Here is a 72,089-nt window from a genome sequence, read left to right as displayed (position 1 = left end):
AAACACACACAGCACATTGATTTATTATTGACTTTAGACCATACCACTTGCCCTTAGAGCTCTCTACTTAGCCATCATTGTATCCCTACTGAAAAGTGACTCCCATTGGATTCCAGTACCTAATCTCAGACTGTCAAAATAGAAACTCTGCAGGCAACACTTTCCAGGCAGATATGGCCAGATGAATCCACATCACACCAGTCGTTTTCCTCCCTTCTCATTCCCACGTGCCTCCTTCCATCCCGTATTCCTCTCCTTAACACTTATACCTAAACTTTTCATTGGCCCATGATTCTGGGTATGCATGAAATATATTTAAGGATAGAATACATTATACTCTGGATCCAAAGCACTTTACTTGTCCCAGGAGCAGACCCAGCTGGCTTCTAGGGAACTCTTCACATTCTGAATAAATGGAACACCCCTCCCTTTGCATGGAGGGCTCGATTCCTTCTGTACATGGAACTAGAATGCCTCAATGCTTGGTTACCAATCAAGAAGAAAGCGTGGAGAAAAGGAAACAGATGGAAGACAAGGTGCACGGAGGATGGTGAGTCAGGAAGGAGACGCAGGGAAGAAGCAGGAGGAGCCTGGTGAGAGGCATTCAGTGAGATTCATTTCAGGCACCAAGCAAAGCTTTGCCCATGGCTGATGGTGGAAATCCCGTCATTGCAAAGCCATTCCTGTAGCACAAGTCTACTAAAACACAAATGTCTGGGTAACGTGTTGAAAAGAAGCTGGTGTATAACTTAGCTGCAGAAGTTCTTCTAGGAAGTTTCAAGATGGATGAGGAGAAGAGCAGCTGCTGTGAGCACGGAGGGGCCGCCAGCAACCTGAAGGGCCAGAGCTCTGCAGCTTCCCATGGGTTAAATCAGGGTCTGACTCTCCCCCTTCTCTCCCCTTTGCTGTGTTTCAGTTTCTTCTTTTCCTTCTCCTCCTCCCCTGTCCTGTCCTTCTCCTTTTCTACACTGAGCTCCTCCCCAATTCCAGCCAGGATGGATAAGATCTCCTAACTTACTATCGAAGTGTATCCCCAGTACTTGAAAGGACAGTTCTCAAATAAGCTGCCACAGACAGTCTTCAGTCCAGCAGTTTTTATCTTCTTTTCTCCTTCCTTCTTTTCTTTCCTTCTTTCTCCCTCACTCCTTCCTCATTCCCTTAATATTTATCAAACAAAATTTACGCATTAGGCACTGGATGTTATAAAGACAAACAATAAACCAAACCACCATTCTCTTTCACTCAAATTGTACTTGAAAATCTAAACTGAAGCTTAGAGAGGAAGAAACATGTGGGTTTTCATTTTAGCTCATTGCTACAGTTTAGATAAACACCTGTCAAAGATCCCTGTCTTTAAAGCTTGATCTCCAAGCTGTGGCCCTATTGGGAGGTGACAGAACCTCTAAGAAATGTGAACTAATTAGAAAACTAACAGTTGTAGGAGGCCGTGCCCTGGAAGGGTATACTGGGGTCATGGCCTTCCTCTTTCACTCTGCTTCCCAATAACCTCAAGGTGAGCTGACACGCCACCACATGCTCCTGCCATGATATACTGGCCCATCATAGGCCCAAAAGCAGCAGGGCTAGCCAACTAGTCATGAGCTGAAACCACCAAATCTCTGAGCAAAAATAAACCTTTGAATGCACACACACACACACACACACACACACACACATCTTGACTCCCCTGCATCTTAACCTCAGTGAACTGCAAGCAATTACAGGCAGTGTCTCTAATGATAAAATAAGGATATTAATAAAATATAAAATCCTTATTTTTCCCCTTATAACCTTGAAGAACCATATATTCCTTTGCTACAGAAGCATATTTATTTGCTTCCCATTAGAATTGCACAGAAAAACCAAGTGGTATTATTAAATATATCAGTGAAACTTGTTTCAAAATCCTGAGAATATTTGGTATATTAATGTTTGGGTAAACCTATCTTAGAAATTGTCTTATAATATCACATTTTAAAGTAAACTGAACTCATTATTCCACTTTTATATGATAGCATATTTAAGTATATATGTGGTTTTATTTTCTCTAGCTCATAATTTTTTTAGAAGTTTTCAGTAACAATCACAAGAAAAGATTGCTTTTTTCCCCTAAAATCTCCACTGTTTAATACTTACTGTGTTGCTCAAAGCATGAGTTACACTAAGGACGTATGGGTGTTTTTAAGGGATAGTATGTTGTGCCAAAAAGAACATTAAATTGAAAGTCTTGAAGTCTGGGTTCTTAATCCAGTGTTGCTGCTTACAAATCCCATGTCTTTTGTTTGTTTGTGAAAGCTCTTTAACAACCTATTGTAAGGACACTGAACTAGCCTATAAAATTGAAGAAAGATTTGGACATCCAGGATACACGACGAGAAGGCAAGAAAGTGTGACTCCAGCACTCAGTCTGCGGAGAATGTGGACCCCCTTCCCATGGTGCTATCTAACTTCCAGAACCCTCAGGATCTGCATCTCTGTTTGGATGTCAAACTTGACAAAGGAACCAGTGTGCTCAGTTTGAGAGCAGGTGTATTATGCAGGTTTCTCGTCACTGTGCCCAAAATACCTAAAAAAAAAAAAACAATTTGAAGGAAGAAAGATTTATTTTGATCTACAGCTTTCAAGAGTTCAATCTGTGATTGGCTGGCTTCGCTACTTTGGGCCTGGGGCTAAGTGAACATCATGGTGGCAAGACTTCCTTCATCTTGTGGTAGACAGGAAGCAAAGAGAGCAAGAGAGAAGGGGGCCTAGACAAGATACCCCTAAAGGCCCAACCCCATCCCAGTGCTACCATCTGGGCACCAGATAGTCAATGCTGAACCTGTAAGGCAATATTTCATCTTCAAACCATAACACTAGGAAAGACAGTCAGCTGTCAATGGGCTCTAAATGAGGAGGAAATCATCAGGGTAGACTGACAACTCAGTCATGGTCTTCCCCTACGCCACATCCATTCTCAGAAAAGAGGGACATCAATAGATCTGGGGAGGGCAACTCTTAAGAGACCTTGGCCAGTGTTCTTGGGCAAGTTTCTCGATCCTCAGTTCCTTTTAAGTCAGAAGTTGGCCGGATTATTCCTAAGGTCCCTTCTGGGTGGTGCTTCATCTGTGTATAAGTGCGTGTGTACGCATGGCTGTGAGTGTGCTCATTTATATGCACATGTACATGTGGAAGCTGAAAGTCAACCTCAGGTGTTATCCTTCAGGTTTCATCCATCCTGGGTTGTTTTTTTAGACAGCATCACTCACTGACCTGTAACTCACTAATTAAGTTAGGCTGGCTGGTCAGCAAGGCCCAGGTACATGTGCATACATGTACATATACATATGGAAGCAAAGGTCAATCTCGTGTTTCTCAGGAGACTTCCACCTTGTTTTATTGAGACAAAGTCTCTCATTGGCCTGGCTAAGCTGGCTGGCCAGTAAGCCCTGGGGATCTGACTGTCTCTGACTCTCCAGTGCTGGGATTAGAAGCACACACACCACACATGGCTTCTTACATGGGGTTTGGTGATAGAATTAAGGCCCTCATGCTTGCATAGCAAGCACTTTACTGACTAAGCCAGCACCCCAGAATGTCTTCTAGCTTCTTGATCTTGTGCCTAATGATTTTTAATTCCTCCTGACAATAGTAATAAGAATCTCTGGGAAACTTTCAATATTTCCAAAAGTGCAATAGAAGTAGTTCATTGAAGATAAATTTGCCCAGGTATATTCAATCACCATGTTTTGATTTATAGCTCGAACTTGTTTTAACCCAGTGGAAGAGCAATGGTCAGAGACTGATCAAAGCTCTGGTTGGCATTTAATGTTGATTAATATAAGGTAGAGACATAATCATTATTTAATCAATATAACTTGGTTGAAAAAAAATGTCTTGTGAGATTCCTTAGTGGAAAACATTGGCATCCTTAAGCTAGGTTATGAAAGAAAGCTCAATTTATCTGTGGGAAGTTCTAATAAGTTTTCTTCACATAAACCTACAGATATCTAATGAGAATTTTTGGAAATAAGGAATTTGTGGTTGGCTCTGCTGAGCCCCCAGAACAACAATCCCATATGCATTCATGTCAATATCCAAAATAAATAAAAACCTAACTCAACAGGCCTTTGTTAGAAGAACATTCCATTTCATCTCAGCAATGTCACCATTCCCTTTCTCTCTCTCTCTCTCTCTCTCTCTCTCTCTCTCTTGCCCGAGGCATGCTGAGAGAATTAGAAGTTTCTGACACCCTGAGCTGTGCTGTGCGCTTGCAAATCAGCTCTAAGACAACACATCCCACGAGAGTTCTGGTGGACGAGGCATCATGGGAGTGAGGCTGTGGGAAGTCCTGCTCAAAGCGAAAAGTCTGTGTTTAGATGCAAAAGCTGTTGGAAATTTGTTTAGAAATCTGTTAGGTTATTTTTGTTTTGTTTATCCATGCCTGAACTAGATAAATAGATGTATGTATTTGTGTTGAGAAATGAGCAACTGGATTAAGTAACTTGAGCAGTGGAAACCATTTTTCATGTTTGGGCCTAAAGCTGTGTTTTATTTATTATTATTTTCCTCTCTCTTTCTCTCTCTCTCTCTCTCTCTCTCTCTCTCTCTCTCTCTCTCTCGACAGGGTCTCCCTACAGCCCCAGATGATCTGGAACTAGCTATGTAGAGGAGACTGGTCTTAGTGCTGGGACTAAAGGAGTGAGCACCACACCTGGCTCACACTTGCTCTCTTTTAAGGAACTCAGAAGAACCTGAACTGTGATAGGCCTGTGTCCTTTTTCTCATCGTATGGACTAATTAGCAATGAGAGCATGATTAAATGACATTAGATGACAGAACCATCATCTTTTCCTATATCTTAAATATTCTGGATGAATTTTGATCTACAAAGCCCCTGTGCCAACTTGGTGATTAAGAGACCCAGATTCCAATGAACATACAGCTAGTGTACCTCCTTCTGTGAGTGCTGGATCATGGATCACTCATCTCTCCCTCAGAACATTCCTTTTACCTTCCATGGCCTGAGACTGAGGATGAGGCTAAGGTTCTTTCTAGTTCCAATTTCCTATGCTTCTTTTTTAAATATTTTATTTCTGTTATTTTATGTGTATGAGTACGTAAGTGCACCCATGTTGTGCAATGCCCTCTGAGGTCAGAAGAGGGCATCAGATTCCCTTGGCACTGGAGTTACAGATGATTGTTAGCCAACATGTGGGTGCTGGGAATTAAACCTGGATCCTCTGCAAGAGCAATCAGTGCTCTTAACCACTGTCATCTCTCCAGTCCCTCAATTTCCTATTTCAAAACTAGCACACATTGCCTGAGCTCTTCCTATGTTCCAGACACTAGGTGAGATAAGTATTAATATGGAGTGCCCATTAATCCTCAACAACAACAAAAAAGTTACTCTTAATACAATTTTACAAAAGAAGAATGTGTTATGGTTTGAATATAAAATGCCCCCCACCAGCTTATATATTTGAATACTTGGCCCCCAACCAGTAGCATTATTTTGGAAGCTGGGAACCTTTGAGGAATAGCATCTAGTTGCAGAGACAGGCCACTAGGGATGGGCATTCAGGCTTAGAGCCTGGCCCTGTGTGATGGCTGATCTTGTTGTCAACTAGACTGGATCTGGAATTAACTGAAATGTGAGAGACTTCCTTGATCAGATTATTTGAAGCTGGAAGTCCCACCCTAAATGTGGGTGGCACTTCTTGATAGCAGCTCATATAAAAGGACCTGGCAAAAGAGATTTTGCTTTCTGCCTGCTTGCTTCACTCTCATTGGAAAGTTTATCTATCTTGTTGCTGTGGCATTCTCCACAGCAGATCTCCAAGAATCCTCCGGGCCTTCAGCACCAGATTGATACTGCTGAGACATTCGGCCTGGTGGACTGAACAACTACCAGTTTCTCAGTCTCTCCAGTGAGGCACAGCCATTGTTGGACTACTTGGACTCTATACTGTAAACCAATCTAATAAATCCTCAAACATTTTATATATATAAGGGCATGTGAGCTCCCCCATACAAATAATCTTATGAGAGAGAGAGAGAGAGAAAGAAAGAAAGGATATATATATATATATATATTCATTTTTTCAGTCCTGTTTCTTTAGAGAACCCTGGATCTGGTTCTGACTCAAGCTCTCTCTGCTCCCTGGTTGGCTCCATGTAAGAAACTGCACATGAGTATCCACAGCCATGGACCAAACCTCTATAGCCTCTGTGTTAATATCATGCATAATGGATGATATTCTACGAAGTGTGAGTTTTAAAAAAATCCTTCTTCCCTTAAGTTGTTCTTGCCAAGTATTTTAGCCACCATGATAATAAAAGTACCCAATGCACTGATGCAGGGGGAGGCCAGGCCAGGAAAGAACAATCAGAGGTCATGTCCAAAGGCTTTCTATGCCTGGCACACACAAGCACTGGATGCTTCCCGCAGCCCCTTCCTCCAGCTGCTTCAGCACAGCCTGAGCAGACGCTTGCATGTGTAGCTCTTTTCACCTTTCTCCCGACATCATCCCTAATCACCTCAGTTACATGTTTCTAAATTGCCTGCCATTCATCTTCATCTTTCCAGAACTGAAGAGAAGAGACAACATACCTTCCAGGTGCAGTTTCCTTGGGGACCCTGGAATAAGGAGGTAAGTTTGTCTCATGGATGTCCCCCCAGGAAGTCTTCCACAGAGGAGTAGTTGTCTGGATGGTGTCGCCCCGAAGGCGAAAAAATATGGGACTAAAGGACTAACAATAGCTCCCAGTGGAACTAACTGCCTGGTAAATGGTGGAGTTTGGAACTATAACCTAGGGACAGAGGTTAAAGAAATTTGCTTGCCTAAATACAATAAAAGTGAGAAATATTGGAAGACCCTTCTCCATGGAACTCAGGTTTTTACATGTCTTGCAAGCAAGGTGCACAGTGACTTTGCTCCTGCTTACCTTTACAGGAATGTTTGTGCAGCAAACAGACCTGGAAGATAGCAAAGGGGCCATGCTGGAGTCGAGTATTAGTGTCTACTGCCCATTTTTAAAGATCTGAGTTCCCTATACTCAGGGCTCCTTTCCTACAATGGAACTCATTGTGGGTATCGTCTGGTTATCTTCAGTCCCTCTTGTGGGACTCTGGCTACTATATTTTCCATTACTATTGTGTCTTTTATCTCTGATCCATGAATCTTATGTCTTCTACCAACTTGAAGCAATAACAGGCTATTTTTAGGTTATAAATCGAGTAAAATTTAGACCCTTCACAGTCTTCAGCATTAACAGATTGCTAACAAGTTTCAATAAAAAAAAAATGTACATCCTCAAAGAAAGATTGGTAAATTTTATTCCTCCCTTTGTGGAATTCAAGAAATTTTTCTTAAAGTGGAGAGAGAGATGAAGACCCAGGCTTTTGAAATATTAGATTTGCTAATACATATATGACTTATTTAGGCAAATTTGGAATCTCTTATCCTAGACGATTTTAAACGGTAATATAGGTGCCTGTCCACATGATATAGAAAAATGCAAAGACAAAGGCAGACACTCACACAACCTTGTGAGACTGTATTGTCTTAAAAAGCAACTCTATCTGTGTACAGACTCCTAGCTTTGCTCTTGTTTCAGATGAAATATGCACAACACATGGCACTTTCTCCGATGTATTATTTTAAAGTTGGTCAGCCCTGTAATAGAATCCCCATGCTCCCCGTGATCAGTGAGCACCCAAAAGCAGGCCTTTGAGGGAAATGAGTCCTCCCACTGTAGCTGTCTGGAAGGTTCTGGGGAAACTGGAATGGCATCAAGTTGGGTGCTGCTCCCATCCACACAGAAGCTTGGATGGTTTTTCTCCTCTTCACTTCCACAGTCCGACCTAGCCTGTTTGCCTCTGCCTTATCCACAATGTCCTCGCAGGGATAGCTTGAGGAATGACTCAATGAAGGAGTGGGCAGGCCCAATGAGTCATCATTTCCCAGATGCCAGCAGATGGTGAAAGGAATAGCAATGACGGCATGGGGCTGAGGAGGCCACAGAGGGTCTGACGTGCTCACTTCCTTGCTGATGTAGCACCTCCAGTACCACCATATTAACATCTTTTCTGATGAAGAATTTAAAGCATTGTACATGGACTTTCCTTTGCATTTCTACCCCATTAGCACTTTTTGGGGGGGGGCTCTTTTTGAGACAGGGTCTCCCTATAGCCCCAAGTGGCCTGGAACACACTATGTAGACCAGGCTGGCCTTGAACTCACAGAGATCTACCTTCCTCTGCCTCCTGAGTCCTGGGATTAAAGGTGTGCACCCCATGTCCAGCCTGGCACTTCTGTATTTTTGCACAGATCTTTTCCCCCCTTCAAAGCACCACTGTCTCACTGATCTGATGAAACCCCATAGTCAGGGCAATTATTAGTAGAGTCGTCTTAAATATGAAGACACTGAAGTTTAAAGATGTTGTTTGAACACAGTTGCTCTTATATGTCATTCCTGGAAATTGAGCCACAGTGCTTACTGTGGGTCCAGGATGCTTTCTGCAGGAGAAGATATCCCTACAGAAAGGTATAACCTATAACCCACAGAAAGGTAGCCTACAGGAAAGCATGCCCCATAGGAAGGCATACCCCTTGGGAAGGTTCACTCTACGTGAAAGCATCTCCCATAGGACAGTGTATCCTACAGGAAGTATGCCCTAAAGGAAGTAGCCATAAGCAAGATACTTCTACTTTGTTGAAAGACAAAGTCAAATAACTTGTCTAAGGTCTGACAATAGAACCAGAGCTAGATACAAAGTCTCTAGAATCTGTGATTTCAGTTCCTTCTCAACGACTTCACCTTGTGAGAATGGATTGTAATTCATGTTTAAGTAGAAAGTTGACAATGAGAGGCTGAGCTGGGATACTGAGTTCCCACAGTCTGAACACCAGGGCCTGCAGAAGGACTCGTCTGTCCTTGATCCCTTACAACACAGGTTCCCATCTTTGCTTCACCGTGGTGCCAAGACCACAGGCTTTTACATCAGACCAACCAGAATTTGAGTCTCAGCTCTGCTATTTCTCCTCTATAAGACCTGAGATAAATGACTTACAGGGATGTGTATAGAACATTCAGTAAGTAACAGTTGTTATTAAACTTGAGGAGGAAAAGTTGGTAAATAGCAACAAGAGGTTCCGGGGAGGGGGGTTGTAAATGAAATTGGGGAGACTGATGACACTTTCCCTCAGAATCTTGAGCCTAATGCCCAACACACACTGTTGAGAACAAGGATGTGCATCTGGGAAAACTTCGCTCCTGACTTAGCTGACAAGAAGTCTTGGAACTCTGGGGAACGATATGAATCAGCATGATCTGCCCACTGCCTTCGCCTCTGGGGAGTATTTCAGAGTGCCATGGTACCCAGTGCTCTCTGCAAGCTGCAGGCGCCGAGTCTGCTCCAGCCTCCATTACCAGTAGAAAGTTTTATTTTCTGTCAGCTGGGCAGTGGACTGAGCCCAGGAGAGACATGAGGCAAGAAGAAGAGGCTTCTGCAGGACACTGCTCACCAGAGCTAAGACATTAAGACATTCAACTGTGCCTTAAGGCCCTTAAGGAGGCCTTAAGGAAAATGTTCACAGACACAGACGATAGGGTCTTGATCCTTCTACAAACTACCTCAGCCCTTTTATCTAAGGCACTATTACCATGGCATTAGCAGAGAAAAGTTATTAGAAAATTCTCACTGCTGGATCTTTTTGTTTAAAAGTTTGGCTTGGGGGCTGGAGAGATGGCTCAGCAGTTAAGAACACTGACTGTTCTTGCAGAAGACCCGGGTTTGAATCCCAGCACCCACATGGCAGCTAACAACTGTCTATAACTCCAGTTCCAGGGGATCCAACAGCCTCTTCTGTCCTCCATGGGCATTGCACGACACGGGTGCACTTACTTACATGCAGGCATAACACTCATACACATAAAATAAAAAATAAGAAATAAAATATAAAAAAAAGTTTGGCTTGAGGCTGATAGAAACTTTTATCTGTCTGTACAATGAGCCCAATCTGCATGTCCTCTGTGTGTGTGTGTGTGTGTGTGTGTGTGTGTGTGTGTGTACATGTTTGCATGTGTGGGCACATGTGCAGGTGCAGGTGCACATGTAAGTATGTGCACATGATGTGGAGGACAGAGATTGATGTCAGGTGTTCTAGATCAACCTCCACGTTATATATTGAAGCCGTCTCCCACTTGGACCCACAGCTCCCTGACTTAGCTAATCTCACTAGGCAGCTCGCTCCCAGGATCCCTTATCTATGCCTCCTAAGTGCTGGGTTTACAGCCCACCATTCTTGCCTGGGAATCCTAACTCTGGTCCTCACACCTGCACCACAAGTGGCTTATCCACTAAACCATCTCCCCAACCCTGGGTTCAATCTCTAGATAGGTGTCTCTGCCTGCTGGCTAATCAGATGGAGAGGAATCCTGAAAACTCCAGCAATCCCCAGGTAATCCATAAGGCCTGGAACAACTGACTCCAAACATAAACTGTTGACCAGAGAGAAAAGTATCAATCAGAGGTCAGTTCCATAAATAGCACCATAGAAATGGTCTCTACCTTCTAGAACAGAAATGAGATCTATGCTACTCTAGCACACTGAGCCTTGACTATCCCCCTCCCATATACACATCATATATCAACCTTCAAAAATTACCTCACTTTTAGTTTCCCCCTCCGTCACTTTCGCTCAGTTGTTTCATTTGTGCCGTCTGGCCCATGGTCCTCTTGCAGCACTATCACTGGTTATCAGCATCTCTCACCCCAACCATCCATCATCCATCCATGCCCTACTTCTGGTCACCTCTGGGGGCTCCTCGCTCTTAAAGATTAACACTAGAGAGGACTTGAGAATTCATGTGCTCAAGATTCTTCATTTAATAAAGACACTGAGACCCAGAAAGACATAGTGAATTGTCCATGATTCCCAGCAAGAATTGGGAGGGTTACACCTACAGTCCAAGCATCCTGGGTACAAACCATTTTTTTCTAGCCCAGCTCCACCTCTTCCAAAGCTGAATGGTTGGGGGTGGGATGGTTTCTGAAACCCTATACTATTCCCAGATCTGTCCCTAAGGGAAGAGAAAAGTGAAGTGATTAATCTTTGTCTAGCTTACTACTCTGAGGGAACAAGAGCCCTTCTTTAAAATGTTCAGTTCAGCTCTCAGAGCTACATGGACCATTCGAAGTGGAAGCTGGCCTCCTGCATTCTGAAAGTCTTGCAGAGAATTTGGAGATCTAAAAGAAGTCACTTGTCTGTATAAATACAAGGGGACAGATCAAGCTGGGGAAGGGTAGTGAGCAGAAATCTGCTAGCTCTTTAATTACATGATTCTAGGACTCTTGGAATGGGAATAATTTGAACTTCTAAAAATCAACTCATAGTCTTAAGTTATAAACAGAGAGCACAAGAAGAAGAAGGGAAAAAATAGAAGAAGAAAAAGGAAGAGAGGAGAAAGAGGAGGAGGAAAAGGAGGAAAAAGAAGAAATGGGCTTCTGCTATATCAGGAAGATTCACATCAGACATCTCTGAGACCTCTTAAACTGTAAAAATCATAAAGCAGAAAATCAAGACAGAAGACAAGACAGGAGGATCAAATGCCTTCAGAAGCATTCTTTCAGCCTTGGAGTGCTAGGATGAGGTAGTCCTACAGGTACAGCAATGATAGTAAGAGAAAAAGGCATCCATGTTTTAGGGTCACTGCACAATTGACCTTGAAGGCCATGCCCAAATGACCACACTGGGACCCTGCCTCCCCCTCCCCCTGAGCAAGCTCCTTCTAGCTCCTCCCTGGGAAAGACAAAAATCATGGTCAGACTCAGTTTTGTTGAGGGAAGTGCAGGCTTAGCTCTTCTTCCCATCCTGGACCCGATAAAGCATGAGCTTACTCAAAGGGAACAGTCAATATCAATAAGACCCAGGTTCTCTGCAAACAATTCAGGCAACCTGGGGTGACCTGTTTCCTGCATGGAAGGGGAGGTCTGAGCTGTAGAGGTGATGGGCAAGGTTGGGGTGGAGCCCAGAGAATACTCTAGCAACAGAGTCCTTCCTTTTTTCCCCCTCTTCTCTCCCCATTACCCCACTCAGTGTCCGTGCTAATGAAAATAAGCCTGCACAGCTTCTTCTGCGGCCCAGGAATTCGTTCAGAGCAATTTGAAGCCAATTGAATGAACAGGAATAAATGAACAGATATTGCAGTTTATGGCTGGCTGCTCGGAGGCCCCAGGCAGTGATTAGAAGACCATGGTCCTTTTTATGGCCACAGCAAGAAGACGGCAAAATCTGGTCCAGTTAAGAGCTGTAAACCAGAGATGCAGTAGTGAGGAATAGAATGGGTAATTACAGTCTGTATTAATACTGGGGCGGTGGCTCTGCCACCCGGACCTGAGAAATCATTAAGTGATTGAGTAAAAGATGGAACCAGTAGGAGGCTGTGATTGCTTTGTTAGGTCCATGGATAGACAGGGATGGAATGTCCTCCCAGGAGGGAATGACAATTGCTACTTCTGGTCGACCTTGGCTGCTGCTAGCCTCTGTCCTAACGCTTGTTCATTCTCCCTGAGCAGCAGGGAAAGGAATTGTGAACGCATGTGAGCACATTTCCCTGGAATGGTGCTTGCCCTCTGTCCCCGTGCCTCCTCCACCTCTACTGCAGATGATGAGACTGAGAACCTCAGAGACTCATTCTTTTCTCCCCAGGATGAAAAGAAGGGATGAGTTGCAATGATCCCTCGTGATCTATCAACCAGCAGTTCTAGGATGGTCATGCATGATCATGGTACCAAGGACAGCTACAAATGTGGCCCAATGCAAAACTACTAACTTCCTTAAAACACTATGAGATATTTTTTGACAATTTTTTTGTCCCTTGATTGTGTGGTTCTCAAATGTGAACTCTGTAGATGACAACATCATGTCACAACATCAAAAGGTTGGACATGCCTGGGTAAAAGTTTTCTCTAAGTCAGTAGCTTGCTTTGAGAGGTGGGTCCCCAGCCTTAAACTCAGAACTAAAGGAAATGTTGAGTAGTATGCACGACCTTGACTGAGTATCTAAACCTCAGTGAAACATTTTTGGAGAGGCCCCTGGGATCAATATGAATAGAAGAAACAAGATATTTATTAGGACACCCCGTATCCTTGGGCATTCTGCGCTCCTCCACTGTTCTGAGAATAAAATCAAAAATCATGTTTCTCAAACTCCCACCACACGTGTATTTTGTTCCGCTTTGTAGAAGCAGCACTGCAGCTATAAAAATGAGTAAGGACTGGTTTCCTGTTCTCAAGAAAAGAAAAGTCTTATAATGGAGATAGATAAGTAAACATATTGTTTCTATCTATAACACAGAAAAGCCTGTGTTGGAAGTGGGTATGGGGTGTTATGGGAGTGAAGAAGAATGGTACCCGATCCAGCCCCAGGGCATGATATGAGCTGGGGTCTACAAGGAGCAGAAATGAGCCATAGAGAGGAGAACATGAGGCCTGGGATGTCACTCAATTGGTAGAGTGTTCACCTAGCGTTGACGAAACCCTGAGTTTGTTCCCCTGCCCTGCACAAATCAATCAAATGCGGTAGCAGATACCTGTAACCCCAGCACTTGGGAGGTGGAGGCATGAAGATCAGAAGTACAAGGTCATCCTCTGCTATATAGTCATTTTGAGTCCAAAATGAGACCCTATCTCAAAAAGCAAACACAAACACAAACACAAACACAAAAGAAGATACACAGAAAACCAACAGCAGCAAAACCATGAAGATGGAAACCTGCCTGGCTCACTTGGAGAATTACTGCTGGTCCAGAATAATGCAAGCATAAAATACAGTACAGATAGGCAGGAGAACTGTGAACAGTGGCCTTAGACACCATGATAGGAAACACAGACTTCACTTAATAAGCAATGAGAGGGGCTAAGGGCTTTCAAACCAGCAGGTGAGGACTGAGGGAGGAAGTGGGGCATAGGCAGACTTCTGGCTTGTATGGCACTGATTAGAGAGAGAAGGAGCCTGTTACAGCCAGGCAAAGCCCAAGAGCTTGAGGGTGTCCATTAGAGAATTTCCAGGAAATGCTGAATTCCAGATCCCTGTCACTGTGTAGCTTTGTGACTTAAGGAAGACACTCAGGCTTTACGTGCTTTAACATCCCTGTGTGTGAATATATTCACTCTCCTCAACTCACTTTCTGCTAACAGATTGTGGAGACCAAACATGGAAATATATTTGGAAATAAAGCTGCTATGTAAATACAATAGATTTCAAATTTCTGTGTTGGGCATTCTCAGATGTCTGTCACTACAAATGATTTCAAATGATGAACTTATTTGGAAATAAGTCTGTTCCTCATGAGTTGCAAGGTGTGTTTGAAAGATATACATGTTGAAAGGTGCAATTTGTCTGGCTTTAATTCATTTCCCCTGTGAATCTACGGAGTGGCTGCATGTGTGCTCCTAGGAGGTCACTTGGTCCAATGCTCTCCCTTTATAGATAAGGCCACTATGCCAAGAGAGATAAAGGAATGCTGTTCTACTTTCCTTTCTGTTGCTGTGATAAAAATGCTCTGACCAAAGGAACCTATGGGGAGGAAAGGGTTTATTTCAGCTTACAGGTTACAGGCCATCATTAAGGAAGTCAGGACACGAAACAGAAACCATAAAGCTACTGTTTTCTGGCTCACTCATAGGCTCATGCTTAACTAGCTGTCTTACACAACCGAGGACTACCTGCCCAGGGAATGGTGCTGTCCACAGCAGGCTGGGTCCTGTTACATCAATTAACAATCAAGACAATCCCCCACAGTCATACCCACAGGCCAATCTGGCTGGACAATCTCCTTTGAGACTCCCTTCTCAGGTGACTCTAGGCTGTGTTAAGTCTACGGTTTAAGCTAGCTAAAACAGATGCACTGGAAGATAATGGCCAGCACGTGACAAGCAAGACCAACACACAGAGCCTTTACCCAACCCTCCTTATTGACAAAGTTGGTATTGATTGACCACCAGAACCAAAGCCTTCCTACTCCGTTCACTGGACCTCCTGCGGGTCACTGTTCTGAACAAAGAAAGAACTTTTGGAATAATGGTTATGAAGCTCTCTGAAGTTTCAAAGAGTTAGAAATACGTGTATAAGGCCTAGACTAATGAGTCTCTCCCTCTTCATTTTGTGGCCAGAACATTTTCCAGATTTAAATAATGCAAGGCAGAATATGGATGGCATCGGCGACTGAGAGCAGCAGGCTGGAGATGTGCACCGTGAATAAATTATAGCACTTGGGCAGAGTGGGGTAGAGAAGGGAACAGAAGTGCATAAGACAAATGAGCCTTTAATATGGGAAAGGATGGAGGCTGGAGACAGGAAGATGAGGCTGAGCTCAGAATGGGCAGCTCACAGCCCCAGCCCTAGCTCAAGCCAGGTCATGATGCCCAGAGGGTACTCAAGGGGGTGGGTGGAGCAACCAAGCGTAACCTGGATCTCAGCCCCCCTGGCCTGGGCCATGGACCTCCCTCTGCTTTGTGAAGCCTCGCCTTGGGAAATACAGCTGGAGACCACACCCTAGACATCCCTCCTGTCTCCTTGTGGCCTCCCCATCTGGAAAGAAGCTATATTTACCTCCTCTATGGTGGTTCTGAGAACTGGGAGTCCATCACTTAGGAATAGTAAGTTAGGTAGGTCAATCTGTTTGATCAAAGCCTAGGCTTCCCCAATCACCCAAAATGTAGCGTCTAGTCCTCTGGAAGATTAAGGCTAAACTTCACTTTCATTCAATGCAGCAAGTACATCCTAAACACTAAGTACTCAGCACTGGAGTGACTAAGTATTCAGTACTGGAGTAGACAAAGCAAAGTCTCTGAGTTAATAGCAATCTAGTGAAAGAAAATCAATGCTATAAAACTGGTAGATCCCTACTCACAGTGGTGGTGAAGCAGATATTAAAATTAGGGTAGCAAAGAATATTTGTAATGTTCAGAGAAGGGATGGAGAAGATGAAAGCTTTATTCTTTCTATTGTAATAAGTGCACATAATGTAAATTTTGCCCATTTTAATCATATAGTTGAGTGGTATTGAATATATTCACAATGTATACAACCAACACCACTACTCTCTGACTCTTCCTCTTATATGGCTAAAACTCTGTGACCATCCATAACTTCCCATTTCCATCTGTTTTACTACTTCACTTCCTGTCTATAAATTTAAGTGCTCTAGATTGTTTATACAAGTAGAATGATACAGTAATTATCCTTTTGTGTCTGGTTTATCTCACTCAGCATATTCTTGAGTTCATCTGTATTGTAGTATATGTCAGAATTGTCTTTTCATGGCTGAATAATATTCCACTGCATGAATATACCATATTTGTTTATTCAGGTCACCTTACTTGCAGAAGACAGGTGGCAAGCTTTTGGGAGTAGAGGAGAGAGATGACAACCCAGATATGAGAGTCAAGGTTGGGGGTGGAGAAGCCCCATGAAGGTACCATGTCAGACATGTGGAGAGGAGCTGGCAAAAGGAGCTTCTTGTGTATGTGTGTGTAAAGGTCCCTGGACCTGCTGAGGACAGAGCAAGGATTCCTTGACCTGGGAGTTGTGGCCTGGCAAGGACATATGTCCCTTTGTTTTGCTCAAAAACAGACAAAACACAACTTACCAATTTCTTATGGATGAATGAACACATCTCCCTTCTAATTCTAAGGAATATTCTAGAGAAGAATTGTTCAATTGAGAGCAATCATGATCCATATTTTTATTATATTTTATTCTAAGTGTATGAATGTATTGCCTGCATATGTGTAAGTGCACCCATATTGTTGCAATGCCCACAGAGGTCAAAAGAGGGCATCGGATCCCCTAGAACTGGAGTTACCGACAATCATTAGCTGCCATGTGGGTGCCGGGACTCAAACCTGGGTCTGTTGCAAGAGCAGCCAATGCTCTTGACTACTGAGCCATCTCTCCAGCCACCTCATGATCCATTTATAAGAGAAAATAGAGTGACCCAACATCCAGGGTGAGTTTCTGTAGTTAAAATGGTTTCTGAAGCCTTGCTCTGAAGGATATTATCCCACAGGTTAGCAAAGCAGGCCAGCCATCCAGGCCAGGTTCTCCGCAGCTCATTCTCCCAGTGTGGTACTGGGACTCTTCTGCAGCAGAGGGGAGCAGCAGCTCTTATGCAGAAGACATACAAAATACAATTTGCCCACCACCCCTGCTGAGCTCTCCCCACTGGCCCAGGCCAGGTGACCCAAAGGACTGTGCCCCTCTTCCTTCTGGGGAGCTCAGCTTGGGACCTGGGCCCACCTCACAGTTCCCTCATCACTGAACAATAGCCCTCTCATTAGCTGGCCCCTTCCCTGTCCTGGTCCTTCATTTCAGTAACTATAGAGTCAGCCACTTCACTTTCTAACAAGAAGAAAAGGAGCAATTAGCTTTTGTTTCTGCCTCAGAGCCCGGCTGACATCATCCTCCATCCCCCTGCATGCAGAGTTCATCATTAACCCGGTCTCTCTATGGTCAGGAAGTCAAGCCAGGGACACACTGAAGAGCAGAGTAATGACTTATAGCCCCTGATCTGGACAGACCAGGGTCCTGGGGACACTGGGGGGAAATATCTGGGAAAGGCCTACAGTCACTGGAGTAGCTCACTCCTTCCTTGGCCAGTCCTGGTTCCATGGTCACCCTACACCCATTTTCTAGCATACTGGCAAATACTCCAACACTAGGCTCAGGAGCCCCTGCAGCTCTCTACCCTATCCCCATGGCATGCCCTACTGTGAACTAACTCCATCCAGACCAGACATGACTAATTACTGAGAAGACAGACACGGTGCAAAACCCAGTTGTGCTGGATAGCTTCAGTTGTTAACTTGACACATCTGGGAAGAGGGTGCCTCAACTGGGGAATTTCCTCTTTCAAACTAGCCTGTGGGTGTGCCTATGAGGCATTTTCTTGATTGTTGAGTGATATGGGAGGGTCCAGCCCCCTGTGGGTAGTGCAACACCTGGGCAGGGGGCTTAGATCATATAAGGAAACAGGCTGATGGGGCTGGAGAGATGGCTCAGCGGCTAAGAGCATTGGCTGTTCTTGCAGAAGACCCAAGTTCACAGCCCAGCACCCACATAGCAGCTAACAACTGTCCAGGATCCAACAGCCTCTTCTGTCCTCCACGGGCATTGCATGACATGGGTACACTTACCTACATGCAGGCAATACATGCATACACATAAAAAATAAAAATAATAAATAAAATTTTTTTTTAAAAAATGAGCAGTGGCTGCTCTTGCAGAGGACCCAGGTTCAAATCCCAGCACCCATATGGCAGCTAACAACCATCCATAACTCCAGTTCCAGGGGATCCGATGTCCTCTTCTGTCCTCCGAGGGCACTGCATGACACAGGTGCGCTTACACACATGCAGGCATAACACTTATACATATAAAAATAAATTAATGTTGATTTTTAAAAAGAAAGCAGGCTAGCCAGGCATGGTGGCACACGCCTTTAATCCCAGTACTCAGGAGGCAGAGGCAGGCGGATCTCTGTGAGTTCAAGGCCAGCCTGGTCTACATAGTGAGTTCCAGGACAGCTGGGGCTACAGGGAGACCCTGTCTCAAAAAGACCAAAAAACTATAATAATATAATAATAATAATAAATAAAAATAAAAGAAAGCAGGCTGAGCACAGACCAGATGAGCAAGCCAGTAAGTATGGTCTCTGTCTCCAGGATCTTGCCTTGAGTTCCTGCCCTGGCTTCCCTCCACGATGAACTATAAGCTATAAAGTGAAATAAACCCTTTCCTCCCCCAAATTGCTTTTGGTCAGTGTTTTATCACAGCAATAGAAAATAACTAGGACACCAATAGACAATGGTTGTTCTCACAGCACCAAAGCAATCCCCAGACCTTAGAAGACAATGTCTACCAGAGCCTTTATTGAGTGCCTATTGTATGCTGGGCAATGAGGGTAAGGAAGCATATAAGACAGATATATCCAAGCCCTGTCCTCAGAGAATCTCAGGCAGACACTGAGCTGGCCAGTGTGGTATGCTAAGAGCCCATAAAGGAAGCACCTAATCCAGTGTTGAGCAAAAGGAATTGCTTCCTGAAGAAAGGGATGCTTGGTCAAAGCCAGAAGGATGAGCAGGCATTAGCTATGGGAAGTGGGAGATGGGTAGATGTTGGAGATGGCCTCAACACGGGGACTCCCCTGGAGTTCCAGCCCAGGGTAATGTGGCTAGACTGCAGAAATGAAGGCACAGAGACTGTGATGCCCAAGCCTGCCTTCCCCACCACCACCACCTCACAGGCACCAATGGAGAATCCCTTTGTGGAAGATCCCAGGGGACTCACACAGTTTCTACCAAACACTCCCAAGGGAGGAAGCATGCTGTGGTTCGTCTACATACCACTGCAGTTGCTAGAAATGTTTTCCTTAAATGAAAATGAGAACTGAGTCAGGGTGATGAACAGGAACAAACACAGAGCTCTGAATTCACACAAACACCAGTCAGATCCCACCCCGGCCATTTGTCAGCTCTGCAAATACATCCAAGTTATGCTAACATTGCTGAGCATTCGTTTGCTCATCTTTGAAATGGAGGAATAACATCTACCTTTAGAACTGTTGGGGAGACTAACAGAAAGATAGTTCCAAGTCCAAAATTCACCCATATTTTCCGAGTCATTTCTCTTTATTCCTCTAAAATATATAGCATTTGTAAGAGGATATGACCCTTTGTATTTACAGTGTCCCTAAATCTCATTATTCCTAGTGCTGTGGACCATTCCTCACATATTATTTAGAGCTCTTTATCACATGGTTGCAGACCCCAGGTCACTCCACATACATTGCAGAGAGCCCATCTGTGTCATTCACTGCTCATTCCTGCAACCCAGCGTACAGTAAGCAATCACTATACACTTGAGTGAAAGACTAGTCTCAGCATGATGCTTCTCTGAATGCAACCTGTGGTCTTCTTCGTTTCTAAAGAGGCTGCCTTTCCCTTGGCGTCCATCATGTCCAAAAGACGGAGAACTCCAGGACTCTCGTCCATGAGTTGCTATTGTGTGGTGTCTCCTTTATACCATCCTCATTCTGTTTTTAAACTAAAGGCAGGACTTTGATTTATACCTCTTACATTTTATCTTGTTAGTTTCAGTCCATTGTTCTGGCCTGCCCAGACCTTTTCTGAATGTTCACTCTGTCATCTAACATATTAGCTCTCCCATCTAGCTTTGCTTCATCTATCAATTTGCTAAGTACTCCTCTTATGTCTTTTATATATTAGAGGATAAAATGTCAAAGAAGGCAGACACATTGTATGGTTCTTTAGGAAAATGGGAAAGCCTCTCGTGACCCAGCACTGGGGACTTTCTAATTGACACCTGTTCATTTATCAACACACCTTAGGGATGACTGTGCAACTAGTGATGAAGATACCACTCAATCTGTGTCGTTCTATTTTTTCCACAATATTACAAGAGTCACTGTCAAAACCTTGCTTTAAATAACTCCTTTGCTATATCAGTAACTATCATATAGTTACTGATATAGTTACTGATGGGGGAGGATTCCAAGTACCAAGCCTACAATGCACTGTCTCATTTAGCCCCCAGTACACAACCATAGGCAACTGTGTGGTAGAGAAATTTAATGAGGAAGCCAGTTAGATTGCTAGAGTTGGGCTCCCAAGTGCCCCCTGCTGGCTGAGCAACTTTGGACCATGAACTGTCAGAATGGGCCACTGACCACAACAAATTGCTTCAAAATCTAAGTGGCTTTTACTACCACAAAGATCTATTTCTTGCTCGTGTCCAGCCTAATCCAATGGAAGTGGCCTTCCATAGCGTAGTGTGGAAACCAAACCTCCAGCTACTCAGTGGCTTCTCCTCAGAGGTTTCCAGTGGGTTTACTTCTGTACTTAGCCAAGGCACAAAGTGGGTAGGCAGTCCTGAGGCAGGTGCCCTTCTGACATGTCACTGTGCCCACATTCCTGTAGCCAGACCTAGTTATGTGACCAACCTTAAGACACAAGAGACTGTGAAATGTCATACATATGGGCGGATGGATGCTGTCACTGTTGGTCCTGGTGACAGAGTCAGCCTCACTTTGACATGTATGTAAATGACATGATCATATTCCCTGCCTCACAATGCCTACGAGAGGGAGAGAGAGAGAGAGAGAGAGAGAGAGAGAGAGAGAGAGAGAGATTAAGGAATTGATTTACATGGCTGTGGGGACTGCAAGCTAGAAACCTGCTGGTCAGGCTGGAAATTCCAGTAAAAGTTTGTATTGCAAATCTGAGGCCAAGGGCAGTTTAGAGGCAGAATCCCTTGCTGTTAGGACCTTCAACTGACTGGATAAGGCCAGTTCTCAGATCTGGGATGGAAATTATAGACAGGAGAAGAAAAATAAAAGAATCAGTCTAAGGTCTTGTCTGGAGTCTTTCATTTTCTAGTCATGTCTATGTCTTTGTTCTAGCTCACAAGGGTCTCTGAGGACTTTGCAAAGGGCCAGTGGGGTTGGGGCATAGTGGGAGAGGGGTCCCGATGAACATCAGACTCTGTAATGGCATCTAGATGGAGCTACTTTCCTTTCTGTGTGTTTCTGGTTTATGTGTGCATGAAATGAGCTGGGGAACATCAGTGCCTTTCCTGTGTCCTTTCCCATTCTAAGAATGGAAAGCAATCTTTCTCAGGTCCCTACTTCCTCCTGCCCTCCAGCTGGCACCCACCAAGGGCCAGTCTATCACAGGACCTCTCCTAGGTGCCTCCTCCTCTCCCCAACAAGAGCCAACAACCATCCATTCTCAGCTCCTAGTCGTCTCTTTAGAGAGATGAACACCATCGTTAGGAGCCTTTCATTATCAGCGGCTTGCACGCAGCTGATGTTGATTTGATAGAATCCAATTTAGCATCCTACTCTGGGCTCTGCTCCATAAGCATTTGGGTTTAGCATGTACAGGCAGTTTGATGCTGTCTTGATGGCCTTTTAAGCAGCTGAGAAAATTGCTGGCGTGGCAATTTGGTGGCAGACAGTTCCTGTTGGGTGGGGCTGGAGAAATGGGGGAAAAAGCAAGAGACCAAGGGGATATACTTCAGTCCCTATGTGTAAAACACAGCTAAGTGCCTGGGATCACACATTAAAGTAAAGAGAACCGATAAACCCCCCAGAGGGTCCTAAGAAGTTTGGACCAACAAAACCATGCTGCTTCCTTCTGGTGAGGCCAGGACTGACTAACCCCCAAATCAGAATACTTTTGTAGGGCATATCACTGTATACAAAACACTTACCCATGATATCTTGCAAAAGTTCCTTGCAAAAACTGGATGAGTTCCTAGAGGGTAATGGTATGATGATAAATATTTAACCCCTGAATCTCTGAGTTCCAAAACCCCAACTTAAAGTATGTGCCCATGAACCTGGTGTAAATACTCCCATAAAGCAATTCTAAGCCACTAATGAGACGTTGACTGAATGCAGTGTTGAGGAAAAATGTCCTCAGTGGGTTTTATGGCTTAGAGCAAGCTTCACCTTACTGGTACTGGATGGTTTATTCTAAATTAGAGACCATTTTATAACAGAACAAACTGAGGCTAGGACAAGCTTCAATTTAGTCACAAGACAATATAATAGCTCCTGCCTTTGGCCTAACCGTGGACTACAAATGCCAGGGATGCTATGACTTTTTCATGTGGATGGAACCACTGCCTTCAGTCTAGAAGAATCCAGGCTGGGCCACAGTGGGAATGTGGAGACAGCGAGCTCTGCCTTCTTCCTGGCATCACCCCCACTCTGTGCTAGAATGCAAACCTTCTCCCAGGAAGCAAGTCAGGCATGGGATATTAGGGTGAGGCCAGGGCCAGCTGTTCCTGGGAGGTAGGAGGGAAGCAGTCTTTACTTTGGTGCAACCTGGCTTTAGTTCAGGAGACTGAATGGATGTGTAGTCTCGCCCTCTCTTTTTTCCTTCCCAACTGACTGTTTTCTCTATATGTCTAGTCAGAGACCTCAGATAATTACTGCCTTAAAATCTTACCCTCCTGAGATGTGTGTCACAGCCTCTGCCCCTCTCCAGTCTGTCCTCCTCACTCTAGAGACCAGAGGCATCTAAGGTCCCTGGTCATACCCTGAGCCACCTGTGATTTCAGCAGCAGCTGCAAGAGAGAATGCTGGGTAAGCTCAGACTCACCCACAGCAAGTGCCCTGCTCCAGGAAACCAAGTCCCCAGCACTGCAGGCAGGTAGCACTCTGAAGCAGGGGGGAGCTTATACACCAAAATGTAGCTCTCCATCAGATCGGGTAGGATTCTCCAAGGATGCTCAAAAAGCCCCAAGCAGCACGTAGACCTATGATCTACTCTCTCTGCTTGTCCCATCTCCTAGGCCACCTTCCAGATAAACTCCTGTTTATGATCCTTGTCTCAGGCTCTGCTTGTAGGTACCAACGCAAACACTTTGGGAATACCACCATTGTCCCCATTTCAGTGGACACCGAGGCTCTGAGTCTGTCTGACTTGGGATAACATGTCCAGCAAGGCTGTCCATAAACAACAGTGGTTCTTGGAGATGCAATAATAGCCCATGTTCACTGAGGTCTCTGGGATGAGGCCACCCATGTCTAAGAGCTGGAAAGTCATCTGACTCAAGAAAAGCCACTCACAGTGACCTGAAGGACAGCACATAGAAACTGAGTGGCTTTCTCTCTCTCTCTCTCTCTCTCTCTCTCTCTCTCTCACACACACACACACACACACACACACACTGCATATGTTCAGGTTGAACATCCTCAACCCAAAAGTCCCCAAATCTGAAACCTTTTGAGTGCTGACATGACATCAGAAAGTTTAGGCTTTTGGAACATTTTAGATTTGGAGTTCAGATTTTGAAATTGGAGAGGCTCCACAGGCAAAGGGTCCACACACAAATTCATCACTTAATGAAGTCAGGGATGTGTTCTAAGAAATATGTCCTTTAATAATGTCCAAGTGTCGTAGAATATATTTATACAGTCTAAGACGACCATGATGTCAATAGCTGTTTTCACACCATAACCTTTGGGACTATCTTACTATCAGTGATCCAAAGTATCACATGATACATGGATAGCTATGTGCCAATGCTCAAAGAACTCTGAAATCTGAAACACTCTGGATAAGGAATACTCTACTCTTACATAAATATATGTGTGCATATAAATATGTGTATTCAATGTGTGTGTGTGTGTGTGTGTGTGTGTGTGCGCGCGCGTGTGTGTAGTTAAAAGGTTGGAAACAAATTCACCAAAACATTCACAGTAGTTATTCCTAGACCATGGCAGATGATATTTTTATTGTGTGTTTCTGTCTTTTCTAATTTTCCCATGGTGAGATGTTATGGTGGTAAGATGCAAACACATTCTCTTTCTAAATAAAGAAAGATCAAGTCTCTTTGAGGGAATTCATCACTGGCCTAACGTTGACTGCTGATCAGCAGGCTCTCAACCTGGATCACACCCCATCACTGGCTCCCAGCTCTGTCATTTCCCAGGAAATCCAGACAGTGGAGATGGTAGAGGTAGAGAGCAGAGAGACCAGGTGAAAGTGAGTGGAAGGAAGACTTACAAGTCAGGCACATTTCGCTCCTTCAGGTACACAGCTGCATGAGTCGGGGTGGGGACTGAGAGAAGAAAGCCAGAGATCTGGCTGTGCTTAGAGTATGTAGGCTGTGACAGTCATGGTGACTTAAGGATGGAAAGACCTCAGGTTTGAATGAACACTCAGGAGGAAACGGGAAAGAGCTCAGTATCACAAAGCTACAGCACACTAAGCAACATTCATCACCTATCTCACTTTAGGACAGGGGATTACCTTCACCTTGAGTGGTGAGAAAAAGCACATACATTCCAAGCTAACCAATTTCCCTTTGTTTATTTATCCCATAAATTTGGATTGAGCATTCCTCTTCTGGTCACTGCCCCTCAGCCCCATGAGTTCTAATACCATGTCAGCCTTTCTAACTGTGGTTCCTTCCTTACTATGGTTTCCTCCTCCTCCCACCTCTCAAGACCCCAACTGCTAGCATAGTGACTGAACAAATAAATCAAACCAATGACCTGCTGTGGACAGAAGAGGCTGTTGTCTAGGTGGAAGAAAAATCAGAATACCTGAGTTTTTGTCCCTGCCTTTCCAGCTACCCATCCCCCATGACCTTTGGGCAATCAGCCGTTTACCTTGTGATCCAGTCTCCTCCAATTTTCCTTCAAAGAAAAACCAGAGATGAAATACACACCACCTATTATGCATATTCATCTATGAGATCTACCGAGATTGTATATCATTCCTAGGGATACAGAGCTGGGACAGATGGAGAATGTATTCTTGTCCTCAGCTCCTACAGCCACACATCGAAGGGGGTCAGCCAACCAGATCCACAGGGCGCTAAGACTAAGGCAGCAGGGGTTGGGATGCTGCTGGGGCTGGGTGTGGTTCTTTCTACTGCTCTTCAATGGCCTTTCCCTAGGGACCTTGTGGTCTTAATGGAGGCTGCATTAGCTGATCTAGTGATTCAATTAGTTCTAAATGCTCCTGGCCCGAGAAGGAAGGATGGCAAGGTGGGGATTTGCTGACTCCTTTTTACTGGAAAGGGTTTCCCAAGACAATGGAGATGCAATTTGAATTCCCAAGCCCCCCACTCCTTTCTCCATTCAAGAGCCCTTGGGTCATCAACCCAAATGAGATCATGCCTGTGAAAGCTCTTTGTAAAGTATTTTTATTATTCAACCCTTCTTAGGAGGAGGGCCCCGACTGTCTTCTCCAGTCACTGTCACAGAGGCGAGGGGCTTCCCTGGGATAAGGGACCAGGAAGTTTTTGAGGGGAAGGCCCGAGACCCAACTGTGAGGAATCCTGGACCAGCAGTTTCTCTGATAACCCAGAATATAAATGATATGTTGATTGTCTGAAAAAACCAAAGCAAAACAACCCCCACCCAAACAATCTTCTTCCACTGAAAACTCCAATGAAGTCTGTAAACTGTGCTCCATTTACTGGGGACACAATCAGACTGTTCCCCCACAGAGTGGCCACAAGTGTTCATTGAGTGATCATGTTCCCTGAAGAGACATCACTTTGGGGCCAAGGACCACATGTGAAATGTCAGCTCCTAGGAGCACTGCTCCATACCTGGCAAGAAGGGTCAGATAAAGGAAATGTGGGACAAAGAGGACAAGTGTCAGAGATAAAGCCACCATCATCAGGTTCGTTGACTTTTTTGGAAGAAAATATGCTTTTCTTAAGGGCTAGAAATCATCCCTGACTCTCTGGAAGCTTCTGGAATTGCAGCGGAGAGGAGAGTTTTGCAGGAATTGATCCGAACTCCTGCTGTGTAAAATCAGAAGTTAGCTTAGAACGGGATCCCAACTTTGTTGCATATTAGAATCACCTGGGAACCCTAAACACCGTTCATGCTTCGGCCACATACACAAAGACTCTAATTTCATTGGTCTGGTTGTGTAGCCTGGACATGAATGATTTTCCTAGCAAATCAGCTCTCAAAATTTAAAAAAGATCCCACGTCTGGGGAGGTGACTCAGTGGGTTAGCATGAGAACCTGAGTTTAGATTCCTACCACATACGTAAAAAGCTGGCCATGGCACTGCATTCCTGTAACCCTAGCACTGGGGGGTGGATGGAGATAGGTGGATCCCTGGGGCTTGCTGGCCAGCCAGTTTCATCAAAAGGTTGAGCTCCAGATTCAGTGAGAGATCTCAAATAAGCTGGAGAATAACAGGAAGATACATAAAGCTGACCTCTGGTCTCCACACCTTCACACACATGCGCAAATATATACATACACCACACACATATAAATTTTAAAAAATCTGATTCCTAGTATTTTCCAATACCCAAAGAAGGCACATGTACCTGAGCCAGGACACTTCAAGCCCCCAGAGCAGAGGTGAGAAGGAAGGGAAGGTATAGTCATAACTCACACAGACACTCCTGGACCCCTTTTCCTCCAGCCACAGAGGTCATCATTCCATCCCATTCCCCTGCCGAAGACACAGTGGGTTGTAGAGATAAGAAGGCAATGAAGGAGAGAAAGTGCTAGTGGCTGCCAGAAGCTGTCAAGACTCCTTCCGGGAAACAACCTCTTAACTGTTCATCTCCTTTCTTATCCAACCAGAAAACCTTTTCAATACTGAAAGCAGTCGGCCAGATACCCAGGAGGTCACTGTTTAGCACATTATCTACTTTTGCTGGCAAGATCAAGAACCATCTCCCCAGAAGTCTCTCAGAACCCATGCTAGAGCTGGGGAGGTGAGGGAAAGGCCCATAGGAAGGAGGGAGGCTACTGCTTCCAGCAGTGATGGGTGTCTTACTTCAAGGCCAAGTCCAGACACCCTTTCTTCCAACAGGGATCCATGTACATTTACAAATTCAGCCATGTGCTAACCATTTTAAGAATTTGTGTTTTTCAGAGGAAAAGACTGTCTTTTGTGTCACTTAAAACTGATAGGAGGAGAGTCAGGGCTAAGGGAAGAAGTAAGCCTTGGAGTCCTGAGTCACAAGAAACTAGGAAAACCATTCTCTTAGACAGGCTCTGACTACAAGAGCTGGCAGAACTCAGAGTATGTATTTTTTATACTTCATCAATTCCCAAAACAGTATAAAATCGGCTGATACCCAGAGAAGCACAACAGTCAGTGCAGGCTCAACCCAGAAGTCCTCATAGTGAGGAGATTTGTGGGACACAAAGCCATTGGAAGATCTCATGAATAAGACAAGCCCAAGCCTCTGGGAAGTAGAACTCAACTGTTTCCTACTTCATCTGGATAGCCATTTTTTATGTATAGCGCCACCAGGTAGATTTGTTAAGCTGTAAACAATAGGTACATTCAACTCAGAGGGACATCATTGTCTAATTTGCTCGAAAGCATCCAAGTAGCCAACAAGGGCCCCTGAACAAGTCCAACCTGCCAACAGCACAGAGCCAAGCTCACCTCACTGCTGTCCAGTCAGACCTGGGTTCTAGTCCCCACTCTGTACTGAAGGAGCTTGACAAGATTCAGGGACGCTCTGAAGTAAGGCAGGCATATACTTAGATTAGGATCAGAATAATCAAGAAACACATTGCATTCAGGGCTTTGGTCATTGCTGTCTTGGACTTGCTCAGGTTTAGGCCAGTATTTTGCATCTCCTAGCATAGACAGACCTGGTGGTGATTGGATGCCAGGGCAAGTTTCATAAAATGCAAAATCAAATAAAAGAGCTGTCTATGCAGCAATTTATGGGTTGACTGCTTCTATAGTTTGGATGCTGACCATCCCTGAAGGTCCATGTGTAAAAGTTCTGGTCCCTAGGGTGGCACTAAGGTAGAAACTTTAGGAAGTGAAGCCTTGTGAGGAGTCTTTAGATCATTGGGAGGGTGTCCTTGAAAGGAATGGTGGGAGTCTTGTTCTTTCTCTCTCTTGCTTCCTGGCCATGCACTGAGCAGTATGGTCTGCCATATGCTCCCAGCATTACCATCTGGCCCCCACCAGAGGCCCAAAGCAAAGGGCTTGCCCAGTCTTGCACTGGGATCTCCAGAACTGTGACCTAAATAAACCCTTTCTCTTGTTAAGTTAATTTACCCAAGGTATTTTGTTATAGTAATACAACACTGATTAATACCACTGGTTTCCCATGTATTAAAATAGAGTGAATATTTACCATTGGCTCAGTCTTTTGAATCACATAACAGACTAATATTAAAGCTAAAAGGGAATTGGACACAAAGCTTAGTTGGTAAAGTACTTGTCTAGAATGCATGAAGCCCTGGGTTCAATCCTCAGCACCTCACGTCATGGCGTACACCTTTAATCCCAACTCTTGGGAGACAGAGGCAGGAAGACCTGAAGTTCAAGGTCATCTTCAGCTACATATTGAGTTCAAGAAGCAGTCTGAGCTACATGAGACCCTGTCTCAAAAAAAAGAAAAGAAAAGGCTAAAAAGGACTAGAGGTGGGATCATCCAATTTTACAGACAAAACAAAAGCAAGAGTAAGAAAGTAAAATACTCGGTTTAGGTCCTGCTGTTTCTTAGCTATAGGCCTTAGTCTTAGGGTGTCTGTGGGAGGGACATCACAGACCCCACAATCACCACCATTCACAAGCCCATGTGCAGTGCCTGAAAGGCTATGACAAAGGAAGCAAAGGCTGAATTACAAAAGAAATACAGAAGTTGACAGTAACGTTGACACGATTCAATGGCAAATTGGGGGTAGGGAGAGAAAAAATAGATTTTAGAATTAGGTAAGGGCCAGATCAGTCAAGGGTGAACAAAGAGAGCCATGAGTGAAAGACAAATGGGGTACAGAACCATGGAGGAAAATGAAATAAGTGAGGTGTGAAATCAACCCTCCTTTGGCTGCACTGCGCAGGGCAGCCTTGAAATATGCCACTCACCGCCTGTCGCTGGAGGCGGAGGGGAAACAGAGGTTAGCTGAGTTAGGTGGCAGTGAGGAGTGTTTCCTATATGGCCGGGTGACAGCTGAGGGCCTGAGTGTCAAAGAGTCTTCTGGAAGGATGGGGTACTATAGACTAAGAGGTTGAGTCACCTGGCTCACCAAGTCTCTTTGTCACCAGCCTGGGTGGGACCTTGTCCAATTTCACTGTCTGCTGAACCTGTTCCAGCCTCACCTGTTTTCCTCTCTGGTGGGGTCTTGCTACCTTGAGTGCTGGGTTTTGGTGCCAGCCAAGAACCTAGTGCTCACATTGCCTTTCCTACAAGTTTTTCCTACACAGAGGTGCCCATATGAGGCCCAGGCCTGAGTTCAAACTGCCTTACAAAGGTGACCTTTGAGAACGACTGGCCTGCCCTGTCCTCCTCTCACTGCCCAAGTCTGAAAATAGAGCCTCCCTGAATTAAGTTCCAACCAGAGGTTCCCTAGAGTTGCCCAGTTCAGAAAGGGAACTGTTTCAACCATCCCTGTGATCCAAGGGGCAAAGGGGTCTGACTCCATGAAAAAGCACCTTGAGTCACACAGCCACACTAGAAAGACACAGACTTGAAAACAAGAATGACAACCCAGGAAGCTTACAGACAAAACTGGGGGTGGGGTACTGTGGTCACCAGCAAACCTCATGCAAAGGACCATGCGGCTTTCATGACTGTGTGGGGACCTCCCCCGCCCCAGACACAGAACTCAAGGCCCCTTAAAGGAGAGCCAGGTTTGGCCAAAGTTTTCATTTAGCTCACCTGCCATAAACCAGATACAGATACATAGAAAGAAAGGAGAGAGAGAGAGAGAGAGAGAGAGAGAGAGAGAGAGAGAGAGAGAGAGAGAGAGAGACTCCTTCAGCAAGTACATTGTAAGAATTCCAGCGGCAACAGTACAAGGATTATCCACAGACCAAGTTAAACCGGCAGTTTCCTGAGCTCCAGGACTCCCCAGTTTCTGTTTTAATAGGTCTGGGGCAGAGCCTGGCAGTTTTTGTCTAGCAAATACCATTGTCTTCTCTGAAGCAATCAGTCCCTGGACCACACTTTCAAAAGTATGTGTTACAAGAACTAGCAAAAGGCAAACCATCAGGAAGAAAGCAGAAACCACAATGTTCAAACTGAACCATGTGGCTAGGTATGATGGCTTGTGCCTATAATCCCAGCACTCAGCTTTCAAGAGGCCGAGACAATAGGATCCCAAGTTCAAGGCCATCTTAAGCTGCACAGTGAAACCCTGTTTCAAAAAGCAAAACCAAAACCCTTTGTCTCAGCACCTGTATTGTATCACTCTGACAATAATGAGGCTTCAGGTTCCAAGTCACTATTCCTCATCTAGTTTGATCTTTCCAGTCTCCAAGAATGTAGCCCAAGCACATGATCATCCCACCAGTTACACAAAAGAGCTCTGAACAAAGTTATGTGCCTGCCTATGGCTATATATTTAGCTATGCAACAGTGGACACTTGAAATGAGGACCAATCCATCTCTCTTCTAATTCACCAAGGCCTTCTCAAACAGGCTCATACTCAGGCATGGACAGAGGTGGATTTACAAAAGGGAATATCCTGTTTGCCCTCAGAGACCACAGTCAGCATCAACATAACATCCCACACACATGTGCTCAAGTGCTAGTGGGCTCCAGGAACCTTAAGCTGCCCCTGCCCCTTAGCTTCTGCTATGACATGTGCCACCCTGCCCCCTCCCCACATACACAGAGAGCCAAGTCAATGTGAGGCTAATGGGAGTGGCAGGATAAAGGTATGGACTATAAAACAGCATCTAAACTTTAATCTCCATTATGCAACTTAATCCTATGTGACCCTGAATGGGCACCTCTTCGAGACCCATCTCCATCTGTACTATGGTACCATCACACAGATCTCAAAGGTTTGGAAGAGTAAACGCACGAATGAACAGCAACCTCAGAGCATGGAAATTAACGACACGTCCTTTCCTTCCTCTTCACTCAGGCAAAAGGACACGATGTGGACATGTCTAGGTGTTTCCCTAAAGCTGGGACTGGTGTTACCTTAAAGGAGAGAGCCAGGGACAGCTATAGAGATTCTGATGCTCAGAGTGGCCTTTTACCCCATTATTCCAAACAGCTGTGGGATGCTGGCTCAGCAGATGCCCTCTGGATAAAAATTATTCTTTTTTATATTTTGATTATTATTTTATTTTATGTAAAAATTATTCTTGATGGCGTTAATGGATTCTGCACTGTCCAGACCATAATGAAATATGGAGCAGTAGAGAACGGCTCGGTAATACCCAGGAACAGTGACTGAATGCAGCTCACGAGTTACATTCAATACTTATTAAAGTATTATAATGAGGTCAGACACTCCTCCTTGGGTCTTGCAGATACTGACTCCAGTATGGCATCTGACAATTCTCCCTCTCCCTGCCCACACTAACAAATGTGATGTTTCCACATGAATGTGGCTCTGCTTCTGTGTTCTGAAATTAAGAACACTACCACTTGCTCCAAGAAGTCCAAAGATGAGCAGATAAAAGTTTCTCGGTTGAGCTGATGGAGCAAAAGTTTATTGAGACACCTGCAAAACCTAATTGGTCCCACAATGGTTAATTTGATGGCTCTGTGAGAGGCAACTACAGAGGCAGAGGCTGGGCCTAGGGGGGTTTTCCGGAAGGGAAGTTTTTGTTACCCACAATACCCAGGGCGTTGCAGGAAAGTTAAAAATAAGTGGTACTCATTGTTCTCCCTGCCCAGTCACAGATCAGAGGTGAATATCATTAATTTTGGAGGCTTTGTTCGTTCAAAAATGAGAAGCCTTTTGCCTAATGAAGAACTCCTAATAGGTGTTGTTTTTCCTAAATTATCATATTAACCACAGATAATTAACAAGCGTATCCTTAATGCCGCAGGATACTGACAAACCCGCTGAACGCATCTCGTTGCCTATAAATCATCCAGCCATCCTTCAAGGCAGCTGTTTAATTACTCCCGCATTTGGGAGGAGCAATATTGAGGCTCTCTAAATTTGGTTGCCAGTGAAAATAAAGTCAGCAACATTTCAGCTCTTTATCATCATCGCTCTGCTTTAAGATGCCATTGCCAGTTCTATTTATAATGGTGGAAAACTGGAAACTGCCCAAATGTCCAGCGATGAGGGAATAGCTTGGCAAAACCAATTACAGGGGGTGCATTTAACAGGCAGCATGCAGATATCTAAATGACAAGCCTCAAAACATCCTCAATACATGGAAACACACATTCTAAATCATGTTAACTGGGGAAGTAACATAAAATACCATGTACACGGTGATTATGACTATATAAAAAGGTATATAATTAATGACAAATAATGGATGAGAATTGGAGGGGGACATAAAATGCTACATTGGAGGCTTGTTTGCAATTCGGAAGTAAACTGGGTTCTTTTTCAGAAACAAAATAAAAGACTGCTTGTGGCAGTAAATCAGGTGACCTCTGACTCCAGCCAGCAGTGCCAGGTTCCTAAATTCAGGAAGAGTAGCAGGGCTCCTTTCAGGACCCCTCTTCCAGGTTGGATACTTGCTCTGAAATGCTTTTACAGTCGCAGCCCTCATGGCATGGTGTTCGGGTGGCAATCAGTGGGATGTGTCCGTCACACCTCATTGTCCATGGCAGCACGGAGCTCCTCCACGCTAGAAGGAACCTTATTCTCAACAGAAATGGATTCAGCGCTCCTTGGCCGGTCTCCCTTCCTGTGTGCTCAGCTGCAGGCTTGAGCTGCCTAGCTCTAGAGCCCAGCAGAGGCCTCAGCCTGAAATTTGGCTTGGGGTGCACAGAGATGTGTGCAGAGAGGGGGAGGAGCTCTGATTTAGTGAAGCACTTCCTTCTCCAAATGTACAGGAACTGAATAGAACTCAAGCTGTCTGTAAAAGTCTTCACTGGGACTCTTTTTTCAAGTTATCGTTTCCTTTTCCCCGACAAGGAGAGAGGGCAATGCAATCAGAGAGCAAGAGCACAAGAAGCCATGTTTTGGGGTAAAATCAAGATGCTGAGTGGCAGAGGACCAGTCAGTGGTCATCTTAGATTCTCTTCCTGTTCTCTGTAGTCCAAGCAGGCCTTACATTTGCAATCCTCCTACTTCAGCCTCTCAAGTAGCTGGGTATGATAGTTAATACTGAGTGTCAACTTGACAGGATCTAGAATCACCATGGAAATAAACCTCTGGGCACATCTGTGATGGAGTTTCTAGATTAGCTTAACTGAGGTAGGAAGACCCACTGTGGGTGGCATCATTCCATGGGTTGGAGTCCCAGACAGGCATCTATCACTCTCAGCTTCCTGACTGGGGATACAATGTGACCAGCTGCTTCAAGCTCCTGCCATCAAAACTTCTCTATCACAATGGACTATACCCTCAAACTGTAAGCCCAAATTAAGCCTTCCTTCCTTTCTTAACTTGCTATTGTCAGGTATTTTGTCACAGCAATAAGAAAAGTAGCTAATATATTTGGATTACACTTGGTACAGCCCTGTACCACCAGGCCCGGCTCTGCTTGTTTTTTCTCTGGGTCCATGCAGCATCTCTTGGGCTCCCCAATCAGAGGGAATATACAAGAACATGAGGAGGAGATACAGAGTCAAAGTCTTCGCCAGTCCTAGGGTCCCAGGACCTGAACTGTAGCACTCTGGTCCCATCTTCCCTATGGTTTTTAGTCTTTAAAGGAGCTAATTCACTCACCATCCTGGCCTCACTAGAAACTCAGTTTGTGCCCGCCTGGGCTGGTGCTTGGCAGGGAGCCGGGACATGTGCCCCTCTGTGGAGACAGATGGAGGACGTGGCTTCTCCCTCCCACTGCCCTGGGTGTTTGGGAGAGGTCTCCATCTCCTCTCCCACTCACATCTGCTTGCCGCCCGTTATCTCCTTGGCCCTGTCTCCTGCTTGCCGCCTCCTACTTCTAGTGAAAATGTTATTTCTGGTTCTCATTAGCATATGTAAGCAAAGTTAGGGATGAAGTCCCGAGGTGACCTGAACACTATGTTGTATTCATTCTGTCCCTTGCAGTGCCTGTGGGAAGTCTTTAAACTAAGGTACTCTGACAAGCTCTTTAAACCAGAAATACCCTGTGCACATTGCCTGAATCTGAAAATGGTGGGAAACGAGGTGGATGGAGACTCCCTTCCAATATGAAGCCAGGTCATGAAAATTCAGGTATCCCCTTAGCAACTGTGGGCTATATACTTTTATTTTATTTTATTTTATTTATTTAGAGATAGGATCTTGCTATATAGCCCTGGCTGACCTAGAACTGGCTATGAAGATGAGGCTGGCTCTGAATTTGTGGGGATCCTTCTGCCTATGCCTCTGCCTCCCAAGAGCTGTAATTACAAGTGTGTACCACCACACCTAGCAAAATAGGGACTCTTGGTATCCAACTTTATACATGAAGAATCTGATAATCCAGGAAGTCAAGAAACTTTCCTCAACTCACACAGCTGATAAGGTCATGAGCCAAGGTGTAAAGTTGGGTGGACTCCAGATGTACATTTTTAGAGAACACTGTATGCTGTCCTACCCATGACCACCATGGAAAGGAAAAGGTGTGTGAAAAAAACTGTAACAATCAACACAAAGACAAGAGGTTACTACAGTATTAAAGTCTCCTCCACACAGATTCTGAAGAATTATTGTCTTACACCTTTTGCTCTGGTTCTGTGTCCTGAAACACACTTGTAAGTTGCCATTTGGTCTTCTGAAAGGACTTATTTACTAAGAATGGTTTTGGATCAGACAGCTTGGCATATTCTTACAACGTAATCATTTATAAATTTGTTTTCTGAGTAACCATGTAGCCTCTGGGGGCTGCAGGTAACGGAAAGAGTATAGCCCACTTCTGCCCACCTTGGGCAGAGCCCAATAGAACAGGGTCTGTTCTAAGGTGCAGGCAGACATGGGGACAGCCAATAGAGCCCCAAAAAAGCCCATGGAGAAGAGAGCAGACACTTTCTCAGGTGCTTGGGAAAGAAGGCCAAAAGCAGAGGGAAGTTGCTGAGTCCATCACAGGACTCAGTCTATTGGTGCTGCTGTCACACAACACCTGAGACTGGGTGATTGAAAAAGAACAGAAACTTCTTTTTCATAGTTCTGAAGACTGGAAAGTAAAAGATCAAGGTGTTGTCTAGCTCAGTTGTCTGGTGAAGGCTGTTCTCTATTTCCAAGATGGCACCTAGGTGCTGCCTCCTCCAGAGGGGGTGAGCACTGTGCTTTCGCGTGACAAATGCTGAATTTAAAAAGGAACTAACTCTCTTTATCAAGGCTGTATTAGTTATTTTTCTTATCACTGTGACGAAGATACCAGATGGACACAACATAAGGGAGAAATTTATTTTGGCTGATGGGTCAGCGGATATCATCATGGAGGGGGAAGACATGGCAGCTGGGGAGATTACAGCATGGTGTGTTCACATACAGGAGGGTAAGGAAGCAGTGAGCTTGGGAAAGAGCCCTCAAAGGTCTAACCCCCATGGCCCACCTCTACCAGTCATGCCTTCCACTCCCAAAGTAGCACCACCAGCTGGGAACCAAATATTCAAACATATGGGCCTATGGGAAACATTTCACATTCAAATCTAACCAATCAAAGTACTTTTATAAGGACATATGATCCCTTCACAAGACTCATAAAGACTCACTTTTTAATATTATCACATAGACAACATTTGGATTTTAGAGGAGACACATCAAACCATCACAACTACTGATCCCTTTTCTGTCACTCAAAACTCAATCAAGAACATTTTCTTAAATTGTTATTTATTTATTTTAATGTGTATGGGTATTTTGCCTGCATGTAAGTGTACCATGAGTGTGCAATGACTGCAGAGGCCAGAAGATGGAAATAGATTCCACAGAATTGGAGTTATAGACTGTTGCTAACTGCAATGTGGGTGCTGGGAACTGAACCCAGGTCCTCAGCAAAAGCAGTCAGTGCTCTTAATCACTGAGTCATCTCTCTAACCCCAGGAACATTTTCTCTACCATCCCCAGGTTTCAACTCCAGCCACAGAATGCCTACCTAATATATCAGGTGTTCCAACATTTAAATACTTCCCTCAATTCTGTTCCCCAGGAAGCCATGAAATAAAAGATGACACACAATTACAGTCATCAGAAAGAAAAATCTACAGGTGAAAAATAGGGACAGAGGGAGGGAGAGGGAAGGAGAACACAAGAATGGTGGGATGGCTCAGTAGGTAAAGGTACCTGCCACCAAGTAACTTGAGTTCAATCCCTAGAACCCACATGGTAGAAAAAGAGAACTAACTCCTACAACGTCCTCTGACCTCTATATGTGTGCTATAGAAGGTTTAGATATGGCCTCTATCTCACAGAGATCCACGTGCCTCTGCCTCCTAAGTGCTGGGATTAAAGGCATATGCTACCACTCCTGGCTTAAAAAAATTTTTTTCAAGAGATAGCAAGAGACGGGTAGACAGAGACAAGGACACAGTGAAAAAAAGAGAGGGGGTAAGAGAGAGAAAGAGACTATAAAAGAGAGAATGCTTAGCCTAATAAGATTCCATTTGTGCAACATTTCTAATTACACATGTGTTTTCACCCAGAGGGAGGTTGGGAAACCAGTTGCTTAGGACTGAGAGAATTTCAGAGCGATTTTCCTTTTTTTTTTCTCTCTACATCCTTTGATTGCTCCATAATGAATATGGATTGCCTCCGTAAACAAAAAGTGTACAAAGATCTATAAATGTGAACTATAACCTCTACTTGGCAAAGCCTTCTCAGACTGGCCCAGAGAGACCCGCTCTTCATAAGGGTTTCTGGGAAACGGATATGTCACATCCCATCAAGGCAACAACCTTACACTGTCCTTCCCAAACCACAGCACTTGACATTCTTGGAAAGCCACTGAGTGGCTTGGAGGGAGTCACCTCTCCCTGGAGTAGCCACGCCCCTTCTCCAGGTGCCCTCACCCCCACCCATCCCTCCCCAGGCTGTCCTTACCCCAGATTGAGTGTGCAGCACCAGACAGCTCTTTCACTAAGAAGGATTTGATGTGTTTGCTTCCAGAAGTTGGTGAATTTTCCTGAAGATGACATTTATTTTTGTTAGCTTCCCATTCCCACCAGGCCACCTCAGGAACGCTGGGATGGGGGTGCTGATCCTCCTTAACAGCTCCTCAGAGGGAAGGGAGTCATCCCCTTCTCTTCATGGCAGGACACTGAGTTTCTGTCTCTGGCCACTGAGCCTGAGTCTCTGAGCTCAGCTTCTCACCAGGCCTCTCTCTTCCTCTCTGAATCTACTGCTCACCTCTGGCTCCCTCACCCAGAAATGCCCCCTCTACCACATGACTCCTCTCCATTTCACACAGCTTCTGAAAGGCGTCATAGGTAAGAAACATTCTGCTGGAAGTACCAGAAAATCTGACTCATGCTGGTTTAAAAACAAACAGAATTTGATGTTTCTCAGCCTGAAGGTAGGTAGCTGAAGATGCGGATGCCACAGTGGAGCGGTTTCAATGTGAGAGGTCTTTGCTGCTTTCTTGCCCCAGCTACAGACATCACAGGATACCTGATGCAGAAGGAAGTCTGGTGTCTCAGCCACATCTTCCCATTCTATTAGGAAAGCAAAAGCTTTACCAGAACACTCAGAGAAGAGTTCCACTGACAGCTTAACAACCTTATCGTGTCCCACTGGACGCAAGGGGGTCCGGACAACAAACATTTAGCTTTTCTGTAACATAAGGTGAAGATCCTTGGGGTTAGCAAACCCGCAGTCTGGATCACAGGGACCGACAGAGTAACAAGGTAAACTTCTCTTGAGCACTTAATGTGCCCCAGTCTGTAGTCACCGTAAGTTGCCCAGGATGAAGGCATTCCCACCACCCCATCTTTCAGAGGAGAAACCCTCTACTTCTGAAGACTGGAGAACTTTCTAGTCACCCGACCCATGAGGATTCCCTCATAGCTAAGGATTCACAAATCCTCTGGGGGAAGGGCCAGTTCTTTACAGTCTCTCTTTCATCAACTCTGCTATCATGGTCCAAAACCAGCCACAGCCAGTGGGGACTGTTAGATAAAAAGGTGGCAGGAGTTGGGATCTCTAAGAAACAGAAAGAAAGAGGACTCTGGCAAAGTGAGAGCTCAGTTGGGTTTGGCAGGGCTGGTCCTCAACTCAGGTGTGAGGAAGAACCAGCAGCCTAATGGCTACAGAGGGATAGCTTATAAAGGGACAGAATGCAGGAAAAGAATATTTTTCTGCTGTTTGGGACTATTTTGAGGGCCGCTTGCTCAGGGAAGGTGTGGGGTCTGTACCTGGTGAAACTTATCGAGGAAAACATCTACTCTAAAACATGTTTTCTACATTTACAGGGTTCCAGGAATTAATTGCAGCTAAGGGCTTGGGAAACCTGTTTGTCAGGGAAGCCTGTTTGGAGCATGCTCTGATGATCACAATACATGGGTCATTAACTCCTCGGAGCTGCTTTTGTTAACTTGCAGGTGGCTGGGAGTTGGTTGACTCGGTTCCTCTTGGGGGCCTTATGATTCTGGGTCTGGGGTCACCTGGATCTGTACCCTATTAGGGACAAATGAACTGAGATCCAATAAAACTTTATTTGTAGACACTAAAAGTGCAATTCTGTATCATTTTCCCCTGTCACAAAATATTATTCTTCTTTTGACTTTCTTCTCCAAGTCTTTAAAAATGGAAATCCTGGGGCTGGAGAGACGGCTCAGCGGTTAAGAGTGCTGACTGCCTTTGCAGATGACCCAGATTTGATTCCCAGCACCCACATGGCAGCTAACAAACACTAGTTTCAGGGGAATCTGACACTCTCTTCTGATCTCCACAGGCATTACATGACATGAGTACACTTACATACAAGCAGACAATACACTCATATACATAAAAATAATAAATAAAATATTTTTTAAAAATGGAAACCCTATGCTCAAAGGCCATACAGCAACACGCCTCCATTCAGATCAGTCCTTTGGGCTATGATTTGCCACATCCTGTCAGCCAGGGCTGGGAGCATTTCTGATCCTTAGCACATAGATTTTCATATGCATTTTTACCATGCCCTCTGCTTGCTACAAGTACCTGTACCTGTATGGCTCCACCCCTCCCCTATGCTGCTGGCTAGGGCTCATGCTTCCATGAACCTTGACCCCTGAGCACCTCCATAAGACAGGGCACCCTACTGAGTCTACACCAGCCCCAGAGCACATCTTCAGCAACTGCTGGTACAAGGCAGTGATTTTAGCAAAAAAGAAAATTGGTACCAGTAGAAGCCCTGGCCTGCAAACTTGGTCCACACCTGCTGAGGGCCAGGTGGTCTAAGACCATCTCTTTAGTTGATTCTCAGAGCATGGGTGATGTATGTTTCTCTGTCCTTAACACATTGCAGACACTTCACAAGAAATGAGCATCCAGGATGCTTTTCTTTGCTGGTCTGAGTAATAGTCAATGGTTTCTTAGCTGGATGTTTAAGGCTGCACAGAGGGAGTGAGAAGAGGCCAAATTCAACTGCTCCCTTTCCTCTCCCCCTCAGGGAGGACACCCTCTGTGCATAGCACTGTCTCAAAGGCACCCTAGAGTTTCCTCCTGCTTTGCAATTACCCTCCACTAAGGCAGGCTTATTCATCCTCAAAAGCCGCTGCTGCCTGTGCTTAGCTTCTTCCTCTCCACAGCTCCTCCACCAATGGCACAGACAGGACTGCTCACTGGGGGCTTATAGAAGGTACCATCGGCAAGATTATATAAGGACTAGGAAAGGCTTTCCTGGCTCCAGGCGCTGCCCGCTCCTCTTTTATCCCGAAAGGTATTTACTCTTAAATTCCCTTGGTTTATTTAATGGAACAGTTTGATGCTCTCCATTTAACCTCTTGTACCTCGGTTTATTTCTCGTAAAAAATGATAGTAGTCAGAGCTACTTGGAAGGATCATTATGAGGAATCCATGAAGTTGTTTTGTGATAACACCTATCATAACCCAAGCACACAGCAAGTGATCCCTCCACCGTGCTCTTTCCTGCTCCGCCATCAGACTTAGTAACAGGATAACTCCTGAAGACTGATATTCCTATGAACACACAAGTTGGCTCCTGTCCACGGCTCCCTGCTGTCCAGCCAGAATGGGGATGCAACTGAGAATAGATAAATCAGTACTACCATCCTCTTTACAAACTAACAGCTCAGTGAATGCATGTGGTCCACTGACATTAGCCTTAGAGAAAATGGCAGGGTTAACCAGTGGCTCTGGGGAGGCTAGTGTTGGTTTTCCATTGCTATGGCAAAATACCTGAGGCTAAGTGCTTATTTTTCAAAGTTAGTTTATTTCACAGTTCTGGAGACTCCAGGGCCTGGCATCAGCCTCCTGTAAGGACCTTGTGGCAGATGGCTTTGCAATGTCAGCAATGTGTATGAGAGGGACACATGTGTGAGAGAGCACGTCTGCAAGACAAGAACCTTAAGACCAATGCAGAATCCAGCTCATTCTTCAGTAAATGACCTGATTGGATCCCACAGAAACTCCCCAACCCCTTCTAAGGGCAATGTCCCTGAGAGCTCCTGCTTAATGCTGCTACACAGGACCAAACTTCTAATATACAAACTCCTCGGAGAGAAACCTCAGCCAAACCATAGGCAGAAGTGTCAGTTAGCTGCCCTGGCACTCCATAAGGACTCCTCTCAAGCTCCTCCCCTGTGTGAGGGCTTTCTCTAAGACACAGACACATCAGCAGGCACTGATCGCCTTTGAGGAAGGTAGTGGTCCTGGGTTCAGGCCCTCTGCCAGGTCCTAACTTGTTGGTAGAAAAGTTATGAATGGAGTGGATAAAAACGGAAGTGAAGGAGCCCAAGAGGACTATAATTCCAAAACAAGGCAGTGTCAGCAAGGCCCACTTCATGGAAGGGTTATCATGTGCCACATGCCTTTTCCTAGGATGGCTACAAAGATCAGTTTTGAAGTTTTCCTGTGTTTATAAGAACTCAACAAGGTTAAGTTCAACAAGAAGTAGACACCCAGTGCATAGTGTTAGTAATGTTACTAAGTCTGTTATAATACAGGACCTGAGGCAGTATCCCCTCAAATCCAGTGGTTTCCATCTGTGTAGTCAGAGATTTTATTTCATTCTGCATATATGATTGACACCTACCTATATTAGTTACTTTTCTCATTACTGTTAACCAAATATTGGACAAGAAGCAACCTAAAGGGGGAAAGGTTTATTTTGTCTCGTGGTTCATGGCATCTAGCCCATCACGGCAGGGGAAGCATGGCGGCAGGACTGGCTACTGTCTATGGTAGGATGAGCCTGCTTGCTCACATGGCCTTGGATCAGAAGGCAGAGAAACAAGAACTGCAGCATTTAGCTGGCTTTCTCCTTTACTCTTTTTTTTTTTTTTTCTGGTATCACCCACATTCAGGACAGAACTTACCATCAGTTAATCCTCTCCAGAACACCCTCACAGAAACATCCAAAAGTGTGCCTCACTGATGCCAATCAAGCTGACAATCAAATTTAACCATCACAAGTCCACTCTCTGTCAGCTTGTCACCAAGCAAGTCACATTAAGTCATAATTACACTGTTATATCCTAGACTCACAGGCACACAAGTTAGATTCCCCCTACACATGGAATTCTTCCACCAGCATTATGATGATGGTGGTGATGATGATGCATATGTTATAGCAGCTGATATTGATCAAGAATTCATAGGCCAGGCACTCAATCAAGGAAGTATCATTTTTATTTTGACCTTACAGGAAAAGAAACTGAGGCAGAAGGAGGCTAGGAGACTGGTGGCAAGGGGTAGAGGTGGAATGGTAGGCAGTTCTGTCAGACTTGGAGAGAAGTCCAGTGTAGATGGAAAACCACAAAGGAGAGGGAGACAGAGCTGGAACTTGAGGGGGGGAGGGGGAAGCAGGCATCACTGTGTAGTTAAGACATGTTGAGATGGTGCGAGTCCCTGAATGCTGACCTAATATGCCTTGTGGCTGATTTTATATGGAGTGTGGTCCTACAAGTTTTCTGAGGTAAGATTGATAGATCATTCCTACCACTGAGGAAGATACGTTTGGTAGTAACTTATAGACAGGTCTGGAAAAGTTTTCTACTTTCTAGGGATCTCTCTGAGACAGGGTTTCATGTAGTCCAGGCTGGCCTCAAACTCACTCTGTAGCCAAGGATGACTTTGAACATCTGAGCCTCTATGTCCCGAGTGCCGGGATTACAGCCGTGTGAAACCATGCTTGGTTTATGTGGTACTGAAGACTAAACCCAAGGCTTCATGCATTCTGAGAAAGCAATCTAGCAATTGAGCTACATCCCCAACTCCTTTTTTTTTATTTTTTAAAACTGATACCCAGTTTGAAAATCTGATAGTCTCTAGATCACATCCTTTCCCATCATATCTGTATATTGAGCTCAGTGGTTCCTGGGCTATTGGGGGCCCCCTTCCATCTGCCCTCCTTCCTGGCTTTCTCTGAAAGATAGTCAGAGTCCTAAAGGGACAGATCTATAGGCTTGGCAGCAGCTGAAGTCTTATAAAATTGAGCACACACACAGGCACACGCACTCGCATGCACACGCACACACATGCACACACAGACACAAATCACATTCTAAAACTACAAACTTGAATATAAGAATATAAGGATACTTAGTGTGAATCCAGCATACATGAGAATCCAATAGATTAGGTTTATGTCTAATTAGGTTTCACCCAAGTCCACTGGCATCCAGGTTCTCCAAGAGTTCAATCCAACTCTCTCAGTTCCTTTTCTTTAGGAATTTCTGTGTTAAAAGCTACAGAATTCAAATTAAAAACAACCTTAAAATGTAAGATGAGAAAAGCCAAAATGGTTCCAATTTTTTTATCATAACTTCAAATACCTGAAGCTCGTGTGTGTGTGTGTGTGTGTGTGTGTGTGTGTGTGTGTGTGTGTGTGTATGTGTATGCATGCATGCATGTCTGTCTGTCTGTCTTCGGGGTTACCAGCCCTGAATGCTGCTCAAGACTTGGCCATGTGCTTGTGCATTCTGTCCCAGAGCTACTAGGCACGTGACACTTCTGTGACAGACTGCTGCCACCATGCTTTGGGAAAAAAAATCATTTACTCAAAAGATAAGAACTCCCCAATGCAGCTAGCTGTTCCTTTGGATTCATCACAGAAGTCTCCTAGTGACAGCCTCAGTTCTTTAAATCCCAAGGCAGTAACTGAGAACTTGGCCACTTCCATCCTCAGGGATGAGGTAGTAAAAGCCAGTACAATGTTAGAGTCCCATTCCTAACTCCACCATCTACCCCATCCCAGCCCTCTATAATCAGAGAGAGACATAGCTCCACATTCCCAACTTGACTCACAGTCATTAGACTACCAATAACTTGTCTCAAAAAAGAAAGTTTCCCATGGCTTGGGGAGGATTTGGAGTGAGGAAGAACTCCCCCAAAATTGCCATAAAGCATTCTTTGAAGTATTGAGAGAGTCATGAAAAACCTGAGTGAACCATTCTGTTTCTGGCCCCTCTCTCCCATCATGGCAACACCAGATATCTGATATTCCATACTGTGCAGTCCCCATTCCTCACCTAGTCTTTAAAGAAGATGTATTGAGTCTGACAAGAGCCCTTTATGTTCCCTCCTTTCCACTCCATTCCCTGAGAGCATCTAATTTCAATTGTCACCCCCTGGGGAGGAGTCCCAGGAGAGATGCTTGGTGTTATCTGTGTTGCTAGGGATCAGTCAACTAATATTAATGAAACTCCTTATCTTTCAGTGTCAGAAACCTTTATACACACATGCACACTCAACACACACACACATCTCTCTACCCCATTCCATGGGGAGCATTCATTTTCCCTAGAATACCCTTCCATTGTGAGTGGTGATGGGCATTAGAGATGATGTAATAACAATTTCATTGGATCAATATATCATTCAGAAAATAAAATCTCTCCCCTTCATCAGGTGATGGCCAGGAGGGGAAATGCCTGTGTCTGGTCAGTAATTTATGTCTGTCGTGAAGAATGGATGGGCTCTCTGGCTCAAAGCACTTGTTCTTTGTGTTTTGCTGTACCCACTATGTATTCAGCAGCACCCATAAAACATCCCTCTGAATGGCTCTCCCCTGACTAGGAAGAAGCTCTCTCCCCCAGGGGTCTCAACCTCAGTCCACAGGGAAGCTAGCCTGGTCACAGTGTTGTTTCTTTGGGTAACAGAAGATGAGGTCTGTTTTGTGAGTCTAGTTGTATTAGTTGCACATCTTGTTGTCATGACAAAATACTTAACAAAAACAAGGAAGGAAAGGCTTACTTTAGCTCACAGTTCCAGGGTACTGTCTGTCATAGTAGGGAAGTCGGGGCAACAGAAACATGAGGCAGCTGGCCACATTGCAGATGCAGTCAGGAAGCAGGAAGGATGAATGCCGGAGCTTACTTTTCTCCTTTTTATTCATTTCAGGACATCAGCCCATGGAATGGTGTCACCCACAATTAAGGTGGACTCTCCCACCTTCATTAACCTAATCTAGATTATCCCTCACAGACAGCCCAGAGGCTTGTCTCCTATGTGAGTCTAGAGCTCATCAAATTAACAATATCAACCATCACACTAATGTTTGAGAGGACCCTCCTATGCCTGCCTCGGCAAGCCTCCTTTCACAGGGAAAGGAGAACAGAGGACCAAGACAGTTGATCTTTTTTTCAGGCCAAAAGGACAGACACAAAACAAGCCTTCCTTTTAAAGTGCAATGAAACTCTGTCATATCTTTCTACAGCTTTGTAGGTGGGATCAAGGCAAGACAAGACAGGAAACTGTGTCACAGTGTGGCAACAGCTGTGTCCCAGTTAGGAGGAGGGAGGAGCTTGGCTCTCTCCCTCCCTAAAGGCCTTTCCTGCCTCCTCCTTTTCTATGACAATTCAGAACCAGGTCCCATCGGTGGCAGATTCTTCAGGGCTGACCCTGACTTCTGTGCTAGGTTAGTGTGTATGTTTCTGTTTGGGTCAAGCCAGGGTAAAACCAGGACACTAGGAGGATCATGGGGAATGGGAGGGAGAGGAAAGAATAAAACAAAGGTCAGCTACAGGGAAGTCTCTGATCAATTAGTGGCATTAAGAAAGAAAGAAAGAAAGAAAGAAAGAAAGAAAGAAAGAAAGAAAGAAAGAAAGAAAGAGAGAAAGAGGCTCAGAGAAAGAAACTGATATTTTGGTATGATAGATACTACATTAGAACATTCAAATACAGAAACAAAAACCCCAAAGGAAATTAATTTTGTTGAAGTGGTTATTGACAACAAAACAGATACTGTCCTTTCACATATAAAATATAAATTGCTGCTTCTCTCTCCACTGAATGGGCTTGGATGGATTTGCCCACAGGGGACAGTGATTTGAGCTCAAACTTCTGTACCTTCACGACAAATTTCCACTTGAAAACAGGAGCATCCATTCATCCATCCATTCATTCACAGGCTTTCTGTGGGAGGATGGGGTGGCCACGGGCTTTATGTATTTAGAACTAAGTCTCATAACTGAAAACCAAATGTATTGGTGCGTTATTTGTGGCACCTGTGATTTATTTTGGTAGATAATACAAATTATTTTGTGTATATGTATGTAGGTGTTATGTGTACATAGGTATGGGTACACATGTGTGCACATGGGTATAGAGGCCAGATGTCATGTCTCAGATGCCATGTGCCTTGTGTTTGAGACAATGTCTCTCACTTTACTGGTACTGGCCAATTTGGCTAAACTGACTAGCTGGTTATCCCTACATACTTGCCGACAAATTACTTTTTAGTCTAATAATAACCTTTGAGTGCTTACTGTGTGCCTGGCACTATCCTGAGCATAAGGGGTCCAAGGGTAAATAAGACACAGCCCTTGTTCTCCAAGCACATGACTGAAGACCCAAGACACAACACAGCAGAGTTGAATTCATTACTTGAGATAGCCGTTCCAGAATGAAAATGGTTTGTTTTTGTTTGTTTGCCTTTGAAAATATTTTCAAACTTAGAAGAACCAGACTGATGAATGAAAAAGGCAAACCATCCTGCCTTCCATCACCTCATAGAACCCCCCTTCGATAACAAGTTAGGACTCAGTGCCACATCATGGACTGGAAGCTTGTGTCATTTTCGTGAAAAGATCGTCAGTCATTTTTAGAACTCTCTCAATCAAGGCTGGTCAGATTTATACACATGTGGAAAGCTTTTTCACACTAGAAGCCCTGCCGCCCTGGAGCACTGAGGGAAGAGTTCCTTCCCTAGAAGGCAAAGGGCCCTGGATAGAGACAAAGAAATTCTGGTGTGGAATTCACAGCCTCTCCATGTGCTCAGGAAGCTGAGACGCAGCTCTCCGGTTTGTGGTGACACAGAAGGTCCTGTAGCTCCTGTTACTGACCTTCCCAGTACCTGTACTCAGTACTCAGTACCCAGTTCCCTGGCTGCCACACAGTACAAAATCAATAGTAATTGTTTTTACAGTTGCATTGTTTTTCAAAATGACATTTTTTAGGTACAATCTCACCTAAGTTCTCTTTTAGTCAAAGAGGGTGTGGAGACTTAAAGAGCTAGTGCCAGGTGGTATAAATATAAAACAGGAATTTACTGAAAGGACAAAGAGAGCATGGACCTCAGAGCTCAGTCATCACCCCAGGACCTCTGTGGGCTGTGGGCTTCGGGGCCCGAAGGGCCACCTGGAAGAGAGTGAGGCTGAAACACAACCTTGGCTAGTACCTGTTGCTCTTCTTTTCTTTTCTTGGTTTGTTGACCGTTGTGCTAACAGAGCTGCCAACCAGCTTTCTTGAGCACTTTCCTCACAGGAGAATATCTCTCTTTGATAGAAGGAAGGGTTTTCATATCTATCCATCTATCATCTATCTATTCATCAATCATCTATCATCTATTTCTATCTATCATCTATCTCTACCGTCTATCATCTATCTATTTCCATCTATCTTTATCATCTATCCATCTACCTATGTCTATCATCTATTATCTATCATCTATCATCTATCTATCTACCTATCTATCATCTATTCTATCTATCTTTTTTTTTTTTTCTACCTATCTATCTATCATCTATCTATCTACCTATCTATCTATCATCTATCTATCTATCATCTATCTATCTATCTACCTATCTATCATCTATCTATCATCTATCTATCTATCTATCTATCATCTATCTATCTATCTATCATCTATCTATCTATCATCTATGCACACTTTGTGTCATCTTCCTGTGGAGGCTGCCCTCTGACACTTGCAGCTCACAGTTGCTCACTAGGGATAGTCACTTGGCTGTTTCTACATAGATATCCTCAGTATATTTTTCCCTGATGCTGTATTATATATTCTTGATGTAGCTCAAGCTTCAGCTTCTCCATCCCATGACTGAGGTTTGCAATGTGAATTTCACTTAGCTTGGAAGTTTGGGGTGGTTTATTCCCAAGAAGCAGTTCACTCGTTTGATTGTGTGTGTGTGTGTGTGTGTGTGTGTGTGTGTGTGTGTGTAATTTTGGAAGTATTTTGTTCTTGTTTTCTGTTCCAAGTCTTCTGAAGGACACACTTAAGGTCACATTTAGCACCCAAGAGCCTCTTTAAGTCAGCTCTAACTGTATGACTGGGGATCCCCTTTCTTTCCATTGATTCCTTTCCTTCAGGTCCAAGTGGCCATCACCCAGGTGAGCCCTACAGAGCTCAGGCGCACCCACCAACTCCTGCTCAGATTCCACAGGGATGTCAAAAGCTCTCTGCTGCTCAGAACCTGTTTCATTCACATCTCTGCATTTTCAAGACTGCTTTCTGTCCTCCAGTTCCCATACCCTCTAATTCCATTATGTTTAGACTTTACTGAAGATAAGTGTTTTTATTCAAGTCATCTGTTATTTTCTCCCATTTTTCTGAGATGCTCATAAGATGGTTTTGCCTTGGTCTCCTTGGACAGAGGGATTTCAGTATATCTTCAAGGAGCCTGGTCTGCCCTGAAAGGTAATTCATTCTCAAGTCACAAAATAGAAGTCTAGGCAACTGATTTTTCTATCCTTTTCCAAGATAGAATACTGTGTACTCAAGTGAAAGCCTGTTCTGATTTTCACCAAGTGATACCAAGCAGTCTGCAGCTGCTAAGACCTGACCTCCACCACAGTGACCTGCAGGTGGCACAAGCTTAGGCCACCAGCCCAGTCTTCTCACTAATTTTTCAGTATATGTCAACCAGCAGGACATCTTTTTGGTTCATCTTCTTCTCATCATAAAGCACATTGCTTCTTTATTAGAAGCCACAATCATAGTAGATACAGACCAGGATCTCCTAGGAATCACAAGGAGACCTGAGCCTTTAGACTTCTCCCACAGAGCTACTCTAAGACATTTTGGTGCCAGGCAGTAGGCCCTCCCTGGGTCTAAACTCTCCCTAGCTCTGCCACTGGCTAACTATATCCTACAGGCCACTATTGACCACATAGAACCCCATGGAGTATTCTGTCTCCAATACAAACAAGACTCTTGGAACAAAGGCAGTTGTGCCATCAGTTCAGATGAAAGAGGAAGGCCTATCAGGGTCTCTAAATGACTGCTCCCTAACTGCTCTGCTCAGAGCATAGATTAAAAATCTGATTAGAGGAAAAGGAAAGGGTTTATGCAGCCAGCGACTAGCCTGGAGCTGAGACTTCTCTTGACCCTGCACTAACCCTGTTGGTGGCTATTAGCAGAACCTAAATGGTATTCACAACTCCACTTCTTGGTCTATCAACTTTAAACAATATCCATTGACTCCCCTGTATGAAATATAAGGATTTAAACTCAAACTGCCCTGCTTTAAGACCTAGATCAATGTTTGTGGTCTCATGTTATCTTTTATAGATATGTTTGGATACTTTAATAACATTAAATAACCTATAACCTGTACCTCCATTTATTACTCCATCAATGTCAGTCAGTATTTGATTATCCTTCATGTAAGATGAGACTCTTTATGGCCCTTCCCTTCCTGCTCCCTCCTCTCAGGCAATGTTTACATTAAATTGACCATTTATAATTTGCAACTATCCCCTTCCTCTAAGATTCCACAGGCTTACTCTACTTTCTTTGGATTGTTTCTTACTGCTCATAGTATCACCACATATACATTGCTCACTGCCCAAACAAGTGGGACTAAAGTAGCAATACCTTTCTACAAATCTGAGCGTTTAAGCCCTAGGTCACTCAAAGAAGAATGGCTTCAGCATAAAAAAGTTCAATGGGCTGGAGAGATGGCTCAGCAGTTAAGAGTACTGGCTGCTCTTGCAGAAGACCTGGGTTTGAATTCGAACAACTGTCCTTAACTCTAGTTCCAGGGGATCTGCACCCTCTTCTGACCTCCGTGGGTATTGCACAACACAGGAGCCCTTATATACACACAGACAATACACTCATACACTTAAATAAAAATAAATTAAGCTTGGGGAAAAAGCTCAATGAACCCTTTCAGATAGTCCAGTGGTGACTTGCATCATAATACATTTTACTTGCTGTTTAAATGACTTGTTAATAGAGGTTTTGATTTTTCTAGGTATTTCCAAATACATTTTTTCCTCGACTAGTGGGTATTTTTTATTCCTGGGATTTCCCACCCTCCCAAGGATATTAACTGCCCTAAGAGTTCCACTTTGGGGGCTGAGGAGATGTTTAGTAGGTAAAGCATTTGCCATATAAATATAAAGACAGCTGGGATCCCAGAACCCATGTAAAGCCAGATGTGGTAGCACATGTGTAATCCTAGCGCTCCTACCACGAGATGCAAGGAGGAGACAGGAAGATCCTCAGAAGCTTGCAGGCCAGCTAGCTTGGTGTGCACAGCATCAAACACACAATTCTAACATGGTAGAAGGTAAAGACCAATACCCAAGGTTGTGCTCTGCTCTCCACATGCATGACATAGACTTTGCACACATGCACAAGAGTACACACACACACACACACACACACACACACACACACACACACATTGGATGAAAAGAGCCCCCTTTCCTCAGACACTCTCTGTTATAGACTACTTTCTTCATCTATTCTAGTCTGGGTTGGTTGTTCCACAGCTTTACTCCTTGTTTAGGATCTGTTCCCTGGATCCCATCTCTTTGTTCACTCCTCCTTCTGAGATGCATTCTGAAATGCTTCCCAAGAAAGGTATTTGGAGGGGCTAGGGATAGAGATCACTGGTGGAACACTGACCTAGCATACCCTAGGTACCGCAAAGAAAAATGACTATATGGAAATTAAATGTCTCTACGTTGTCTGGATATTTGATTGACAATTGGGCCGGGTAAAAAAAAAAAATAAAGTCCCATTGTCTCAGAACTTTGAAGGCATCACAGGATTATCTTTCAGCATTGGGGGCTAGAGATAAAGCCGATTGCCAATTTAATCCCTTTGATGTGACTTGGGTCACCTCTCTAGGAGATCTCAGGATCTACCAATTACTCTTGGCACTCCATGATTTTTTTAGGAAAATGTCTAGTGCTGGATTCTGTACTTTTTTTAAAAAGTTATTTACTGTCTTAGATCTGCTAGATGTTTTTTTAAATTAAAGTTCTTTTTCTTCTCTGAAAAAAATTTCTTCTAGTGTTTCTCTCCTGACTTTTAGTTTCTTCATCTTTCATTTCTAGGGTTCTTGTTCCCTTCTATTTGACCTCAATGAGTTGTTGTGTTCTTACCATTTCTCCAATGTTTTTTTCTCTGTTCTAAAAGATTCTCTTGATTTTATATTCCAAGCTTATTTTGAATTTTTATTTTGGTAATTGACATAGGTTTCTATCTCTGAGAACTGCCTCTTTCTGCTCAATCAGATTTTTAAAAATATTTTATTTATTATTTTTATTTTATGTGTATGAGTGGATTGCCTGCATGTAGACAGATACACCCGTGTCATGCACTGTCAGAAGAGAGCTGGAACTGGCATTACAAATGGTTGTTGCTTGCCATATGGTGCTAGAACCAGACCTGAGTCCTCTGAAAGAGCAATCAGTGCTCTTAACTGCTGAGCCATCTCTCCAGCCCCTCAATCAGATTTTTAAATGTCTGCTAAACCATCTCTCCAGCCCTTCTTTTAGCTTTCTAATAGTATTATTGATTCCCAGGGCCTTTGCAGCTCCACTTTGACTCCAGGTTTCTTTTTTTTTTTCCTGCGTATTGCATACACTGAAAAATATTCATGTCATCTTCCAGAAAGGTGTTGACCACCTTTGCAGCAATATTCTTCTCTAATTTCTTTGCCACGACAGACATCTCAGGAGTGACAGAGGTGAGAGTATGTGTCCCACTCATCATCTTGAACCAGAAACTCTCATTGAAAATTTGTTTGACTTCAACTGTGAATTCAAGCTACAAAGGCTATTCCACCATGTACCAAACATTATGTTTGCTTTTAATAGGTTACTGGTAAAAGTGTTATACTAAAGATTATATTGAGTCTATTTTTATTAAAAAGTTACTACTGAAATTCAAGGTGGACTTAAGAGAACTGTTTCAAAAGGTGCAAGGTCTGAAAGGCCAGGGTTGGCAGCTCCCCTGACTGCAGCTGCTGGAGCAAGCAAGGGTTGGAGGGCACTTGATCTCCTGCTGGGAAGATGCCAATGGCTGTCAGTCAAGAGCAAGAGGCCATGCTCTGGGGCTTTGATCCTGGGCTTTTCACCAACATTTTCTCAGCTCAGCTGCCCCCTTTGCACACACCTGCTTCCCCTGACTGCACCAGGGGACCTGGCAGCTCAGAAGGCAGGAAGGAGGGGTCTAGCCTTTGATGTGCTGATCTGCCACTGCTCTGGGAGTCATGGGAGGCACAGAACCTCTCCAAAGTACTACTTGGGACTCTAGATGCCAAAGATACAAGGTGAATTGCGCTGAGAGGTGATTTTTGTCATAAAGATGTGATCATTAATCAATGAAACCTGGGGGTCTTAGGAAGGGTACAGAGGTCCTAGGATTCTGGGGGTGTCCCTCCTGCACTAGTTCTCTTCTACAGCTCTGTTCCAAGCTTTTATCATCCTAAAGATTTGCTTTCCCCTCAGTCTTAGTCTTTGTTTTTCTGTTGCTGAGATAAAATACCCACGCAAAAGCAACTTAAGGGAGAGACGATCTATTCTGGTTCACAGCTCAAGGTATAATCTAGCATGGCAAGAATTCAAGGCAGCAGGAGCTGACACAGCTGGACTCACTGCATCCACGATCAGAGAACAAAGAGTGATAAGTGCAAACATGCTTGTGCTCCGCTCACTTTTCCCATTTTAGACAAGCTAGGATCTCCCACCTGAGGCATGATCTCTCCCACAATTAAGATGGGTCTTCTCATAGCAATTAACATAATCAAAATAGCCCCCCACAGGCATGCTCAGAGGCCCCTCTCCCAGGTGATTCTAGATCTTGTCAAGCTGACAATTAACACTAACCATCACAGTCCTCCTGGCAGAATGTGACTACCCTTCAGACTGGTGGTTTGTATAGGCTGGTTCAGCATTTCACGGAGCCTGACCTTTACTTAGACAAGGGCTAGAAACTCATATAGGCCAAATTGTGAAAATAGCTGTGTAGACCATATAACTGCTCAATTCTACCATTGTCTCACAAAAGCATCCACAGCCAATGTGTAAATGAAATGGCTATATAAATGGCTATATAAATGGCCAATAAAACTTATTTACAAAAGTAGGTAGACAATGGACAGTATTTGAGTATTTGATTGGGCACTGCCTTGGAGACAACCCCATATCTTCTGAAGAATTTTAGTGGTTCAGCGTGACTCTATAATGAGCCCCTTAGTAAATGAGAGAGACAGGGAAACACATAAGAAACCAGTTGCCAAAACATGGGGTAGGGCATGCAGCCACCAGAGAAAGGAGTGTGGGGGTTACCACAGTAAGGGTCCACTATTTCAACATCTCACTACAGAAGCCAGGAAGGGTCTTCGCTCTTAGAATTTTGAGGTAATCCCAAGCATCAGCCCTTGGAACTTCCTGAAAATCTCAGAAACAAAATCCTCTAGAATGAGACATTTTGAAATTTCCCATAATTAAATAAAAAGGAATAAATAAAGAGCGGGAAACAATCAGCCCCACAAACAGCTGTAACTTAGGAAGCTAATTCAATTTTTTATTGTTTCTTAAATGAGCATTTAAGTGAGTTTTTTAACATTTAAATCCAAGGCTCTGAAATTGAACCAAAGTAATTGTGAACTACAGTTGGATAAGCTCTCCCACTAGGCCCCAGGGTTTGAAAGAATGCAGTGGTGTGGTTGAGGGTTGAACTATGAGCCCAGCTTAGCCATAACTCAGCCTGTATCTTTGCCTCTCATGGTAGCCCTTTAGCTTACAGGCATGTCCTTAAAAGCCTGTGGTAGTAGTTGACAGGACTGTAAAATGCTGTAGGCATTATGGATAGCAAGATGGTGGCTCCGTAGAAACTTAAAACTAGGGGGCGGGGAGCTGGTGAGGTGGCTCATAGGGTACAGGAACCTGCGGCCAAGCCTGACTTAAGTTTGATCCCTAGGGATCCACTGGTAGAGAGAATGAACTCCAGCAAGTTGTCATCTGCCCTCTACACACAACCATGAATGCACTGCCCTCCCCACCACACACACACAAAATAGATAACTAAATAAAATGTAACGAAAATAATTTTTAAGTAAAAACTAAAATTGCCACATGAGAGAGTCTACTTCTGGTTATATAGACAGAACAGAAATCAGTGCCTTAGAAACTTGGACCTCCAGATGTTCATAGCAGTATTATTAGCATGCTCAAATGTGCAGGCATTCATTGATAAGCAAGATTTTAAAAGTATGTTATATACATACAATGGAATATTATACAGTCTCAAAAAGGAAGGAAGATTTGACATTTAAAGTTTTCCTTGGAAGCTGAAGTGAGTGAAGTCCTTGCCAGAAGCCAGCTTCTGTCAACAAGAATTCAAGAACACAGCAAAACTGCAATCAGCCCTCTTTATCCAAGGATCCCACTAACAAAAGATTTTAAATATTCAGAAAAAAAAAGTGTCTACAAGGAACATGTACAGGTTATTTTTCTTGTCATCATTCCCCCAAATCATGCAATAGCGTAACTATTTCCCCTGCAGTAGGCAATATAAAGGGTAAAGAGATGAGGGGCTGGAGAGATGGTGCAGTGATTAAGAACACTGACTGTTCTTGCAGAAGACCCAGGTTTGAATCCCAGCACCCACATGGCAGCTAACAACTGTCCATAACTACAGTTCCAGGGGATCTGACAGCCTCTTCCCTCCTCTGTGTGCATTGCATGACACAGGTGCACTTACCTACATGCAGGCAATATACGTACACACATAAAATAAAAATAATAAAATATTTTTAAATTTTTTAAAGGGTAAAGAGATGATTAAAGTGTACAGAAAGGAGGGGGTGAGGCTGGTGAGACGGCTCAGTGGATAAGTGTTTCCTTGTAGGCATGAGGACCTGAGTTCAAATTCCAAGCACCCACTTTTTTTTAAAGTCAAGTATGACTTGGCATGCCTATAACCCCCAGTGTCTTGGTTAGCTTTCTATTGCTGTAATAAACACTATGACTAAAAGCAACTTGGGGAGGAAAGGGTTTATTCCACCTTCAGCTTGTCACCATGAAGGGAAGACAGGGCAAGAGCTCAGGGCAGAACCTGAAGCACAGATCATGGAGGAATGCTGCTCACTGGCTTGCTTCCCTGGCCCATACTCAGCCTGCTTTCTTACATAACCCAGGACCACCTGCCCAGGGGTGGCTCTGCCCACAGTGGGCTGGGCCCTCCCTACATCGCTCACCAGTAAAGAAAATGCCCACAGACATGGCCACTGGCCAACTCAATGGAGAAAATTCCTCAGTTGAGGTTCCCTCCACCCAGGTTTATCAAGTTGACAATTGAAGCTATCCAGCACACCCAGCACTGGCGACAGAAGGAGGCAAATCCCAAGAGCTTGTTGGCTGGCCAACCAGCAAGCCTAGACAAAACTGTGATCTTTCAGTTCAGTGAGAGATCCTGTGTGAAGACAAAAAGTTGAAGAGTGCCAGAGGGAGAAAGCTGACATCTCCTCTGGCCAGTGCATAAGCATGCATAGGTGTTCACACCTGGACACATGTAACACACACACACACAAACACACACACACACACGCACACACATGAAGTATATAAGAGGAATATATAGGTTATATGCAAATGTTTTATCATTTTATATGAGAACTTGGGCACCATGCACTTCAGTATGGGGTAGTGGCAGTGGTCCCTCACTGTGTCCCAAAGGGACAAGCGTGCAAGTCTACATCCCTTCTCGACTCTTTCTTCTAGCAACTTGGCCTCTCTGAGCCACAATCTCCTCTCCTGTTAAAGAGAGATGCCACTATTAACCACGTAGGTAAAGGATTTTGCAAGCTGTAAGGTCATATGAATTTAGCTTTTGAGAATTATCTACAGTACGTAAGGTTGAAATAAAATAAGAACTTGATTCCAAGGGAAGAATACATGGTTTAAATAAAACAAGGTAATTATTCAGAGAAAGAAAGAAAGAAATCACCCTAGATGGGCAGAGAAATGTGGTTGGAGTGACAGCTGAGGAGTATCCATCTAGGAAAAAATATTTTATTATTTGAGGAATGATGATAGCAAGAAAAAAGTCTGTACATGTTCTCTATAGACATTAATGTCTTTCTCAATATTTTCAATCCCTGGTTAGTGCAATCTGAGGATGTAGAGGATTGTGGTTCTGTGGAACTACTGAATTCTTGTTGACAGAGGCCGTTGGGAACTGAACAATGCCAGCTGATGACCAGTTTCATGCTGCCAGGCTCTTGTGACTAAGAGAACTAAGAACCAAACTGAGATCAACTCTTCCACCATCCCTAGTTCAAACTGAGATCAACTCTTCCACCATCCCTAGTTCAAACTGAGATCAACTCTTCCTCCATCCCTAGTTCAAGGCCAATACCTACTATTCCCCTTAAGATGCTGTTACCATGAACATCCCCAAAGTCTAGGCCCATCCATGAGTGGCCGGTAGGGAACACAGACAAAGCAAACCGGTACAGATCTTGGTAAATAACATTGTTACATGGTAAAGACAGGCATTCTTCCCCATTTCCCACTTCATCTCATACATACTCAAGAGGGAGGTGCTGAACCAGGCATCTGTTCCCAGGGACTAGGCACTCCCTCCCCAGGGCCTTGGGGACTCAAACAATCACCCAACTCCATGGCCTCTAGCTCCCCTTAAGTGTGATAGATGGTCTGGGTTTTCCTGGCAGTTTAAACACTTTGCATTGATTTGTGTATTAGTTTGTATATTGTTTTGAGAGACCAATTTCAAGAGAAGCTTTGCCCATCGTCCATCAAAGCTCACGGGTGCTTTATCTTCATTCTGACTTGGCTGCTCATCAGAATCCAGGCAGGCTGCTGCCAAGAGGCCTCCATCTGTCAGGGTATAAGGAGCACTGTCTCAGGACTCATCAAACTCAAGGGGACAGAGCCAGGCTCCTCTCTCACCTCACACTACTCCTTAAAGAAAATCTGAGCAGTGGCCTTTAGGATTCTTCCTATTCCAGAGATGAAAAGGTTATCACATAACCTTTCCAGAGATGTGGAAACTGAGTCAAACACCAGGGAATATAAGCAGATATAAAACTAACTGCATCTTCAGTGTTGTGAAATGGAGAGGTGGAAATACCCATGGGGGATAATATACTTTGCTTCATAAATGATAAACACCTATACCTGGGCTGTAAATGTACAATCTTGGAGAAGGGACTAAGGGAATTCAGGGTGAGGCCCAAACAAGCAACCCCTCCTCCAGCCTCATCATCTTATCCTCTCCTAGCCCTTTCCCTGGGAAACCCGGAGAAAGGATGCCACCACACACAGACAAAACAGCGTGGCCAAGTGCCCATAAGGTCAGCAGTCCCTAAATCACTGTTGAGCTTTAGATATGGTTTATCCCACAAGGTTTATATGTGGAAGTTTGATCTCCAGAGTGGCAATACTGAAAGATCATGAAACTTTTAAGAGGTAGAGCTTACTGCAAGATCAGTGGAATGCTGGTCTTAGAAGAGATTAATGTAATTCTCCTAGGTTGTTATAAAAGAGCAAACCTGAACTCTCACCATTGTCTGGCTTCCTTTCTTTCCATGTGATCTTTCCCTCTCACACATGCTCACACCACGGTGTCATCAGCTATAATGTGTTATAGCCAGGGGACCTCTTGCCAGAACTGGTACCGCGCTGTCTTTACTTTCAGCCTCCAAAAACTATGAGCTAAATAAATCTTCTTTGTAAGTTTCCCAGCATCCAACATTTTGGTCTATCAACTGATGCAGTTACAAAAGGTGAGGCTTCCCTGGTTATAGCATATCTCCACTAAGCCTTTGTCTCATTCTGCAAAGTCCTCCAGGGCACCCCACCCCTGCCTTTCTGGGGCTCATTTTAGAATGGGGCTCATTCTAGAACATTCCTATGTCTAAGTGACTGGTGATGAATCAGTGAAGGAAAGAAGAGCAGGATCTCTGTCTAGTTTGAACCCAAGAGGGCTACAGGGAGGTCACACAGTAGTCACCATGGCAGAGGCACTTTCTGAGACTGCGCCAGCGGGAGCTGGGAAAACCTTGCAAAAGGAAACGATGGAAGTGACGTTGAGTGTATGTCAGGAGGAAGAAGCACACTTTCAGTACAGTTGGGGTGCAATAATCATCACATATCTGATTTCTTGCTGCCCAGAGCATTCTCTGAAGGCCCAGGGCAGCCAGAATACCCAACACTGTCCAACATACCCCACATATTTATACAGCACTTTGGAGTTTACCCACCGTCCCCTCAGTTATCCTCAAGGAAAGAATGTTAGTTAGGACAACACTGGGTACTATGTGAACGAGTGCTAAAATGTTATAATTTAACAAGTGTTATAATATGTCTCTTGCTCTTGTAACTGCCAGTGACCCTTCCTCCCAGCAGTGCATCAATACACACACAAGTGTCATGCAAAGGAGCCCAGGTACATATGCTAATTTGCAAATGAAAAGCAGGTAGCTCTCCTTAGCATGACTCAGGAACTCAGTACCCTTCTGATCTGTGGCTTAACAATTCTTTAGGGCTATACCAGTCCAAAGTGACAGATAACAGCTACAGAGCGGCTCTTTGAATTTAACATGTAAGTAGATGAAAATAAATAGAATGCAAAACCCAGTTCTTGGTTGCACCAGGCTGGTTTAAAGTGCTCAGTTGCCACAGGTAGCTACTGGTTGCCCTTGTAGTATACATACAGACAGTTCATCATCACAGAAACAGAACATGGTGGACCCAGGACCTGTCCCCTGCCACCAACAAGCAGGAGAAAGTGGGGGTACAAAAGGGACCTTCACCCTTCTCCACCTCTTCACTGCCACGTGCTAGAAGTGGCGCTGTCCCTTTGCTCATGGTCCATCTCATATGCTGCCCACGCTTTCGCACACAGATGCATGGGGCTAGGAAATGCATCCCTGGCTGGGCAGCTGCATCACAGCAGGACCTCCATACCAGGAACAGGATGAGGATGAAGACAATCAGTCAGCCATCCCTGCCACAAGTTGCTCCCACACACCTTTTTTCAGGTAAGGGAACCAAGGATGAGAGAAGCAATCTTTGAAGGTCCTAGCCAGATCTTTAAAAGAACTGGGAGTTGATGTGAGAACGCTGGCCATCTGATTCCTCCTGCATGGCCCTTCCAGGACACAGCACTGACCTAGGCATGGGGAAGCAGGTTTGATGAGGTGACAGACATTTTTGGCCAGGACTGAGTAATAGTGTCAAAAAGAGCATGCAGGGTCGAGTAGAAGTGCCAAGCCATGCTACATGCAAAACAGACACTTCTTTCTTAACCCAGTTAACCCAGCTCTCCCTGGCTGTTGCTTTAGGAAAGGGTACCAGCACCTGGAACATTTACCTCAGAGTCAAACTCAAACAAAACAGAAAATAAAAAAGGAAGACAACATGCCTGCCGATGATGTATTTCTTTTAAACACTGAATTCCCAGACCATCTCCCTGGCTCTGATATACATCTTCTTAGTTTCTCTAGGGGCTGGGACTGCTGCAGCATCTTAAGCTGACTGAGGAGGAGAAAGAGGAAACAGAACCCCTGGAGGGACTACCCTGGTGGGAAGCCAGTGTGAGCTCATTCAACAAAAGTGCCTTTGTTCCTGTACTGCAAGTATCAGACACATTCCTTGATGAATCAGGATAGGACAGAGGTGGTTGCCTGTGATTTCTGACCCCTTACCTTTATGCTGCACAGCATCCTAGAGGGCAACCTAGGTACTTGACACAACAAGCATCCACCTGACTTCTGGTCCAAATGCTGATGCTATTGAGTAGGATAGGGGAGAATCTCAGGCTGTCCTGAACCTCTCTGGGCCTCAGTTTCTCTTTCTGAACAATGGCAAACCCCCTCCAGGTCTGACACTGGAGATTATAGAAGCCTGAGACATTCACCTGCTTTAGAAAGGCTACCTCTGTCACCTCGCTAAGAATAGGCCACTAACCTATTTCTCTTGCCTCAGTGATGCTCATATCCCTGAGGCTTAGGATAGAGGGCAAGCCTCTGCACACAGCAGGAACTCGATAAAAGCTGATGACTAGGCACCAACATATATCTAGTCCTGACAGCAGTGTCTATACTGCAACACTGGGTTAAAAAAAAAAAAAAAAAATTCAGCAATCACTCTTCTAGTAGCATCTTTCTCCATGGGAACTGACTCTTGCCCTTCCTCCATGCTCAGATGGGGCCAGTTCCTTGTTCTCCAGGAGCAGGAATGGGTGAACAGGGTCTCCTCCCAAGTACAAGTCACCTTCTAGTCTGTGAGAACCACTTCCTACACACTGCCTGGAAGAGACGAGACTTCTATGGCCACCATTCTGCTCCTGATGCCTATGGCCAGCACACATCCTAAGTAGCCCCTAGATATAAGTCCACCCATGCTGGCAGGATCTGACAGCAAATCACACCCTTAGAAGCCAGCACTACCTCCCACCCACCTTTCCACTGTTTTGAAGACAGGAGAATCTTCCTGACTCTTTTTCCTGTCTTGTATGTGCAGAAGGTCTTACCGCTGCAGTGGGACAAACCCACCCTCCAGTGTCAAAGTCACATGGAAGCAGATGTTACATGAATCCCAAGTTCTCCTCACCCTGGAATTTTGGTTCTCTAAGTTCGATACCCTTTACTAATGGAATTAAGACTAACTCTCTCAGAGGGATCACTGTGGACCCTGAGGGTGGGAGATGGGGAAAACAGGCTTAACTCTAATAAAAATGTATAAGAAAAAATTAGCAGCCTTTTCTCCTTATCTTCTTACATGTTGCCATTTGTGTGACCACATAGCCTTCTTCCAATTTTCCCCAAAGAGTCCCAGGTTCTAGACCTTTCCATTCTCCTCCCTTTAACCTCTATCACTTTAAACTACAAGAAGGGCATGTAGCCTTCTTCAAAACCAAATTAAGACCACTCTGAGATCCTGTTTATCACTATCAAGTTACTTTCATATCACTGCAAAAGACCAAAAGTTTGAAAACCCAGTGTTTACAGTGTTGCGGAGAGACTGACGGCTCATTCACCGAGGTGGGAATGAAGAGGGAATTTATGTTTTAGGGTATTTGGACTGTATCTTTCTAGGGTATATAACATGTATATACACATATATATGTATATACACAAAGATATATGTAAGACAACATATATATGATATATATATATATAAACAAACTATATGTGGTTTGCTTTTAGCTTTTGTCCCCAGTTCCCAGATGACTTCCTAAAAGCCTTTACATTTCCTGATTGGAGTGTCTTGTTATTCCTAAGAAGCCCCCAGCAGTTGGAGGAGTCTTTGCTAGAATGACTCACAAAACTCAGGACAGCATTTTACGATGTATATAACTCAAGAACAGCCAAAGGACAGGACTGGAAATGGCTCAGCAGTTAAGAGCACTGACTGCTTTTGCAGAGGACCCAAGTTCAATTCCCAGTACCAACATGGTGGTTAACAACCATCCATAATACCTGTTCCAGGAGACTTCAACACCCTTTTCTGACCTCCACAAGCATTGCACAACATGGATGCACTTAAATATATGCAGGCAATATTCTCATCTACATAAAATAAAAATAATAAATAAAATATTTTTTTAAAAGAACAGCCAACGGGAGCGATGAGGGAGATGGAGTAGTGGCAGGTGGTTCAGAGCCTCTCTGCTCTCCAGGTGCTCCCTACCCAGCACATCAGTACCATACCTGTTCAAGAAAGATGAAAGCCTGTGTCTCCCAGCAGTCACACAGACAGGACCTTTGAAGACACCCCCACCCCCACCCCACACACACACCCTCATCCCACACTAAAGTTAAAGGTATAGAAATGATACAGAAAGTTCCCTGGTCAGCCAGGCCTCATAGTCAGGGCAGAATGGCTATCAAAACCCAAAGCCCTCAGTCCCCAGCTCAATGCTTTCGTGGAGATCCTACAGGAACATTTGCCCCCTCTGAGGCAGGGCAAAGGCAATATCTTTGAGTCAGAAGTCTCTCTCTAAGTGGATACCTGAAGCACGTCTCTGTTAGAAGAGAAAATTAGAACAAATCTAGTTTCACACATCTTAATTGGATTTATTTGTGATTCTAGAATCAGGTAGTAATAGGGACAAAAATGATTCTGACTGCTCTTCCCCAACACATAGGCAGGTTGCATCTACAGCCAGAGAAAAAGAGGTGACCTACAGAACGGGAAGCCCTTTGGATGTCTTCATAGATGAGAGCTTGGGGTGCACCTTCTCAGAACCAGTTTGAACAGTTGGCTGCCCATGGCTGACTAAAGCTCAACTGTGAAGTTGGCAGAAACTCAGCCATTTATTAGAAGAGTAGGTCAGCACCAGGTTAAGTTACAGTTCACCATGCACAGAGAATCATTTAGGCCAAACAAGACATGTATGGAGACAGCTTTGGGCTAAACTCAATTCAAGATAATGTCATTATTTATTCAAGTTGTCTGAATGACTGGACATTGTGTTGTCCTTCCTGTGAGCCTTGAAGCTCTGACTAAGCTAATTAACGATGATGGATTACATTTCCCAACTGTGATAGCTCTTTTCATAGTGGTTATGAAGAGCAGGATCCCAGGCACCTGGGTAGGCAGAACTGCCGGGTAAAGGGCAAATTTTAACACCATTAAATGAAATGCTGTAAGGAAGAGCCTGCACTGTGCCCTCTGGCAGAATCAGATTATGCATAGAAAAAGAAAAGGAAGAAACAATTAGACAAATACAACCATTGCTTAACATGCTTAAAGTGCTCAGGAGAAAAGAAAGCCTTTATTTACACATAACTATCTAGGAAGAGCTATTGTAGCCTACAGTGGTAATTAGTGAGTTGCATCATGCCCACACTCCTTTTAAGCTAAATTTATTAAACTCTGCACCGTTGGGAGGTGGCTGACAGCTGTCCTCAGTCAAACCCTGTGAGGTGAGGCTTGCTGGCATCATCCACTGACCAACTACTACCCTGCCCAAGTAGACAAAGCGGTCTCACCCACCAGGGACAAAGACTCAGAACCTTCCAGAACATAACTGTTCATCACACATCATGTGAAACAAACCAAGTTGTTGTGTCTCCAAGGCTGGGAGAGTTCCAAGGGAGATTGGCTGAGTAATGCAATAAACACCTTGGAAAAGCAGAGATTGGGTAAGGCCATCCATGACAGATGGGAGTTTGGTAAATCAACAAGATTTGGGTCTTATGAGGACATTCTCATCGGAGAGTTTATGGTCACAAATTAGAGGCATGTTAAGGTGCTTAGATACGGCTGGGCTGCCTGCTATGAAGGGAGCAAGGGCTATCAACACCGCCAGAGGGAGAATGGCTAAGTGAGATGAATGGAGATCAAAGCCTGTTATAACCAATTCCATTACAAAGAAAATTTCACCTTAACAAAAATATATACAAGCCCCAGGCACCGGCCCATAATAATCATATACTGTCGAAATAAGCCACTGTGAAGCACGCTGTTCACCCTCCTTCTAGATAACAGTCTCCAGCTAGAACAGTGCTCCCACACACCCGCTTTCACCATAAGATAGGCTGCCTGCAGCACATGGCCATACCCACCTTTCTTTGCAGCCCTGATGGTGGGCGGAGATTTTAAGATGCCCTATCAAAGGGTGACATTGAGAAAATTTTAGGAATCAATCTTAATGGGACTTGTGACTTCATCTCACAGATTTCCATCAGACTAGCCACTCAACACTGATATCATCAGGGAGATTGCTTAGAATAATAGGTTATCACTTCCAAATATGCAGAACCAAAGATTTGGAGGGATACAAAGATACTATCTTCTTCAAGGGGCTGGAAAGATGGCTCAGCAGTTGAAAGCACATACCACTCTTGCAGTGGATCCATATCACACAACTCACAACCAACCCACCCGTAACTCCAGCTCCAGAGAACCCAACACACTCTTTTGGTCTCTACAGGCACTGCACTCATGTGTACGAACTCACACTCCGACACACACATATACACAAAATTAAAAATAAAAATATTTTTAAAATTTTAATTGAATTTTAGTGAATTTCATGTAATATATTTTGATTGAATTGAAATCCTCTCCCCTTTTTGTGCCCCCACTGTCCTATAGGGTCAAACTTGTGTCCCCAAATGCCCTTTGGTGTGGGTGCATCCACTGGGGCGGGGTCAACTTACCAAGAGTTTCACCCTTATTTCATGTACTCTGTCATGTATGTTAAGGCCTATCAAGTCAAATTTGTGTTCCTAAATGTCCTTTGGTATGGATCCATCCACTGGAGCCTGGTTAACCTATCTAGTATCACACCCTTAAAGAAAACCAGTGGGAAGGGGCTTAAAGAGGGGTGCAGATAGGGGAGGGGTCTAAATATAATAAAAGTATATTGTATGAAATTTGCATAAATTCAATTAAAAAAAATCTTAGAAAAGAGTCTCACCCTTAAATGAGAGTGCCTTTCCCTCACAGCAGCCATCAGCTGCCAGCGGTTCCTCCGTTGGGTTGCAGTTTCCTACCCACTTCCCCGCATTCATGCGAGGATTTTGTCTGGCTTGAGCTTACACGGGTCTTGTGCATGCTGTCAGCATTGCTATAAGTTCACATGAGTAAATGACCAGTTGTCTGGAAAACCCTGTTTCCTTGTGCTCATCTACTTCCTCTGGCTCTTAGAATCTTTCTGGCCCCTCTTCCATAATGATCTCTGAGTCATGGGAGGCAGAAGTTTGATATAGGTATCCTATTCAGGAATAAGCACCCTACAACCTCTTGTTCTCTACACATTGGTAAGTTGTAGGTCTCTGAGTTAATCATCATCTGCTGCATAAAGAAACTTCTCTGCTGAGAGTTGAGAGATGCACTAATCTGTAGGTATAACAATAAGTCATTAGGAGTCAGTCTAATACTGACTATGGTTATTTAGGAGAATAATTGTATTAGGCTCTCCCCTATGGCTGTGACCTGTCTAGTCATAGGTTCCTAGGCCTGATATCAATGTCAGGTATGGCTACATTTTATGAAACAGATTTTTAAATACAATTTGAAAGTCATTGATTACTCCCATAATATTTATGCCACTATTGCACCAATGGGTATATTTTGCCAGGTCAGTTATTATTGTAGCTCCCAGGGTTCACATCTGAGTAAGGATGATAATTACTTTTCTCTTCAGGTAGCATACATAGCACCTTCCAGCCACTAAGGATGCTAGTCAGTAAAGATGAAGCCTTGAAGTCAGCACCAGCTTGATTTCTCCTTGTTTATTCTGTAGCTCATGTTTGCAGTGTCTTCAGCAACAGGGTCTTAGCATGAGGTTCCAGTGGTTAACCAAGAACAGGGGTAATGGCCAGTATCATTTGAGGGCCCGTGGGACCCCTGGTCAATAACTTCAAAAGAGGGAGTTCATTCCTGGCATTGGATTTTAACTTTGCTAGTCTATGGTGTTAGCCTAGGGGCAATGTCCCACTGTTATAACTTCTCTTAATCTATTTTTGTAATGTATATACATATACTTTAAGATGCTTCTATAGTAGATTAAAATTTTTTATATTTTATTTATTACTTTAATTTTATGTGTATCTGTGTATTGCTTGTATGTAGGTAAGTGCACCCATGTCATGCAATGCCCACGGAGGACAGAAGAGGCTGTCGGATCCCCTGGAACTGGAATTATAGACAGTTGTTAGCTTCCATGTGGGTGCTAGGATTTGAACCCAGGTCTTTTGCAAGAACAGTGTTCTTAACCACTGAGCCATCTCTCCAGTCCCATAGATTAAAATTTTCAAGACACCTTTTTATTGGTTATAAAGTTAAATTCAATATTTATTTTTGATTTTTTTTCACATGCAAGTCCTTAATTTTTATGGTCAAATATGGTGTTATTTCCTTTTTCTGTTACCTTAAAATGTTATTGTATTTATTTAGGGTATATAGCATGATGATTTGATATATGTGTATGTTATTAGTTACTGTTGTCAAGTAAATTAGCATATCCATCTCCCTCACACAGTTATCCACTGCATGGTATGTTAAAAGCACTAAAATCTAGGGCTAGAGAGATGGCTCAGCAGTTAAGAGCACTGGCTGCTCTTGTGGAGGACCCAGTTTAGTTCCCAGCACACACATGTTGGTTAACAATCACCCATAACTCCAGCTTCAGGGGATCTGACACCCTCTTCTGACCTCCACAGGCATCGCATGACACAGGTGCACTTACATACACACGAGCAATGCACTCATGCTCATAAAATAAAAATTTTTTTAAAAACTAAAATCTGTTCTTTCACCAAGAATCTGGAATGCTTAAGACTGTGCATTATAGCTTTGCTTTTACTAGAAAAGGGATTAGAAACAACATATATGTCTATCAACAAAGAAATATGCAAATCCATCCTTACAAAAGAAAAGTGCATAGTAATCAAAATGAATGAGCCATAGCTACATGTGCCAACAAGGATTGTGGAGGTTGAACACCTTCAAGCTGATGGCATGACAGGAAGATAAAGCACACAAAGCAACATACTGAAGACACGTGCATGGACAGCAAGAGCAAACAAGCTTGCTAGGAAATTGAAGCAAGCAATCAGAACATTGGCTACACCTTGGATAAGGGTACCCTGGTGGCTCTCAACTATATTTTCAATATTGTGTTTCTTAGATACATAGTATCCATCAAATATTTGACTCTTTATTCATATATAAAATATTTAATAATTTAAAACAAAAGTCAGTGACCAAAACAGCTTGGAATAGAGAATTCTCCATGTGGCTAATGAGGTGGCCCAGTGTGTAAAGATGCTTGCAGCTAAGCCTGACAACCTGAGTTCAATCCCCAAGACCCACATGGTAGAAAGACAGAACTGACTCCAGTAGTTGTCCTGTGGTCTCCACATTTGCAACATGGCGGGAGCACCTACCCACATACGTACACATGCCCAAAAAATAAGTAAAATTCAATAAAAGTGTTTCTTATTTATTGGTCAGGGGAGATGAGACAGGATCTCCCTGTAGCCCTGGCTGGCCTGGAGCTCGCTATGTACACAAAGCTGGCCTCCATCTCACAGAGATCCACCCATCTCTGCTTCCCAAGTGCTGGTCTTAAAAGCATACACCACCATGCCCACCTATTAAGAAGTGTTTTTTAAAAACACTCCCCAAGGGGCTGGAGAGATAGCGTAGCAGTTAAGAGCACTGGCTGCTGTTGCAGAAGACACACGCTCGATTCCCAGCATCTACATGATAGCTAACAACCATCTGTAACTCCAGTTCCAGGGAATCCAATACCCTCTTCTGACTTCTGTGGGCATTGCATGACATAAGTGCATTTACATACATGCAGGCAATACAGTCATACACATAAAAATAAAACATATTTTTTAAATACTCTGTCTACATATCTAAGCCAGGTTAGGGCTATGACCCCTCTGCCCATAATCTGAGGCCTACATAGGTACATGGGTTCCCATCGCCCACTAATCCATCACAGTGACAGTCCCCTAACCCTGGCATTGGGAGTGGGCCAGGGTTTTACTGAAGGCTAGTTCACTGAAGTTTTTAACTGTACTTGCATGGGCTTACTAGTCTATTTTCTATATAATTGCAATTTATTATTGTTTTTAATGTGTATTCAGAAAAAAAGTTTTTAAATGTATTTTTATGATAAGTAAAGTAATGCAGTTATTATAGAAAAATTAAGAAGTATCAAGAACAAAATCAGCTGTATCACCATCATCTAGCGTCATTGTTAACCAGTCTATATGTTTACATTAGAATCTCACTGCCACATAATTATGTGTCTTTATTGTTTTCACTTGTGAAGTTTTCCTTGGCAACATAATTTTATTAACAGCATAATATTTCATGGATCAATCAGCATTCATTAAGCATCACTATATCATTGAACATCAAGAGTTTCTTTTATTCTCTACAAAATGTATTTGACATAGTAGTCATAGTATTTAAAAAAAAAAACCTTAATTTTCCACTTATTGTTGTAACTACACCACAAAGCATATATACAGACAGAGTAATAAACAGTATAGACTGTTGGAAAGCTCACAACTCAGCTGGTAGAGACACTCCCTGTAACATTTGAGCATACATATGTTATTGTTACCCCTCAGCATGTATCACTGAAGAAATGGATTCCATTGAGGGGCTGGTTAATTGGAGGCTGTTGTGATTTGAATGTGAAATGTACCCCCAGGCTCATGTGTTTGAACACTTGGTCCCCAGCTGGTGGCATTACTGGGGAAGGTTGTAAACTGTCTAGAAAGTGGAGCCTTGCTGGAAGATGTGAATCAGTGGTTTTATAGCCTGGCCCCACTTCCTGTTCTTTTTTAGCATCCTGATTGCTGATGCAATGTGATGAACTGGTCTCATGCTCCTGATGCCATGCCTTCCCCCACCATGGTGGACTGTATCCTTCTCGAACTGTCTGTAAGCCAGAATAAACCCTTTCTTCCCTAAGAGAATGTCTCTGCCTCTGACACAGTGTTTATCGCTGCAATAGAAAAGAAACTAAGAGGCCAATTCTGAGAGGACTGCTGGGTCAAAAAATGTATTGTGTATATTTATTTGACAGCTATTTCCCAATTTCCCTTCAAGTTTTATGAAACAGCAATCTCTGAAAATTTCTTCATATCCTTACCACACAGAACACTGCAGTTTTATTGGTCATGCAAAAAATTTGCTGGTATAAAAGATGAAAGAAACAATATGTCATTCTTTGCTCTGTTCTCCTTTGAGGTACTAAGGTTAAACCTAGGAGTTTGCTCACACTGGCCAAGCTCTTTGTCACTGAGCATCATCCTCAGGCCTCGCTTTACTGTTTGTTTTCACACAGTGTCTCACCAAGCTGTCCAGGCTTGCCTGGAACTGACTGCAACCCAGATAGGCCTTTGAACTGGTGATCCTCCTGCCTCAGCTCCTGAGTAGCTAGGATTATAGACCTGTATCACCACACTCCATGACTGTCTTGATTTGTACCTACTTAATAGGAAAGCTGAGTAGATTTTCCTGATTCTCTTCCTTGTTATTTTTTTATTTATTGTTTTTATTTTATGTGTATGAGTGTATTGCCTGCATGTATGTGAGTGCACCCTGTCATGCAATGCCACAGAGGTCAGAAGAGGGCTTTGGATTCTCCTGGAACTGGAGTTAAAGATGGTTCGTAGCCACCATATGGATGCTAGGAATTGAACCCAGGTCCTCTGCAAGAGCAGTCAGTGCTCTTAACCACTGAGCCATCTCTCCAGCCCCAGATATTTTTTTTATGTTATTTACCCATGCACTAATGTACTCAGTGTGTTTCAAGAATTCTCTGTCATTCGATTCTTGGGGTACTGCCCCAGTCTTTATGAATGTTTCTGTTTCTTTCATTATGTACCTGGATTTAGGGAAGAAAGAGAGATGTGCCTTTGTAGCTAGTCTGGCACCAGTTTTCCCCAGAGTTAGGAATTCATAGATATAAAATCTAAAAGCTGTAGTTGTCAACTTCTTACTTTGTTAACTTAGGATATTTAGAGGAAAAAAAATCTGCCACCATCTGCTTTTACCATTATTTTACCTTAAAAAGAGGGAGGTGGTGATTGGGGAGGTAAGGCCTACAAAGAGGGGAGACACCATTTAATAAATCAAGAAGAAAGACAGGACCCTAACTTCAGAGCTAACCTCAGTATTTTAGTTTTTAACTGTGCCCCAGTGAATTTGTTGAGGATGAAAAGGTAGCCTTCTACCTTGCACCTGTCTGTAGACTAGCATCTGGGGATCTGGGGGGCGGGGGGCTCTGTCCTAAGAGCCCAAGGTGTCCCTTACTCTTTCTGTAACTGCTCCTTGGCACAATCACTATCAGACCCAGCCACAGTTGCCAAACATCTTTAAGTACTTTTTCTACCAGAGACCATTGTGGTTGATGCAGAAACCAGGTTAAAATGATCCTGCCAGATGAGGAGACTGACACAGCACCATCGGGGAGAGTCATTAACCCTCCAGGTCTACTCTACCATTCCTGATTCCCCCTCCCACTATGATCCTCTATCTGGCTTTTACCCCAGGATGGCTACAACAGAGTCAATCCCCACTATCAAAACATATTACACACTACCCCTGGAATGACCTGACAGCAACTCTTTGCCTCTGCACTTGAAGCTTTCACTGTCCTCCCTTCCTTCTATCCACCCAGTCATAACTCTGGCAGCCAAGGCTCTCTAAAGGTAGGCCAACCACTTCTTCCAGACTGACCTTCCATGTGATGTTTTGTACTACTTTTATTGTCTAGCACAACTTGCCTGTTTCAGATTTTGTTCAGCAATAATTATAAAGCACTTAGTATATGTCCAACATGGGTCTAATTACTATTCAAGTGTTTGCTCTCTTCTTTGTGCAGTAGACCCCAGAGGTGAAGACATAACCTCTGCTTGGTTTTTGTGCTTTCTCTCCTAGGAACTAGCATGTTGTTTAAAGATAGACAGGTACAGAAGGGGCCCTTGTAGGGCCTCGAAGAGGAAGTCCATGATGCTGGGAGTCCCCAGCACTGTCTTGTCATGTGTCCTCCATGGATCTTGAATCTATAACTAGACCAGGAAATTGGTAGTAGAGACAGAAGCACAGGAAAGTCCTCCTTTCTAATGCCTCTCCTCTCCTTGTTCTCACATCTAGTTTCTGATCTCCTCTGACTACTTGTTAACTTGTGTGTCTGCTAAATGTCTAGAAAGTTATCCCAGAATGGTTCCCTTTTCCCCACTACCTCTCCAGATGAGCAAAAACATTTGACGATCAAGAAAAAATTATAAAATCGCTATCAATTAGGTCAGTATTATTTTTTCAGTTGAAGGATTTTAACATTAAAATGATCTCATTTAATCTGCTTCTTTCTGAGGTCCAGAAGGGGAGCAAGGTTTGCCCCAATCCACACCACTATTATTGAATGTTAAGAATACCACCCAGGACTCCTGTCTTCAAGAATAGTATCATTTCTACTATGCTACAGAAGTCCTTGATGCATGTTCCTTATGTAAATTGCTAAAACATCAACTTGAGTCCTCTCATACCCATGAGGTTCTAAAAATATCCTCTCCTGATTGATGCCACTTTCATGCTTGGGGTCCCTCCCCTGTGGGATCAGAACCGTGCTTACCATCACAGACTGGGATGGCACCCAAGCACGCATGGTGGTGCGTACAGAATGATGGCTTCCACATTTAGACAGTGATTCACCCTCTGGAATGTCACAGAGCTTGGAACAACGTACAGAGAACGGAGGGAGGGAATGTTGAACTCTCAGCACACGTGCTGAAGGAGGCATGCTCTCACTAATGAAAGACAGAAGTGAATGTCTCCATTCCCCCACCACCAGCGGCTGATACCCAAAGATAGGTAACACTGAGAGCCAGCAATTGCTTTGGCTAGGGAAAGCATCTACAAGCATTCCAAGATAGATTGCTTTCTGGGTGATGCTGATTTGTACAGGCCCGTGAAAAATGTGCATGAGATGTAAAAAAAGAACCAAATGGCCCACACTGACGGAATTTTCGTGTTAATCTGTGCAGCAAGGCTGGAAGAACTTCACAAGTTCCTCACTCTAAAAGCTTATGATCTAATGCAGATCAGAGTGCGCGCTCACGACAAGTGCAGACGCCTATGGATAAATACACAAAATGGTACTGAACTTAAAGAGAACAGCTTTGCACTGGAAAGGAAAACAAAATGGATGTTCCGAGTAAGATGGAGCTAATCCATCAAAAATTACCAAAAAGGAATCCTCCAAAGTCTAAGCACTGACAGACCTGGGCTGCTCTCAACCTTGGTCATAAAAGCTTCTTTTTGCCATGGGTAGCTGTATTCAAACTGGTCAAAGTGCTAAGAATACGAGACTGGGTACTCAGTTCTAAACGGGGAATCTATATTGATCCTACTACCACCAAGGCTCAAGGAACTTGTAGAAGAGGAGGAGGAAAGAATGTAAAATCCAGAGAATGGGCATAGGTGCCGTGAAGTGCTGTCTTCTGAACACACTGTGACACCCATGAACTGATAACAGCTGGGGCTACCTGCAAAGACCTACATAAGATCAAGCCAGACAAAGCTCCAATGTAGTTGGGGTAGATTACA

This window comes from Nannospalax galili, unplaced genomic scaffold (assembly GCF_000622305.1).
Source record: "Nannospalax galili isolate Female #2095 unplaced genomic scaffold, S.galili_v1.0 scaffold746, whole genome shotgun sequence".
Taxonomy (NCBI): domain Eukaryota; kingdom Metazoa; phylum Chordata; class Mammalia; order Rodentia; family Spalacidae; genus Nannospalax; species Nannospalax galili.
This window is presented reverse-complemented; position numbering follows the sequence as displayed.